This window comes from Thunnus maccoyii, chromosome 12, assembly GCF_910596095.1.
Source record: "Thunnus maccoyii chromosome 12, fThuMac1.1, whole genome shotgun sequence".
Lineage (NCBI taxonomy): Eukaryota > Metazoa > Chordata > Actinopteri > Scombriformes > Scombridae > Thunnus > Thunnus maccoyii.
The window spans coordinates 27,042,253-27,101,867 of NC_056544.1; the positions used below are offsets into that span (position 1 = coordinate 27,042,253).

At 39.4% G+C, this 59,615-nt stretch overlaps 2 protein-coding genes and 7 non-coding genes across 10 annotated transcripts; 8 read left to right on the forward strand and 1 right to left on the reverse strand.

The window, feature by feature from the left end:
- The first annotated feature begins 6,913 nt into the window (after positions 1-6,913).
- pitrm1 (pitrilysin metallopeptidase 1) lies at positions 6,914-19,632 on the forward strand. The gene is made up of 27 exons (XM_042427979.1): positions 6,914-7,158; positions 8,406-8,511; positions 8,843-8,949; positions 9,150-9,301; positions 9,770-9,884; positions 10,467-10,563; positions 11,303-11,463; positions 11,912-12,038; positions 12,209-12,297; positions 12,686-12,814; positions 12,937-13,050; positions 13,548-13,644; positions 14,193-14,327; positions 14,808-14,946; positions 15,105-15,221; positions 15,346-15,475; positions 15,745-15,865; positions 16,188-16,264; positions 16,376-16,541; positions 16,815-16,915; positions 17,153-17,273; positions 17,374-17,424; positions 17,873-17,985; positions 18,144-18,269; positions 18,548-18,693; positions 19,227-19,329; positions 19,424-19,632. The coding sequence occupies exons 1-27, from the start codon at positions 7,112-7,114 to the stop codon at positions 19,515-19,517; spliced, it is 3,081 nt and encodes a 1,026-aa protein (XP_042283913.1). The 5' UTR covers positions 6,914-7,111; the 3' UTR covers positions 19,518-19,632.
- Positions 19,633-19,924: 292 nt separating this feature from the next.
- LOC121908177 (ATP-dependent 6-phosphofructokinase, platelet type-like) lies at positions 19,925-55,111 on the reverse strand. Of its 2 annotated transcripts, none has more exons than XM_042427981.1 (22): positions 54,875-55,111; positions 47,163-47,236; positions 46,170-46,247; positions 44,310-44,499; positions 44,007-44,172; positions 43,407-43,451; positions 43,070-43,178; positions 39,508-39,603; positions 38,609-38,701; positions 38,297-38,422; positions 37,119-37,183; positions 36,818-36,887; positions 34,230-34,376; positions 32,392-32,462; positions 31,743-31,830; positions 29,654-29,806; positions 24,770-24,934; positions 23,907-23,968; positions 22,983-23,094; positions 22,139-22,238; positions 21,941-22,046; positions 19,925-21,013 (listed from the first exon to the last, which is right to left on the reverse strand). In XM_042427981.1, the coding sequence occupies exons 1-22, from the start codon at positions 54,981-54,983 to the stop codon at positions 20,857-20,859; spliced, it is 2,382 nt and encodes a 793-aa protein (XP_042283915.1). In that variant the 5' UTR covers positions 54,984-55,111; the 3' UTR covers positions 19,925-20,856. The 2 variants fall into 2 exon arrangements, with proteins under 2 accessions (XP_042283915.1, XP_042283914.1); XM_042427980.1 differs by lacking the exon at positions 29,654-29,806 and adding an exon at positions 26,532-26,684 and having other exon boundaries at positions 54,875-55,107.
- Positions 40,689-40,780, forward strand: trnar-ucu. The gene is given in 2 exon segments: positions 40,689-40,725; positions 40,745-40,780. It is a non-coding gene; the product is annotated as a tRNA-Arg (tRNA).
- On the forward strand, positions 40,935-41,027 carry trnar-ucu. Its single transcript has 2 exons — positions 40,935-40,971; positions 40,992-41,027. It is a non-coding gene; the product is annotated as a tRNA-Arg (tRNA).
- Positions 41,143-41,234, forward strand: trnar-ucu. Its single transcript is given in 2 exon segments — positions 41,143-41,179; positions 41,199-41,234. It is a non-coding gene; the product is annotated as a tRNA-Arg (tRNA).
- Positions 41,381-41,473, forward strand: trnar-ucu. The gene is made up of 2 exons: positions 41,381-41,417; positions 41,438-41,473. It is a non-coding gene; the product is annotated as a tRNA-Arg (tRNA).
- trnar-ucu lies at positions 41,879-41,970 on the forward strand. The gene is given in 2 exon segments: positions 41,879-41,915; positions 41,935-41,970. It is a non-coding gene; the product is annotated as a tRNA-Arg (tRNA).
- Positions 42,342-42,433, forward strand: trnar-ucu. Its single transcript is given in 2 exon segments — positions 42,342-42,378; positions 42,398-42,433. It is a non-coding gene; the product is annotated as a tRNA-Arg (tRNA).
- Positions 42,595-42,686, forward strand: trnar-ucu. The gene is given in 2 exon segments: positions 42,595-42,631; positions 42,651-42,686. It is a non-coding gene; the product is annotated as a tRNA-Arg (tRNA).
- Positions 55,112-59,615: the final 4,504 nt, after the last annotated feature.

The window sequence follows — 59,615 nt, forward strand, 5'->3', positions numbered from 1 at the left end:
AAATATAAGTCACCTTAACAAGTGGCTCTGAGAAGTTTATAGCATGCTCCTTCATGAAGGATGACAGCTATAGACCTCCATGACAAGTAAGCACACTCCATCCGCTGAGGAAGACCATGAGATGTGGTTGAATGCTGCGAAAAAAAAAAGTAGTAAATGGACGATGAGTTAAGATTTGTTTGCCAAACTACTGTTTCCAAGGTCAAGAGTGAATTTTAACACTTAATGCTGATTCACAGCAGGTGCAGTAGATTTCCATGGCAACCAAGCATCACAGAAAAAACATCAAAACGACAATAGAAACCAAACCTTCAGCAAAATCCTCTTCGCTGTTTGATTTATATGTTTAGTATCTTCCAAACAAATATCACTTTGTCAGTAGGTCAGGATCCAACAGAAGTCATGTATTCAGCAACATTAGGAACATCTTGAGTATATAGAAAAACAGCAGAGATTAGATTATGAGTCGTTTCTTTGGACATTTTAGTAAGTTTTGACCTTTTTTTTGATGTGTTTGACATTTTTTTCTGCTATTGGGTTAGAGTTAGGGTTTGTTGTGACTCTGGGTCACCATTTAAATTAATTGCAATTGTTGTGAATCCAAGTTGATTTGTATGTTTAGTATCTTCCAAACAATTGTAACTTTGTCAGTAGGTCAGGATCCAACAGAAGTCATGCATTCAACAACATCAGGAGTTTCTTTGGACATTTTAGTGTGTTTTGACACTTTTTTTTTCTGCCATTGGGTTAGGGTTAGGGTTTGTTGTGACTCTTGGTCACCATGAATTTATTGCAACTGTTGTGAATCCAAGTTGACTGTAGCTGCCGTCCTCCATGAAGGAGAACATACATACATACTTTTCAAATCTACAGTGTGCTGAGTAAGTTATAAGAACATCTTTGGTGATGTATTCCTCTTAAGGATAATTCTGGTTTATTTCAACTTTGGTCTTATGTTCGTAGTTTTGGCCATAATTTCTGTTAGTTATGGAAACATTTTATTGAAGTTAATTGCTGAAATCTGGAAATGCTTACAGGAGAAGAGAGCACAAGCCATCAAATGATCAGACAGGTTGTAAACAAACCCACATGTTAGCCAAACCTCTCTGGAAGAGAAAACAGGGAAACTTAAAATTATCACCCAAACTGTCATACTGCACTGCTCTAAAAAACATCCATTAGCTTACAGACCTAATGTTTAGTTTAATATACTGTAGTTCTGCACACAGATTTGTTGTGTAATGGTTTATTACTTATGCTTGTTTACAACCTGTTTGAACATCTGACCGCTAAGGTTTCTCACTGATGTCCAAAACTAGATGAAAGTTGTAATAAGCCAGAATTATCCTTCAAGGTCAGGGTAAGGCTCGGGGTTAGTCATGTAGTTTTGATGGTCAGGGGCTGTGATACCCTGTCAGTGAGGGATCTCAGAGGTCTTTGTGGGCATATTTTGTTCGTGTGTGTGTGTATGTGTGTGTCTTGAAGTAAAAGCAATGGAGAAGATAGCACTCAGCTCTAGTACATGCACTTTCTTTATGAGTGTGTGTGTGTGTGTGCATCCCATGTATCCACACATTGAGCACTGACTGTTCCCCTAGAGTCTCCACTCAATAAGTTGGCAACAAATGCAAAACCTGCAAGATCAAAAGGAATATCACCCTGCTAATTCAACTTCAGATCAGAGAGAGATCTTCAAATTAAGCACGAGGTTTTGAAGTAAACGCTGTTTTGCCACCGCGTTTCATTTATTTTCAGCTCCAGCGCCCTAATTGGCCCCAGTGGTGAGGAGGAAAGTGGATGGGATGGGAGAGCAGACCCAGGGCCAACTATCCATCTGAAATGTTGCGCTAATGAAAAGGTCTGGGGAGAAATTGACATTTCGGTGCAAAAAGAGCAAAGCCGCGTCAGATCGGCTAGTGGCCAAGCAAAGAGCCCCATGGGACTTATACTCTCAAAGCAACTCAATATTTCATATCACAGAGGTATTAATTTGACTCTGCATAACAGACTTTCACACCTTCTTATCAAAAAATATGCCCAAACACAGAATTTGACCTCTGTTGCACATTCACAATGTCTGTAAGACTTCTTTCATCCTGACTAACCACCTGCACGAGCAACTGTGATGAAGAAAATGATCCCAAGAGTCAACAAGCATCAGGTTGAATATTTGCCTCAATGATGTTTTTTTTTGTTGTTTTTTTTTTTAACAAAAGCAACACATGCACTGATGGCTGGCATCAAATTACTTCATGCTTTAATACATGTTGTTATACAATCTGGAACGGCTTCATTCCAAAACGCATTTTCCCAGATCAATCCGAGTTCAGCGAGACAAAAACGTCGCTGGATATTGTTCAATATCTCAAAATTACAGCTCATTCCATTCTGTAAAATATGGTTATTTCATATACAAACAACCCCGCTCGCTCACTTCTATTACCTGGTGCAAATGAAGGCTTGGATGTTTGAGTTGAAAGAGAAAGCACAGCTCCTCCCGCTCATGGACCGGGCTAAAGTAAACAGCCCGTGATAATTTATTTTATCAAATACCCAACCTTTGTTTGCCCTTTTGAGGGGAGTGATAAAGGGACGGAGAGGGCGTTATGTGATAAACCTTATAGCGCTGATACAGCCAGTGCAAGCCAAAATGCCAGCGTGCATGATGTGGTTGCATCATGTGCGTTAAATGTGGTCACTGCAGAGCACACAGTGTCAAACAATGATAGAAATGATGTGACTGTTTGAATCATTTCAACAATAAAGCTCTGAGATTTACTATTATATCAGCGAGCAGTTTTTCATCCCTGGAGTCAGTCGGTCAGTTGGGTAGTGCACCACTTTGTTCCAGACTGAAATATCTCAACATCTATTGGCTGGACTGCCATGAAGTTTTGTACTCACATTAATGGTTTCCTCTGGATGAGTTATAATCACTTTGGTGATCCTTTAACTTGTCCTCTAGCATCATCATCAGGTCAGATTTTTAATTTGTCCAACACTTTGGTTTATGACCGAATACGTGCAAAGCTTTTGACATTCACACCCATATTTGATTGTCAACATGTCATTCTAAAACCACAGGCGTTAATCTGCAGCCTCCACTCTTCTAGTTTCAGGCTGTGTACCAGATTTTAGCACCTGGCTGCAGGGATTTGCTCCCATTCAGCTACAAGAGTATAAAGCCTGGCTCATAGTCAGCCTCTCATTTCATCCCACAGGTGTTGGATGCAGTTGTGGTCAAGGCTAAGTGCAGACCATTCAAGCTCTTCAACACCAAACGAGGTAATCTATTCCTTCACGGAGCTGGCTCTGTGCACGGGGGCATTGTCATGTTGAAACAGGAAAGGATCTCCTCCAAACTGTTGCCACAAAGTTGAAAGCACGTTGTCTATAATAAATTTTTCCCTTTGTGAGAATATGTGGCAGGTTGTTGCTGGGGAAAGAAACATCAATGCTCAGCAAACTGTCACTGGATGACAAAGCTGTAAAAGACAAAGAGTGAGGAAGAGCGTGAGAAGCCGGGGTTTTTGTTTTCCATCTGACACTGATGGATCACTTAAGCCTGGATGAACCGGTGTCTGGACAGTCCAGACCTTTACAAAATCCTGTGGATTACCTGGAGGAAAGAGCACTTAAACTGCAACATGGAACTGGTCACTCACATCCCCTGACAACAATACATTCTGTATATGTAGGGTAACATTCATTTTCTATTATCTCAAGTATGTTTTGGATAGTATATTTGTATATGTGTATATATATATCTATTATTTGACATTTGAGGATGTGTTGTCCATGTGTCATATTATCTCATCCAAATTTATCCTCTTGTCAGAACACATAAAAACAGTCTTGTTTATAACGTGACCACCATGTATTTATTACTTTGTTCAAATATTTCAAAGCAGAGGGGCTGAAGAGTCAAACCTATAGAGGCGTATATAATCCTTCAGTTGACCTTAAAGTCACCGTGAAATGAAAAATAACTTTTTCAACTTTTTACTTGCTAATTTTCCACATCTTTATATAATCCTATGTGACAAAAAGTGACAAAATATAAGGACATTTTTATTTTCTTGTTTTTATTCTTATACACTAAAACATGAGAAAATGTCATGTGGATGTGGAAAGTATGGAAATAAAATCTCTCTATAAATCTCTCTATAATCCCATCATTTTATACTTTTTTATTCATTCTTCCCTACATAATGTCCTGCCTCAACACCCTGCATCAACAGGAGCAGTTGCAGTCAAAAAGCTCTTTCACTCTGACTTTAAAACACAAAAAATACCTCCTGTAGATTGCAGTTATGTATTTCACTTGAAATTACACAGGACAGATGGAAAGGGAATAAGTACAATGTTCTTGCAAGCAACAATGTTACTCCACCTCTTTAAATGTGACCTACCGTAAGAAAATCCTTGAAAAGAGTCAAACTTTCACTGAAATTATGTCACCTCATGTTGGCCTTTTGCTTTTCATGTAACCAAGTTTTTAAGATATTTTTTTTGCAGCATCTGTTTCACCCCGCTCTGTGCCATCAAGGTTTTTTCGCTGATAATGAACATGCAGTGACAAGACTGGAGCCAGCCACCACGTTGGAGGACGCTCTTGCTCTGTTAAAAAACCCCTCCTGCCTCCTCACCAAGGCCTCCTATTCATGCTGCTGGAAAATCTCCCACATGCTGTCAGTGGAAACACAAGGGATGACCGTGGGTGCCTCAAAAGATATTAAAAAAAAAGAGAGAGAAAGAAAAGGCAGTCTACTGTTGCTGTCAATACAGACAGAATGATTTTTGTAGGGAAGAAAGAAGATTCACGTGGTGCTGGAGAGTCCATATTAAGATCAGAGCTGACTATAATCCTTTAGGATCTTATTGTGAGTCTGCAGTATTTCATGGTAGATTTAGAGTGACTACACACACCTCTATAACCTTTTCTGTTCTATTATTTCTACTGTGGTATTTACACAAACGTATCCTAAAATATATCACGCTTTCCATAGTAGATTTATTTGATATCGCAACCAAACACATGGTTGCATGATTCCTCCTTTCAAACGGATAGCATTTACTTCCCTCCTTGCTTCACAGAGACCAGTGACTTGCATGCAGTGGATTTTGGGATATTATATATAAAATCGCTGCATTTCTTGGTCGCATTTCAAAAGGAACAGTCTTGTCCACCTGTTATGATGTGCATATTTGGTCTTGAAACGCAGACTGCAAAGGAGGTGGCAAAGCTGATGTACATAAACTATTAGAATCACCTTAAACCAGTTGATTTCAGGTGATATAAGATGATTTTATACCCTGCTGTACCCAACAGGACCATCCTTATAAACACACATTATGCCACTGAGGTTTTTTTTTCCAAACTCTGGAAACTTTATTACAAATTCAAGTAGATATCCCAAGGTTTCAAATATGTCTGGCTGAATTCCACCAAAATGTTTATAAAATAATGTAAGATAACATCTAAAATGCTCCATTTGATTTAATGTTGTAGCCATATGGCATCATAGGTTTGAATACACCAAGCACAAAGCTGAGTTTCTAATTGGGAAGAGTGGGCAACTACCCCAGGATCCAAGATCTTTAAGGGCGTACAAACATTTTTCCACATATGTGCATCTATTATTGAATGTTTAATAAAAGAATGTCAAATGTGAAGCTGCATTGTATTCCAATACAGGAATAATGTGTACATTACACATAGAGTGGGAGTAATGGGGCTTAATAGAGGCCTAGCAGCTCATTTTGGTCCCTAACAGGTTAATCTGGCCATGACCATGCAGTGTATGTTTTACCGGAATAAGAAGATGTAGAAAATGCAAGTGACATCGCTTCAATTCTCTAATACTCTAATTAAGATTCTCAAGGGTATATACTCTCAATTCATTTAGAGGTCATGAAAATGAAAGTGATGGAGATGAGTAAGGCAGAAGGAGGATTTATAAGCCTTCAGACAGTGCAAAAACCCTTTGCATGTCAATGAGAGAAAGGTTATTTGGACACAATAGTATTAACTTCATTGTTGTTAATAAAGTTTGCTCTGTAACCATCCCGTGGATTATAACAGACTTTAAACATCAACCACTAATGCTAAGAACAAAATTAACTAACTAATGCAAATGTACATTGTATGATATGTTAGTAAAGTAGCTTCCCTTTAAAGAAAAGTTATATATTAATCCTTTAAGCTCTACCCGACATTAAAAGAATTTTGCATTGTCATGGCATAATGCAAAAGTTGCTTAGCAACACAGCAGTGCAGTCTTAAAAGTACCAACTTGTCAGTGTGTAAATGTTAGATTATGTGAAATACAGTATGTTCAAAATAAGTGTGGGGGACTTAGTAAACACTTTTTGGACAGTAAAATTGTACACTTTAACTCGAATAATATGTGTTGGCTGCTGTTTGTGTTATTTAAACTTTGGGAGGCCAGAGTGGAACATTTAGAAAAAAAAGAAATGAGTTGCCTAACATACTTGTTTGTCTAATTAAGTATGATGTAACAGCGACATCTGCTGGAAAACAGATTGAATCACAGTTAAAACCGGAAAATTGTGGATAAAATTAATAGTTAGTCAGTAGTTAGATTAAAATCTAAAAATGTTGAATATGAAGTTGGAACAAAGTTGATTTCAGTGCTGAATATCTGTCACAAAACTCCTGCCCTTCAAAAACTCGTCATACCAGTCACCGTTTGGTAACCTTAGAGATGTGACGTTCAGCCAATCATAGCTGCTCTTCTTCCCCAGCTGGACCAATCGAAAACAAGTATGATGCGAGGTGAAAGTTCTGCTCACGAGTGTCAAAAACTGCTCCGCGTGTATGTGTAGAGTTCCAATGCTGTAGGATGGGATTAACTGCGTCGTAAATCACTGTTAGATCTGCCGTCTGCGCAGGTGTTACGGCCGTTTTGATGCGCACTACTGAGCCAATGTGTCAACTGTTCTACACACGGCGTGAGAGGACACGGACCCGGGATGCTTTACCGAAATAATGTGGATTTATTGACATTACTTTAGTAAAATTTTGTAATTTTATAGCCGAACATAGCGGGGATAGTCATTGTTGTGTAATTTAACCCCTGACAAAACCATGTTTCGGCAAACGAAGGCGGCGCTCCAGAAACTTCGATATCTAAGGTAACTTAGCTAACGGTACAGCAAATAACCGTGAAGCTAACACACCTGGCCAGGTTGATGAAACGACATATTTGCGGGCTGCTGACTTTATGGTAACACGACAGCCTCGTCTTACTGCCTTTGACAAGATATTGAGATATCATTAAAACGCTGTTTTGACTTTATACAAGTGTGATATAAGCTGATGTAACAGCTGATGCAACCTAACATGAGAAAGCTTCCCTTTTTGAGATGGCAAACGTTACTGTTAATATTTTTATGTTGACGCCCTTTTAATGTAATGGCCAATTCAGCTATCTGTCGGCTGTTAAATATATGTATTTTGGTCAATAAATATTGTTTTGGCAAGGCAAATTTACTTGTAAGCACATGTCAACGACAAGGCAATTCAAAGTGCTTTACACAAATTATAAATGGCAATAAGATGAAATGTACAAGAAACACAAGGCAATATAAAAAATACATTTAAATGTAATGAGAAATAGGAGCTAAATAGAAAATAACAAAATAAGGTAAAATAGAGAATAAGAGGTATACTGCAGTGCAAGATATTAATCAAAATCCTCAAGTTTGATTTAATAAAAGGCAGCGGCAAACAGAAAAGTCTTCAGTCTTCTTGATTTAAAAGGACTGAGAGTTGCAGCAGACTTTTATTCCAGATATGTGGAGCATAGAAACTTTAAGCTGCTTCTCCGGGTTTAGTTTTGACTCTGGGGACAGAAAGCAGACCTGTCCCAGATGACCTGAGAGGTCTGGATGGTTCATGTATCAGCAGATCAGAAATGTGCTTTGTCCCTAAACCAGAACATGGGGGTATCAGAACAAGGTAAAGTTAAAGTGAAGGCTAAAGCCACTTGGTTTGACTTAAAATACAGGTTCACATTTTTCCAAGTGTGTCTTAAAACAACAGTCAGGTTCCCAAATGAACATTGAAATAGGTTTTTCTTACTGTTAACACTCCTCCTGTTCATACTGACCATTAGAAGATCCCTTCAAAATGCACTTGCAATGTAAGTGATGGGGGCTGAAGATAGTTCTTTATTACTCTGGCTGTATGTTTGGGCTCGTTGTCATGCAGCAGAATTAATTTAAGACAGATCAGACGCCTCCCTTATGGAATTGCTGGATAAGAATCTAAACATCTAAAGTGCCTAAAACTTTTGCACAGTAATGTATATACACACTTATCGTTTGTGTGAGGATTAATTAATTAATTCTGTATACTAATAACTATATTTTCCTCCCAGTTTCAATGGACAGCAGCATACCTGGAGGCTGAAGAGCACTTCAGCAGGAGAGAGGGCTCTTCAGTACCAAGCGGGACAGAAAATCCACGGCTTTACAGTCAGAGAGGTAAGTGTAATGATCCAGCTTCATTTGAAGTATTATCTTTGTTAGCTATCACTGGAACATTAACATACTGCTAACTTCTATGGAGAAGCTTGAAAAATGTCATAAGACATCTATTCAAAGTTGTGCAAAGGTTGGTAAACGTAGCTTGTAGCATAAACTTGATGTGAATTTGTTTATGGATGAATCTCTTATTGTGATTTCCTCGACTTTCCTGTGCCTCCATTACTACTGACATAAATGAATGACAGAGACTTGACCTTGACCCTGAATGACATTGACTGGAGTCTTCACTAACAGATGGTCATGTCAGCTGTAATTCTGCTTTTCACAGGTTGTGGAGGTCCCTGACTTGTTTCTCACAGCAGTGAAGTTGACTCATGATAAAACAGGAGCTCAGTACCTGCATGCAGCCAGAGATGACTCCAATAACCTCTTCAGGTTGGTTTAAATGTGTTTTAGTAGTATTCTCCATTTGTATCATACCCATATATCATGTGCAGAGTCAATTTGAAAACCTTTACTCTGTCTTTGTCTTTTACTTTGTGTTTTGCGGCATCTTTCCCTCCATTCAAGTCACAGTACACCATTGTCCTCAAAAGCAAAAACTGTTGGTTCTTATATTTGTTTTTGTGTTTCAGTGTCCAGTTCAGGACGACCCCCATGGACAGCACAGGGGTCCCACACATCCTGGAGCACACGGTGCTTTGTGGATCCCAGAAGTATCCCTGCAGAGACCCCTTCTTCAAGATGCTCAACAGGTCCTTGTCCACCTTCATGAACGCCTTCACAGGTTGGTAGAAGTATATTTAGACTCTAAAAAATCAAGTGACCTTTAAATGTGTGAACACTGTTTGTGAAATCTGTGTGTATTTACAGAAATATTTCAAATATCAGTTGTATCTTGACTAAGAATCAAGTCAGATAGATATTAACGTATTTTACATATGCACAGATGGTGTAATCAAGTGTTGTATAGTTTTCTAGCTCTATTCATTATCACAGCATTATTTTAATGCACTTGCACTGCTTGACAATCCCAGAGGTAAAGTGGTGAAGTATTTACAGGGCAGAATATACTGATAATATATCAATAACACAATGAGTGTTTATATGTATTAATACATAGTGAGAATACTTCAATAGTTGAATAAGAAGCATCTGTAATCATTTTGCCAGCCAGCTACAATATAAAAGAAAAAAACACGTGTTAAACAAACTTTTTACTCAGGTTTTGTTTCGCTTGTGTCTTCCTGAACAGCCAGTGACTACACTATGTATCCCTTCTCAACCCAAAATGGAAAAGACTTCCAGAATCTTCTGTCAGTCTATCTGGATGCAGTTTTCTTCCCTTGTTTACGAGAGCAGGATTTCTGGTGAGTTTTAACTATCGCTGAACAGTTATTGTATACTAGAGTTGCAGGGATTGATTAGTCAATCTTTAATCATTCATCATTAATCTGGAACTATTTTGATAATAGATGAATTGTTTTAGTCCTTTTTTAAGCAAAAATGCCAACAACTTGGCTGTTTTCAATCTCTTAGATGTGATCATTTAATTGTTTTCATTGTTGTGTATGATAGTGATTTGAATATCTTTAGGTTTTCGACTGTTGGTCAATCAAAACAAGAGCAACATTTTATAGACCAAACAAGTAATCCAGAAAATGCAGATTAATCAATAATGAAAAGAATCGTTATTTGCAGCCCCACATTATGCTATAATGTAAAAGTCCTCAATGGCATTAGACGAATGCAGTATTCTCCAAAAAAGTAGCCAAAGTTAACTTTCAAATACTTTGTAGTGATTATATGACTTGACAATATGATACTCACCGTCCACAGTCGGCTGTAACACATCATGAAAATTGGTTATGAATATCATTTGACAGGTCTGATACAGTCATATTGATGAAATCAGTAATACCCGAACGGTTTCTGTATGTTTTATTTTCCAGGCAGGAAGGCTGGAGGCTGGAGAATGAAAACCCCACAGATCCTAACTCACCGCTGATGTTTAAAGGAGTGGTGTTTAATGAAATGAAGGGAGCTTTTGTAAGTCAAGACTTTCTCTGTCACTGTCATTAAGACTCCTTATAAATACTGTAGTCCATGTCAGCACACTTTAATGTTATTTCAAAATTACACTTAGCTTTCCCAGTCCAGAGTACAAACTCCCCCAATAGTTTTAGCTTTTAATGCAAAGTGAACAGCACACGTGTGTTATAATAATACATTGATACAATATAAAACTGCAACAGAGGAAGTTTGTAAAGCTTCACAAATGTTTGTCTGGTGCTGTTGCACTTTTCCAGAACAAAGTGTAAAAACTGAAAAAAAATTAAACAAAGCATTGGCCTCAGTCCAGCTGATAGCTGACATTCAGTATTTGTCCTAATGATCAGTCCAGTGTGTGTGTGTGTGTGTGTGTGTGTGTGTGTGTGTGTTTTAGCTCTGTATGTTCAAGTATTTTACATTGAAATCAACTCTTTCTTTAAACCATTTAAAGTAGACTGGAACCAAGTTTAAAACACAGTGGACTGTTTGACATTGAAGTGTTCAAAGCTGTTTTGACTGTGATTAATGCTGTACTGTCAAAAGTCAGACTCCTACTGCAGTTCTTCACATAAAATGTGTAATCAGACTGAGCCTTTTCCAATATGCCAAGAGGGTGTTGAAGTTGTTGTGACTGTGCTGAATACAACACAGAAATCCAAGGTCTTCATCATGCATCATGAAATGCTTTTACCAACTGCTTGTGTGTGTGTGTGTGTGTGTGTGTGTTTTCTCACAGTCGGACAACGAGAGACTGTATGCCCAGCACCTCCAGAACAAGTTGTATCCAGACCACACCTACTCTGTGGTGTCAGGCGGAGAGCCTCTGGCCATCCCCGACCTCACCTGGGAGCAACTCAAACAATTCCACGCCACACACTACCACCCCAGCAACGCCAGGTTGAGAAACACACACAAACACAAACAGTATCAATCATAAGTTGTTGAAGAAAGATTAAAAAGCTGTTTTGTGAAAAATGATTAGGAACTGGGATGTTTTATTAGAATGAATGAGAGTTTTCTGTCTAAAATCTTGTTTTTGAAACATCCTGAACTTAGTTTTTCTTGACATTCTTCTCTCCCTCCACTTTTATTAATCCCAGAATATTTTTTAATTATACATGTAGGTTTTAAGGTGCTTCATTAAGGAAAATGTTGATTTAAAAAACAGTATGTCATGGTGGCCTCAGAGTTAGGATGTGTTCAGTGTAAACCGCAACATCCTCAGTATGAATCAGGCCAGGAACCTTTGTCGCATCTCATCACCCTATTTCACGACTATATACACTTTCAAAACTAAAAACTAACATAGACAAACCCCTGAAAGTGTGTTTAACATGATCTTCAGGTTCTTCACCTATGGAGACTTGCCACTGGAGCAGCATCTGAAGCAAATTGAAGAAGAAGCTCTGTCCAAGTTCGAACGCATCGACCCGAACACGCAGGTCCCCTCCCAGCCACACTGGAACAGCCCCGTAAGTTCACAGCACTGGCAGATGGATATATGAGATCACAGTAGGGCTATGCATATTTAAAATTGAATTAATTAAACTAAATTATGTATTAGATTATTATTTGCAAGTATGGTTCCATTTTTCATTTTTAATAGTCTGATCTCATTGTGAATTTTCGTCGGTTTCCCCAGAGAGAGGACCATGTGACCTGCAGCCCTGACGCTCTGGCTCCAGATCCAGCCAGGCAGAACACGCTGTGTGTGAGCTACCTGCTGGGAGAGTAAGATCACATCATCCCTTTCTGTTTCCTGCTGTGTTTTATAGAGACATTCGTACTCAAACACCTTTTTGAAGTTGGGTGACATTTGTAAGATTCTAAAGCCGCTGATTCTGCTTCCTCTGTTGCTCTCGAGCTTCTCGTTTATGTGTTTATGTTGGCTTGTATAGTTGTGTTGACAGTGTTTCAAGAGGTATCTTCCTCAAGATGAAAAGAAACAGCAAAAAAAGCTGAATGAAATAACTATAATCAAGAGAAAGTCTGGGAAATAGAAAACAAAAAAACACCACAGTCAAATTGGCCATGTTCTCTTTTAAAAAGTGAAGCTTTGACTCTCATCTATAATTCAGTAACATGTGTGTGAATCTCTTCTTCTGGTGTTTCTGTGCAGCATCACCGACACATTTGAAGGCTTCACTCTCAGCCTGCTGTCCTCTCTGATGATCTCCGGTCCAAACTCTCCCTTCTACAAAGCTCTCATCGAACCCAAGATAGGAACCGACTTCTCCTCAGTCGTCGGGTGCGTACTGGACACGGCCTTTAAAATAGTAACATTGTAATGGCACATATAGTTTGAAGAACCTGTTAAGCTCCTGTTACATGACTGTATTTGTTGAGATCATGTTGACGTCTCTTCTGCAGATATGACGGTAGCACCAAAGAGGCGTCATTCAGCATTGGACTGCAAGGAATGGCCGAGGAGGACACAGAGAGGGTCAAACAAATCATAAACCAAACCATCAATGACATCATAGAGTAAGTACTTATCATAGTAGACACAAACATATGGCAGCAACAGGTGCATTAGCAGTCAGAATCTGCTAAATTGCATGTAAATATTGTGGATTTACTTTATTTTCTGGTGTTTTTTTTACATGGCTCAGTGTTAAATGTTTAAAAACTGCCTCAGATATGAAGTGCAAAAAATCTGCTCTGAATTTTTTTAACCTGTTTTCATGAAGGCATAAAGATTTGATAAAACAGACATGGTTTTATAAAGGCAGGTCAGGCTTGGTGGCTTCTTGCAACCATAGAAATCAGTTTTACTCATTCATCAGGAGGAAACAACTGCACAATATTTCTATAACCTTCACACTCCAGACATTTTATCTGCTCCTCAATCCAGAGTAAACCAGATGTATTACTCAGTAAATGAGTCAACAGGATGAAGCACAAAAAAAAAAAAAACATTTCCACATTTATGTTGTGCAAGATCATCTCAACTTATTCCTCCTCCTCATCATCCGTCACAGGAACGGCTTCGAGGAGGAGAGGATCGAGGGTCTCCTCCACAAGATCGAGATCCAGATGAAGCACCAGTCCACCAGCTTCGGCTTGTCTCTGGCCTCGGTGAGCTCACTGCTGTTTATCTCTAACCTTCATCTTGTTTCTACAACAACAACAACAACAAGGACTTTCTCAGCTACGTCAACGGCACATTTATAAACCTCTACGTGGGAGGTTTTTAGCAACACTAAGGATGTTAGTTTGCCTTCTCTGTGCATGAATTCTAGTGTTTTTCTTTGCTTTTCCCTGTAAAGTGTATGTTCCTAAACAAACAAAGAATGTAAACATTTCCATGGTTATTGTCTCTTAAATACGAAGCAGTTTGCGGATTTCTTTCTCTTGGATTTGTTTTTGCAATTCTATAAAAGTATACTCTCTCTCCAAAATCTATGATCTCTAAAAAGAACACTGTTAAACAGTTAGACATGTATGTAATAAGCATAAGTAGCTTTTCTTTGTCTGATAAAGTAGAAACTGAGGAAGATTGTTTCAGTGTCAGAACCTATTACTTTGATTACATTGTTTGAGTCTTTTGTCTCACTCTTAACATTACATGTGTGTGTGTGTGTGTGTGTGTGTGTGTGTGTGTGTGTGTGTGTGTGTGTGTTTAGTACATAGCATCATCGTGGAATCATGACGGCAACCCCGTGGAGCTGCTGCAGATCAGTGACAGTGTTGAAAAGTTCAGACAAGCACTGAAGGAAAACCCACGCTTCCTCCAGGACAAAGTCAGACACTACTTTAAGGTGAATAAAACAATTCGAAATATGTATGTATGTATTTATGTATGTATAAGTTAGCAGATATCAGAGAAAACAGGGCAACATGCAGAAGTCATTGCCAGTTGCATGTATCAGAAGGCATCTCATACATCCTTGAGGAAGGAAAATGTTAACCAGTATTGAAAGTCCCACAAACAAACGTGTAATGACAAAGAGCTACATTGTAGTATTTGCATTGTGTCATAATAGAGCCCTGATGTAATCATATGATCCTGTATTGGTTCCTGTAGGGAGTCTCTCTTTCCTCTTTCCCTCCTCTACTGGGAGGTCAGCTACAGAGCAGAAACTGGCTGAGTTTTTATGTCTTTCTCACGTTCATGACAGATACTTGCTGTCAAAAGTGGCTTCACCTGAGTCCCTCTGGTAGAATTTTAAGGTTTAATGCTAATTTTTGCCGTCCTTCACCTCTTCAACTCCTCCACCTCCCGTCAACTTGTCCTGCAGGAGAACACACACAGACTGACCCTGTCCATGAGCCCAGATGAAGCCTACCTAGAGAAACAAGCCAAGGCCGAGGAGGAGAAGCTCCAGAAAAAGATCCAGGTTCTGACTGACAGCGACAGAAAGCAGATCTATGAGAAAGGTAACGATAACTTCACAGATCCATGTGGGGATTCTGTGTTTTCTGTGTTGTCGAAAATGAACAGGAAGATTTCTGAGCAGTTCCCTTCCAGCAGTTGTGACTAAGTATCCATCCACTAGACTAGACGTTACAGCGTCATATTGTCTCTTGTTGTAAAGGTCTGGAGCTGCTGGATGCTCAGAGTAAAACCCAGGACGCCTCCTGTCTACCTGCAGTCAAAGTGTCCGACATCGAGCCCACGATACCCATCACTCCTGTTCAAATGAGCACTGCAGGTATACTGTTTTATTACATTTTATATCACACTTGTACAATAATGAAAATGTGGTCAGAAATATCACAGTCAAGGTTTCTGGTTTTGAAACAACTGATTTGAAAGTGGTTTCCTGATCTCTGCAGGAGGCGTTCCGGTGCAGTACTGTGAGCAGCCCACTAACGGTTTGGTTTACTTCAGAGCCATGTGTAGTCTCAACACCCTGCCAGAGGACCTCAGGCTTTATGTCCCTCTCTTCTGCAGCGTTATTACCAGGTGAGTTAACCTGTCTGTGTAGAAGGGACCAGGATTTGGAGGGTATAGATGGTGAGACAGATACAGAGAAATGGTAGTTCAGAGGTGTTTGAAGCTTGGAGAGCACTGTGGTTGATGGTGATGGTGGTGTGGATTGATTTAGTGTGTTTATTGTAATTAAAATGTCAGATCGGCACAGATGGACCATTATTTATGTGTACTTTTAGGCTGTACCCTAACTTGCAAAGCACATATCAAAGAAAGTGTGTATGTCTGTCTGTTTTAATCAGGATGGGCTGTGGAGCTCTGGACTACAGACAACAGGCCCAGCAGAAGGAGCTGAGGACAGGGGGCATGTCTATCTCCACCCAAGTCATCCCTGATTCTACCCAGCTGGACATGTACGAGCAGGTCAGCGCCAGCTCAACCTATCTGTGTCTGAAACCTCAACCAAAAGAGGTTGCCATACCAAAATGTCTTGCCACAATTCAAAACACACGCAAATCAGCAAATTGTAAATCAGTGCCAGCCTGGCAAATGGTCGTTTGCCTTTCTGCTCTTAGCCCAGTGCATGCTGGGATAAGCTGCAGCTTTCTGCCTGCCTGGAAATGAATGAATGAGTGAGAAGTTCTGTTGAAAATTGATTTACTGCTTCAGGTTTTGGAACCAGTGATGTTTTTAGTTACAGCGCTGCTTCTCAAACCACCAAATCTGTGTGTTCGGTATGTTTCAGGGCGTCCTCCTGTCCTCCTCCTGCTTGGAGAGGAACCTTCCTCACATGTTTGAGCTGTGGAGCGACATATTCAACAGGTGAGTCCTCTAACAATCCACAAAAATAGCACTGATCTCGTTCATGGATGCTGAAAATTAAGCTACTAATTGTTGTAGCTAAATAACCCAACTTTAACACCTTTTTTTCAGCCCCCACCTTGATAACGAGGAGCGTCTGAGGGTGCTGGTGATGATGTCAGCACAGGAATTGGCCAACGGTATCTCCAACTCTGGTCACTTGTACGCTATGACCCGGGCAGGCCGTCACCTGACTCCAGCGGGAGACCTGCAGGAGACTTTTGGTGGGATGGAACAGGTATTGTACACTACATATATGTATATCTTGAGTATCTTTATTATTCAGTTTCTACTTTCAACTGTCCAACTATCATATAATGTCATTAAAAACTAACAAAAGTACTTACTGAGGTTAATACTGTGATATTGATTTTAGCCCTGTTGCCCAGACCAGACATTAGATGTGGTTCTTTATTATCAGAGACCCTTTTAATGTCTTCAAATTAAGTTTTTTTTGAGTAAAGGTAGTTTGTGAGACAGTTTTTTATGTTTTTGGTTATTTGAACATCAGGTGAAGTTTATGAAGAGGATAGCTGAGATGTCAGACCTGGGCCAGGTCATCCGAACTCTACCCAGGATCAAAAAACACCTTCTCAATCCTGACAACATGAGGTGGGTTCATATGATTAGATACATGAAGCACCTGCACACTGTATCAGAGCTCCCTGTTGGGTTATATGATCACTGACTGCAGAGGGATTTGTCTGTATGAAACCCCCACAGACCTGAAGTTCTTCTTTCTGTCCATCGCTGCTGTTTATTTTGCTCTAATTAGTGCAATTAAGATTTTTTTTTTATTGTAAATGTATTAGTTCTTATACGTTTTCCTCACTTGAAATGTCCTTACAGGTGTGCGGTTAATGCAACTCCACAGAAAATGTCTGACGCAGCGGGACAGTTGGAGAACTTTATGAAGGACGTTGCTGGAAACAGAAAAGAGCGCAAACCTGTCCGATCAAATATTACCGAGGTAAGCTTTCAACAGGCGTACTGAATGATCATACCAGCCAGAATGTTTGATATACTGATTTATCTATCAAATAAAAATGATTGTTATTCTTTTAATACAGAGGCCACTAGACCTCCTGGACGACTCCGGGCCAAGTAAGAAACTCATCTCCGTAAGTTTAGTTTTGCCTTTTTTATCCATATTGTGCTGTTTGTCATTTTTAAATGTGACGTAACTGTTTTGTCATCTATGAATCTCTGCCACATCGAGTTTATTAATTACCATAAACAGAACAAACACAAAACAGGAACAGCTGGAAAATCACTGTTATCATAAAGCAAAAAAAAGAAAGTTGTCGTTGTAACTGGAATCTGGAGGGAACATCGAACATGTAGCCTTGATTTCAAGACTGAATATTAAATGATGTGGGTGCTTGTGTGAGAATAAGACTAGCAATGTCTCAGTTATGGTGGTTTATATGAATATATAATATACATACATGCATATAACACCTTTTAATTGTGCTAAATGTGTACTCTTATTGTTTATTAGTGTCTAAGAAAAATCCCTGCAGGTATTTCTCAATAATAACCTATTTAACACTTCCTCTTCCTCCACAGGAGCCAAATTTCCAGCCGTGTCAGATGAAAACCTTCTTCCAGCTGCCCTTCCCCGTCAACTTTGTCAGCGAGACTATTCGTACGGTACCGTTCAACCACGAGGACTACGCCAGGTGACTCATTCTTCACTAAATGTCATTTAATCTGTTATTTCTGTAGTACGACTGTAGTATAAGCTCCTGCTTTTCTCTGAATGACATCACAACTTTATCTAAATCAGTAAAAATCATCTAGATCCTAGTCTGATACCAGCTTCTCTTTCCTCCGTCAGTCTTTGTCTCTTGGGAAGGATGATGACGGCAAAATATCTCCACGGAGAGATCCGTGAGAAGGGCGGAGCCTATGGGGGCGGGGCCAGGATGGGAGGAGGCGGTCTGTTCTCCTTTTACTCGTACAGGTGGGAAGCATTTCAATACAAATCATCACAATGTTTGACTGTATTGTAACATTTAAACATATTATGTAAAGAAAAATGAAAAGTTAACATCAGAACATTAGTCTTCAACTCCTGGGATAAAAAAAGTATTACTGTTTAAAATATGGACGTACTTCAATCCATCAGTTGGGGAGGAAAATATAGGCTATTAAATAAATTCAGTTTAAAATATTTATCATTAATGATTCAAGTTTAAACCATGAAAGTTCATCAGAGTTTATTTCTCTTCTGTCTCTAAGGGACCCGAACTCGACGCAGACCTTGTCGGCGTTTCGTAAAGGTGTGGACTGGGCAAAGTCAGGCCAGTTCACCCAGCAAGACATCGACGAAGCCAAGCTGTCAGTCTTCTCAGCGGTCGACGCACCTGTGGCCCCTTCAGACAAAGGTGAGACAATGAATGAACAAATACATCCTGAAATCCTGCCTGCACTAAATGCTTTAATTCATCAAATCTTTTGAGCCGTCAACATTTAATGTAGTCAAATGTAATGAAACTACAATGTAGGTTCAGTGCTCCTCTAGTTTTCCAGAGGGTCTTGTAATCATTAGATATGCTATAAATTCCTGTGAGTTCAGATTTGTAGACATCTAAATTGAGATTTCAGTTGTTTGTTGTGCTCTCTAAGCTGTGGCATCTTTTTCTTCGGTTTTCTGTTGAAGTTTGAGTTTCTTTTAGCAGTTTTTCTGTTTCATATACAGAGTAAACAGGCAATTTGACAATATTTTAATGGGCATTTTTCTAGACTTTCTATCATGTTTATACTTAATAATTAATGGTTTAATAAGAATAATCAACAGATTAATCAATCATGAAAGATAATCCTTAGCTGCAGCCCTGATTTGGTTGCTCTGCCTTTATTTTTGTTGAGGCTTTAGAGCAGCAGATCTTAGTAAGTTCATCTGGTCTTTGTGTTGCAGGGATGGGTCGCTTCCTCAGTGGAATCACAGACGAGATGAAGCAGAGTTACAGAGAAAGACTCTTTGCTGTCAATCATAAAAACCTGGTGGATGTGGCTGGAAGGTAAAATCTTTACCTGTTATTTAGAATAGTAATGAAAGAAAAATGAGGAGAAAATAACATTTCTACATGTAACTGAGCTCTCGTTCTCCCACAGGTACCTCGGCGTGGGTCAGAGGACGTGTGGCGTCGCCATCTTGGGCCCGGAGAACGAGACGATAAAGAAAGATCCATCGTGGATTGTTAAATAATGTTATCAGTAGGTATTTTTCTAATTGAAAACTGAACTGGACTACAGATGTACAACAGTGGAAGAACTAACTATGAACTAAAAACACAAAGCCAATTCTATTTATAGGATTTTTTTTTAAAAATGGCAGCAAATGAGCTGGAGCGCGCGGTACAGAGAGGGTGAATGTTTCCTAATGAGTGTTGTAGTCACGTCCCGAGTGTTCAGATTATCACCGTTCTCTCCGTTTAAACCATCATGTACATATTTATGAAATTGTGACTATTACATTATCATATTGGAATATAAAACCTGAGTCGGCTCTTTATTTAGCAGCTCAAATGTGGTGATTTTTGTGTTTTTCTCTGCTGTGGTTCTTCTGTTTTTAGAAAAACCTCAAAAACAGGCTACACAACATTAACACACAAAGACTTTTTCACACAATAAATGCTTTATTACTCTGCGACAGGACACTCACGTCACACTGCCAGCACATAAAGTTAATGTTGCGTACAGTTTCAGACATTCTCCACTTCACTGCCAAACTACAGCACCAGCAGGACCCTACTCACAAATAACCACTATAGGATGCCACGTACAAAGCCCAGGGGTGGATACAAACAGCAAAGGCGGCAACAACACAACACACACACACACATTCATACACACATTTAAAGTAGCAGGTGACAGGACACACACAGCTGGCTCATCTTAAAGCTTCACTAAACCTCTGGGAGTCACATTTTACAATCAAGATGGTAGATAATTTATCCTCGGTGTGAACAGGCTTTTAGACGGACAGCGTGTGACCCTCTCGATACATATATTCTCTCTTTTTATAAGCAGCTTGTGGGGTTTTATGTTAACGACGGGGCTCAAAGTGCTGTAGAAAATAAGAAAAATGACAAAAGCTAGACTTCTGATGGATCGCCTCAGCCTTACTGAATTCACAGCTAGGTCGCTTAAAAAAAAAAAAATTCAGATATAGCTACAATTTCAGGACTAAAACTTGAATACAGTACATGATTAGGAGTGCATATACAGTATGTAATAACTTTAATTGGGGATCTTGAAAATGCTATGCTAGCTAGTTGAAACTACTTCCTATAAAGAGCTCTATTCCAAACCGCTACGTTCAAATTTCATCATCTAAAATATAGAAGATCCCTTCTGAAGAGTACCAAGACTCTACCGTTCATAATAACTTCTTTAAAATTTCCTTCTATCCTTTAAAATCTAACTTAAATTTGTCTCGTGTCGATCGGCGCTCAGTCAGTCATTGTGTGAGTAGCTGTCACTGTTTTTTGTGAAGCTGTTTTTCTTGTCGGAGTGAAGGTGTTCTCTGGCAGTAGCGCGGCGGTTCAGATGGCCGACATGGTGTTGGTCTCTTTAGGTCGGAACCGGGTCACGTGTTCCAGCTGGCCGGAGTCGGACACGTCGTAGCTCGTCTTGTACTTGGCCAGGATCTTCATCAGCGGACGGAGCTTCAGCCACCACTGCTCCTTCGGGATCCTGTGGCTGAAAACACAAAATGTGCCGATGAGGATTTTTCTCTCTGTCCTCAGAGTCACTCTGTAGGTTCATCTGTCCAAGTTAACCTCTTAAACATCCACTGGATCACCGGAAACCTGCTTAAGCCAGTTGTAAGCAGCTTAGCATCACACAGTAATGAATAAAAGCGATTGGCACAATTTGGCCACTTGGAGAGGTTCTGGGACACCAGTGACACCATGAGGTTAGACATCTGATAAGGTTAGATCTGGAGGTCTGGAGTTTTATACAGGTGTGGTTGACAAGATGTAGAAGGTATGTGGTGATTTACATAGTTCTGGCATAAAGCGTGTCCTAGTTATTGTTATTCAAATATGACTCATTGTAGACAAGGACCAAAAACACTTTTTTAGCCTTATTTGAACTGATGTAGTTTTGGTTGTGTTTTAGCCACAAGCTAAACAAGCACATTTCCAGAAACTAGAAGATGTTACCTTTCAAATGAAGCCTAATACATGTATTTTGGCCTCACAGTTCTTCTATTATAAGCTTTTCCATTTGGGTGTGCCAAATACATGAAAATTCCCCCCCAAAAAAGGGTGGATGTTAAGAGGCTACCTTCCTCTCTGCCCAGAAGTGACATTTTAAATCTAAGAAGGAAATTTAAAACTTAAGTCTTTCACCTCAGCATCACCTGAAAATAACAAGTTGGGTTTCAGTATTTCTATGCGGGTATGGAACTTTTTCAAGGCGGACATGCAGTCATTATTAACGTTAATAGTTTCAAGTTATGTGGTGGGTCAAGAATCCAATATTATGGGATTAAATTTGTGTCTTAACTGAAAAGAAATCTCTAAGAATCAAACAGGAACTTGCTGCCAAACAGGTAAGGACTGTAAATCATCCTAATTTCTGCTGGAAAGTTGTGTAACTGTGAAAATTTGTTTTTCTTACACAAAGTCAGTCTCGCTCTGCAGCTGTGACACGGGCTGAAAGACCATGGCTCTGCGACGCATCCCCAACAGGCAGGCGGTGTCCTCCGAGTTAGCGAACACTCTCCCTGCATTTGAGACAAACAACACAATCTAGATTTAACCACAGACATGAACACACTCTCATAGCATGATGTATCAAACAGGAGTTTTGTTTTACCTCCTTTGTAAGACTCCTTGAGCGTCCGTGTGATCCACTGGATGGCTTTAGCAGCAACTTTGGTGCCAAAGTTTCTATCAAATGGAGATGGAGCTCCTCCCTTTCAAGAGGAAATATATTTTTATTAAAACAGATTGGCAACCTGTTCAGGGTGTACAGCTCCCTGTTTCCATGAGCATGATTATCTCACTGGTGTTGGAATTTAAACCTGCATTAACTGATTTTTTTTGGCCACTTGAGGGCAACAGAAACACAACACTGCACTTCATAACATTTAAGTTGAACTTGATAGCAAACAGTTGTTCATTTCCACATCCTGCAGTTACGCAGCAACATTATCATTCATTTAGAGTCGTGTTTCTGTCCACCTGGTGAATGCAAATCCAATATTCACTCTCTTTCAGCTCTGTTTTTGCTCTCTATCAACTCCTGAGGGAAATATCTGGCTCTTTAGCTGCTAAATGCTCCATTATGTTCACCAGCTAACTGTGTCTGTTTGCCATTTGGTGCTGAGCAGGTAGTGGCTTTTTTAGAGCTTTTTCTCTGAAAACAATGCTGAGAGTGAAATAAAACAGTAAAGTTGCAGCCGGTCAGCTAAACAATGAGCTGAAACTCACTATAAAGCTACATAAAGCTGAGGGGAGCTGCAGAGTCTCTGCACACATTACACACTATCATTTCATGCATTATTAATTATTAAAAATATTGATTATAGCTGCTTAAAGGATAATATAATTTCTTACAAACAGCCAACTGCAAGACATCTACAAATGAATTCGGCTGATGCCAATAATGCACAGGAAGTGTGTATTTGTGTGTGTGTGTGTGTGTGTGTGGGACCGACCTGCTGCATATGTCCAAGGATATTCTTCCTGCAGTCAAACACTCCTCGTCCCTCCTCGGTGTACAGCTGGTAGATGAAGTCAGTGGTGAAGTTCTCGTTGCAGTTCTCATTCCTAAAAACACACAAGTCACCGGGGCAACAGGTTGGTTAAAGGGTCAGTTCACCAGAATAATAAAAAAAAACAAAGTTACCCCAACAGAAGCTGCTGTAAACTGGTTTCACTGGAATTAGTTTCAACCTAAGAAATACTCGCTACGAAAATTTGACAGTGGCTTGTTTTTGTAATATGGGTGAACCAGCCCTTTAAGCAGGCTACCCACTAAGTGTCCTCCGACTGCTGGTTCTCTACACCACCAGTGCTCGTGTTGCCCTTGAGCCAGAGCATCATCCCGCTGTCCACTGTCACCCCGCAGAGCCGCTTGCGACACACAACTGTGCTTTAGGTGATCTTGTAATAGTGAAATCATGCAGGTGCAAACCTCAGCAGCACAGACACACAATGTGACCTACACACACCGTTCAAAACACTACATTTGTCCTATTTCCACAGACCTCCATCCTGCCGGGAGCAATTTACACAGCGTGATGGTGCAGTGGACTAAAATAGCCTCAATAGATGACATGAAATAACGTCTGTAAGGTTGATTCGATGTCAAATACAGACAAGACCGACTGATTTTATCTCGTTAATTGAGAACAAATATGCATTTACAATAACAGCGTTGCAAAATGTTGATTATTTACATTACCAATAGAATATGGAAGTATTTTTCCTCCCTCGCTGTCACAAATACACTTCCATAATCCCACAGGCTAAAGAGTTTGTGCAGTGAGGTAATGCAAGGAAAACAATAGTGGCTTAGAAATGTAACAGGAAAAAAAAAAAGGCTGAAATTGAAACAGTATGTGAGTGTTGATCCTCACCTGAGCACTAAACCCCTCTGGATGCTCGTCTTCATCTTCTGCGTCAGATGCTCCACGTTGGCCTGAAAACGCAGAAACGAAGCTTCACGTTAAACCGGAGCGACGGCGGCCTGCGACCTGCACCTGCAGCCGATCGATCCAGCCACAAATCACACGCCTCTCGGTCTCATCTCATCGCTGCTCCCCAGGACGGAGAGAAGCAGGGTGAGATTTACACCAGCAGGGGGAGGCTAACTCCACTGTTTGGGTGTTAAGCAGCTCTGATCGTCTTTTAAATTCATATCACTGCTGCAGTTTGTAAAATATAATTAGGAAGTAAAGTATTTAAACCACCATCTCTCACCTCTCATGGTATGGTTGTATATTAAAAACAGAGGAGTATAGTGTTACAAACAACCAAATCGTTTTTATTTCTCCAAAGTAAAAGCATAAAGTCTTATTAATTAATCAATAACAGAGACGTTGTGACAAGAACATAAACACGGTGACGACCCTGACGTCTCTAATCATCCCGACCTGATCTGTGTTGATGGGATCAGTGGAAATGAGTGATGCAGCTCAGAGGTTATTAATAAGTTGCTTCATACGCACTGTCATAATCTGGGTCACCTGTACGCTCCTCCTAAAACGTTCCAGGCAGAGGCAGTGACGGACTCACGGAAGCTCATGTGAACGGTAACGTGTGATCTGTGGTGCTTTATTACAGCCAAGGGCAACATTTATACTGTTAAATAAAGTTATGAAATATAGATAAGAGGATGAAATATACAACTAAAGGAGTTCCCGACAGGAAAAACACTCAAATGGGGAGATAAAAGGTTATAAACAGGTATTTTTATTGTAAGCAGATGTTTATCTCTGACCTGCAGGTCCCGGATGTCGAAGGGCTCCTCGTAGATGTAGACCGTGTCGGCGCCTGCAGCCAGACCGCCAACGGTGGCCAGGTAGCCACAGTAGCCCCCCATGGTCTCGATGATGAAGACCCGCCGCTTGGTGCCGCTGGCTGACTGCTTGATGCGGTCACATGTCTGAATCACACACACGTATACTGTTATCAAATCAAAATGGCAGATTCGCTTACGACAGGGACAAAAACATTTACAGTCATTAAAGTAGAGCTGAAACATTTTCAATTTACAGGAAAATTAATTCAATTACTGCTTTTTTCAGTATCACATCATATAAAATAATCTTATTCTTTGGTGGTGAATTAATCCAACAAGTAATCCATAGTAGAATAAATTAAAATGATCATTACCAGCTCTACTTTAATGTATATAAAATACTGAGTAAACATGCAGCCATATTTACATTTTACAGTCCATGCTACAAGTAGACATGTGATGCACAGGTCGACTCCTTATTCACAGCTGACGGTATATCAAACTGACACACTGACAGGTCAGCAGACGGATTAGAGAGAAGTGAGCGAGATCAGGTTGTTTGACATAATGTAAAAATATCTCAATATCTAAGATGTTTGTACAGTCTATTGTACATTTATTGGTCTTTTCATGGGTGCTTAGAATATGTTATGAGCTTCAATAAAACATGAGAAATTGCCTTTTTAACCAACAGTATTGCTGGACAATACATACTTTGGACAGCTAAAAACAACTTTACATGCTATTAAAGATGAGGATTGTTTGTCTTTTTTTGGTATGTTTTTTTTTTCTTCTTGTAAGCGACTACAAAATTGATCCTGAGCTCAGTTAATCTTTTCTTACCGTTGGAAAGTAACAAGCCATTTTTCCTTTAGTTTAACAGTTTAACTGTAAGCTTGATGTTAGATCTACAGTAAACAATCCTGTTAAAAGTAGTGTAGATCTGCATTAGCTTATCATTCCTGTACTATGTACAGTAGATTTAGTAGCTCACTGAGAAATAACGGTTTTCTGCAGATCAACACAGATTTCCACACTGGAAGGAATCATTTAGTCAGAATGGATGGCGACGCTGAGTATATGAAGATCACATCAGAGTCGACTTGTGCATCTCTACTGAGCGTTTGTTCCAATCAGATGAGTGAAGTCTACCAGTCTGTCAGAAGACTTCAGTTTATGGTCTTATTCACCTTCTCAGAAACCTAAATACATATCATAGTTCTCTAAGGTTTTGAGACTCACTGTATTGTTTCTGGTGGCGGACTTCACTCACCTTATACTAAACTTACAGCAGGTAAAAAAAGGTAAACGTCACAGTGATGCACGTTTCAAACACAAACAGCATCACAAACTTTCACCAGCAGGAACAGAAGGATATGAAACAAAACTGTCTAAAAAAAAATGCTGCACATGATCAGTAAAACTGCATTCACTGACATGCAAGTGCATTGTGGTCACTGGAGTTTCTGCATTTCGGATTGGCATTTCACAAAACAGGGATGTGTGTACTCACAGGCTGGTGGTGCTTTTACTTTTGTTTGCTCGTACAAAAGTTTCAGATGAACTCAGATGATAATTTAACATGAAACAGTGTTTTCTACGTATCTTGATAAGTTAACTCAAGGTTTCTCCATGTTTTGGGGGCTAAAAAGTGAGCACTAGCAGTTATCTTCTTTCTAAAACAGGTACTTTTACCTCCCTGATAATGTCTTTCTCTCGTTCTCTCCGGCTGGGCCCTTACCTCCACGATGGCGTTGAGGGACGTGTCTGCGCCGATACTGAGGTCTGTGCCGGGCACATTGTTACTAATGGTAGCAGGCAGCATGCACATCGGGATGCAAAACTCCTCGATTTCGGCCCGGGCCTCGTACAGCTGCAGCAGGGACTCAAAGGCCTGATGGTGGCAGCCGTAATACGGGGGTTAGACCACCAGGGGGCACACTGCATATCTGAGATCACATCAGTGTGTCCTAATGTGGGAGAACTACCGGTGTTTTACAGGCTGCTTCGTGGTGCACAGTGGCTCCCTTGGCTTGTATCCACGGTTACCATGGTAACTTGACAGGTCAGGCTGAAACTAAAGCTGTAACCCTATTCCATACAACAAACCAATTGTTTGCATTACGTGCTGTATATTAATTTTCATAGCATACGGTGGTTTTTGACAGTAAACAAGAAGTATTGTGTTTTGTACAAACAGGAAATAATGCAATATGTGCAGCAACAGACGTCAATAAAACAGACTTTGGAAAGCCAATTAAACTTAACAAAGAGAAGGCTAAATGTTTTTCCCAAAGTTTTATTATTTATTTATTGGTTTCTGATATTGGTGCACATTTAAATTTTTATGCATACAACAAATGAGAACTCTAAAAGATCTGAAAACTCTGAGTATGAAGCATTTTTGCCGGGTTGTCAAGGGTTACGAGATAATCTTTCACTGTGTGGAGTTGGTGACTGTTAAATGCTGTTTCAGGAGCTTTTCCAACCCTGAAAAGAACACTAAATACTTGTAATTTATTGTTTTAAGATATCTATGTTTAAACATAATGAATCCTATTAATCTGTTGAGGATCGGTTTATTTAAAAAGTAAAGTCTGGTACTGCTTCTACTTGTCATCACTACAGCTGAAAATTATTGATCACTTTTCTGATTTAAATCATTTTATTCAGCTCAGTTGAAAGATTTGTCACTTAAATATAAAACTCAAAAAGCTCAGCAACTAAACATCTACAACATAGTTATCACATCATGATTGTTTGAGTAGCTGTCTCAGTCTCCCATTAAGCTTTTAATTGGGAAGTAAACACACTGTATATCACAGTTAGAGGAGCTCAAAGCAAAAAGCGACTAACTGGGTCAGTGATACTGATGATTCAGGAGATTCAGTCATTTTATTAGTACATGTAAACTCTAGTGGTCAGGACACAAGCAAAGGGAGCCGTTTTTATTAAAGATGCAGCTCCGTATAGCGTGTATGACCTGCAGTGTGTGTGTTGGTGTTGGTGTGTGTGTGTGTGTGTGTGTGTGTGTGTGTGTGTGTGTGTGTGTGTGTGTGTGTGTGTGTGTGTGCTGCTGGCTGGCTCTCTCCGGGTGACAGCGGCTTTGGCTTCCCATTGGCTAAGAGGAGATGGGATGGAGGGGGTGGGGGTGGAGGAGGGGGTCCATCCTGGCTGACACGTAGTAGTGTTGACGCGATAAGATAAAGACAGAGGTGGGACTCCAGAAGCACTGAGCGATGTTTCCTTTTATGTCCAAGAAGCGAAGAGCGTTTTTCTGTCTTTTTTAAAATCAGGTATGCAGCCTGGAGGAAGTCAGGACAGAAAGCCTGACCTCAAAACAATAACAAGACTAAAACCATGACTGCATTCAGTGATGCTGGACTTGCGCATGCCTACGTAGCATGCACACTTACTCTCCAAAACCGCACTGACTCTGTGCCGTTTTGGATGAGACGGAGCAAGCGGAGAGCATCCTGCTGCGTTCCACCAGACCGCCGTGCAGTCCAGTCATCTGCTGTTTACCAAATAAACACAGAGAGGGCCGCCACGAACACGCCAGGGCCACGCGCCAAAAAAAAAAAAAAAAACATGCCACAACACGCCACAACACGTCACTGCATGCCCCGACACTTACCTGGGACCTCCGCTGATCAGCTCGCCTCCAACAACAACCAGCAACAAAGGTTTTCTACTGTTGGTGTGTGTGAGGACGTTAACCTGATCCACTGTGCTGGATGCAGCAACAATGTGGCAGCCCCTGAGGCTGCAGCATCGAACTCAGGATATTTTATTTATTTTAAGTCAATTAGGGCCAGTATTAAAAGCTTTCTGTAGTATTATTGAGTGAGAATGTGTTGCCAGTCAACCACTATTTACTACCATTATGGTATGGTTTTGTTTAGGTGACAGCAGAGGGTTAAGTCTGTACGTTCCTTTATGGTATAGAGTTGGGAGCTGCCAGTATTTACACTGGAAATATAACAGCCCACTGACACTTTACAGCTGTGGATCTCAAGCTTTTCTGTCATGCCTCCCTTAAGAAGCCAAATAATAATAATAATAATAATAATAATAATAATAATACTTCACCCTTATTTCAATTATATCAACCATTAACAATCTGGGGAAACTACTAACAAAACAAGCCATATTGATGTGTTTCTTTTCACACATTTTGCTAATTTTTAGGCACAAATACTCCTGTTACACTGACAGGATTGTATTTGTTATATTCTAGATGTTGATTAGATTTTATTGAGTATCACCTTTTCTTTCTTCCCTGTCAAAAATCAGTCCATCTTGTACTAAACCTGTAGTTTTGCTTTCTGAATAAATGGATCTTGATAGCCTTGCTAACATCAGAGCACTCTTGTTTGTTGTTCCCACATTGATAAGATTAATTTAACTGCCTCCATATAATATCTCTGTCTGCTGGTTTGAAAAGCACTGCTTTACAGTATCAACACCTGTAGCTAACACCCTAAAACCTAAATCATATATTCATATTTAAAAGAAAGCAAAACTGTAATATGATCTACTTCAAGTTTACAAATCATGAGTCTGCTTTTTTAACTATTTTATCAAGTTTTTTGTAATCTTCTAAGCATATTATTTTGGCACAAAGGGTCTGTTTATTATATTTCAATTAATGTCACAATTGCAAAATTTAGCTTAATATATCACAGGATGATTTTTTTGTCAATATATGTGTGTGGCCCTATGATTAAGTTTTTAATCTGTCTAAAAAAAAGACCTTCTGCTTGTTAACGTGAGGATGCGAGCTGTCGATCAGCGAAGCCCCAAACTCTGGACAGGCTGGGCGGTGGTGCGTTTGAAACACGTGACCCCAGCCTCACTTACATCAGTAATGGCGTTCAGAGCCGTGTCTGAGCCAATGCTGAGGTCTGAACCGGGTATGTTGTTGGAGACGGTGGCGGGGACCATAACCATGGGCACGCAGAACTCGTTATATTTGTCCCGAGCAGTAGAAAGTTCCAGTAATCCCACGTAGGCCTGCAGCAGTAAGAGCCAGCGTCTTATTGGTTGTTGTTGTTGTTGTTGAGGACGTTCAGACAAAGGGGGATGATGTGAGGGAGGAAGATGAAGAGGCCTAGTGCCGAAGTCTTTACAGGTAATGTGGACAAGAGGACAGAGGCGAGTTTTAAGAGCAACTCAGTAGGAGGAGTCAGGAACAGCGGAGCTCTGTCCAAAGTCTGTATTACATACTATTAGTATTAAACTAATCTTCAAAGTAACCTGTTTTTCCAATTCGTAGACAATCTCAAGAGAAAAGAGCATCAACACGCTGAATAGATGCTCCTAAAAAGACGATTTATTAAGTATAATTACAACGTTTTGACATCACGTCTTCATCAGGTAACATTCAACATGTGACTAAGATGCTCCATATTTACACTTCACCTGATTCGACCCAGGTGTGGATCACTGGCACACACACTACCTTCAGGTGTTCATATATAAGATATCAATGTTGTTAAAGCTGCAGCACTTCATTATGTTTTTTTCTGTTTACACATCCAGCATCCACATGATTCAAAAGTTCCCTTTCTTTTAGCTCTGCTTGGCTCCACCAACTCCTGAGAAAACTATCTGTCTCTTCAGCTGCTAAATGTTTCACTTTCTTCACCAGATAGTTGCTTATGGTCAATGCTGATGTAAAATAAATGATCTAATAGAAGCTTAATGCTCCGCAGAGCTGCAGAGTTGGTGATAATTCACATAATTAATATTATGTGAAAATATTAATTTGTTTAACTTTACCCATTTCGTATGCACTTGCAAAAATATGCAACACATGCACCAACGTTTATCGGCTAAACTTTGGAAGGTTATTGATAATTAAATATAAAGAGAAAGCAAGATTTTGTGAGATTTAATACCAATTTTCTAATTTTCTGGATTTTCCTATATAGATGTACCATAGTATGACATCAGGACAGAGCTCGGCTGTGTTGTTGAACAGCGAGGAGACATAAACGGGCTGTGGGAGGGGCTTATAGCGGAGTGGGAGGGGCTTTTGGAGGCGGGTGGGGCTTGAGCCGACTTCTGGGAGGAGCCTGGATCACAGGGGTGATGCAACAGAGGCAGCGATGGCGGGAAGGGACAAACAAAAGGTTTGGGGAGGTTTAAACTGGTAGGAGAAGCTAATGGGAGAGAGCCAGGCCAATCACAACGGACAGTGTGAAACACAGGAAGTAGACAGTGTAGCTCCACACACACAAAGACAAACACGGGGACATGTTTATTTCCTGGTCAAGCTGCGAAAGTCAAAAACCACTGTATTTTTAACAATTAACAGAATTTTATTGAAATTGTATTTTTTAGTTAGATCTATTTATTATTTTACTGTTGTATTTTGTTGTTATTTTTAGAATTTTACATTTTATTTTAGTTCATCTATCAAATGACAGCACACAAAGTTGTATTTCTTTAAAAAATGTAACTAAGTTTTGCCGGTTAAAAACCTGAAACCTTCCAAATATGAGACAATCAAGCTCATTTTTATGATTCATTTGACTTTTTACATCCAAATCATCACAAGCTTTGGCTTTGCAGCTTGACCATAAAGTGATAACCAAGGAGAGAGCCTATGACATTTAAATGTGTCTTCATTGTACTTTGGTGAACACATGTTTTGTAAATTGAAATGTCATATGGGGCAAATCAGTGAAAATGAAATGGAGTCAATGTTAAACAACACAATACAGCATGAACATCATAAATGAAGCTCTTAATAATGGACTATGGCAGGTTTAATAAGGATAAACAATGAAAGTTATTCAGATTATTCTTTTATACAGTTATCAGTAGCTTATTGAAATGATACAAAGTCAGAATAATAAGTATTGTTAGTGATAAAACATGTTCAGAGAGATAAAGTATTGTAAATAAACTGCCTAATGCACATGAATAAGGTAAAGTTACGAACCTCGAATCCACCGATGACGAGCAGAGCGTTAATGTTGTGGATCCTCATCTGCTCAGCGATTTTATCCAGATGTTTTCCTGGAAGAGTTCTAGCACATAAATGAAGGAATAAGTGAAAAGTTAAACAATGTTACAGTTAAATCCACATGTATGTTACATTTATCATTATACAAGGTTAACTTAAATTATTCTGATTTTCCCAGAATTACTCAGAGTGATTATGAACACAACACAATATTTAATTTCTTATTTCTAATTCATACTGCAGGTAAACACTTGTGCAACATGTGAGGGTTACAGTCACAGCGACGATGTTTGACAAGTTGTTTGTTTTTCAGTTAACATAAAGTGTCAGATAAGGATTAAATGAGTGTTACAAAGAATTCAAACCAATCTAGATTAGATTATTATTCCAGGGGGTTGATGGGTGACTTATTACAACTTATTGCGTAAGTTTTTCCAAATCCTCCTCTAAAGATTCACGACTTTTAAGCATGAAAGATAGAAATTTTAACTCTAAAACTAAAAAATTATGAACTGCAGAGACAAAATTCATGCAGGATTTAAGTCACTAAGAATATCTACAGTACAATCATCATTAATTAATTCATCCACATTGTGCTCCACTTTTTTTGACTGCATTGACTCACCTTTTTGTCCCTAGCAGGGACCCTCCCTGGCCAGTCCAACCACCTACATCTCCCCATTTGATCTCCTTGATCTGATTTTAAAAAAAACAAAAACACATAAGATGCCATAAATATTCACATTTTCCTTTTTTTTTTTTTGGACTTTCTATCTTTATTTTACAAGTACTAAACTTCAATATTTCATTTTAAGCTAATATTTCACTATATGGATAATTCTCCTGTGTCAATAACACAAACTGTCAAACATAAGAAGGAACCAGATTCACGGTCAACATTTTCTACCAAAGAAATCGTCTCTTAGACGTTGTATACAGTGTGTTCTATGGATTATATGGACTAATAGACACAATGTGTCTTAAAAGAGACATTGCTGCTGAATTATTTAAATTATTTTTTTTTAAATTTCTTTGATTACCACAAATAAAATCCATTGTACTGGGGGGGGGCTAGAATCTGCACAATAAATAGCTGTTTGCATGGTAAGATACCTCTAGAGGTATGAAAGTATAGTGTATTTTGGTTGAATCGGCCCCATGAAGCACTAAAACCACCAGTGTAATAATTGCTAGTATCTCTTCCTCTTTATATTATTAAGTATCCGTTCTTATCATTGTGCTGTTGTACTGTTACTGTGCCAGCGTAGCTACATATAACCACCAGCTCTTCATTATAATCACTGTCCTACTTAGTCTGGGTTTTATCCAGGGATCACGGCTTCACTTTTCAATCACGTCTAATCCTTCTATATGAGAACTCGCCTCTGAGCTTCCTCACTTCCAACAGGTCACTGCTACTCTCTCCGCAGCTGACAACGTCTACCTGTGTGTTTGTTCGTCCGTGGAGGGCTCGCACGCAATCAGCAGAGTATAATCGAGACAAAAGCATGCGTGTAGGTTGTGTAGCTGCTGTAGGAGCGGAGTAATTGGCTTACAGTAAGCAGCGCTGTTTATCTGGACACACTTATTGTTATCGCTGTAGCCCTGTGCAGCACAGAGGGAGGAGTGAGGCTGCGCCGCCACTTCCTGCTCTCCCTGCCATTGGTCGGTAAAGTCACTGTGACCTCCAAGGAACTGTTGCTCACCCTTGGGTTTATTTTAGCTCTCGATAGTGAGCGCTAACAGTTAGCTTTGCAAATAAAACAGAAGTCTAGAGCTGCACTCTGGAGCTAAAATTAGAATTTGCTCCTGGATCACAGAGGAATGCAAAGTGACAGTGTGCAGACGCCAGATATAGTGAACGCCGTGTATGATAGAGAGGTGCAGAGTGGTGAAATCACAGCGAGGGAGAGCAGGCAGAGCGGCCTGACCAATCACGTTTTAAGATAACGTTGACTAGTGCACGGTGGAGTCAAGTTCAGGTGGATATGATTCTACTTGAGTGACGTGAGAACCGAGAGCAAATCAGCATGACTGTAATGTTTATTCAAGTTGAAAACATTTCTCCTGCACTTGAGTTCACACACACACAACACTTAGCAGAAACAAGCTCAGACTTGTAGGCTGCAAATGTCGTCATTAAATTGTATTTTTGTTGCTCGATTAGGAATGTATTTGTGGAGAGGGTGTAAGATGTATGATCTTATTTATGGACTATTTTACTGATCAGTTTGTGAATTTAGTAGCTAAAAAAGATGCCTTTTAGCCTTGATGAATAAATAAACACACAGCATGTGCTCTAAAAGTACAAGATACACTCAATATGACTGTCCGCTGAATAATTAATTCAAACTTAAATATTATATTGTAAAAAAAAAAGCACAAAACTTGCAGAAATGTTCAGGATTTGCAGAGAATTAAGCTCTTATGACCCAATATACCGTGCATCGGTTTCACGTTCACCTGTCCCTTGTAGAATCCCTCGAAGCCGTCGCTGACCGCAAACATTTTGTGGCCTTCGGTGATTCCCACTCTGACGGCAGAACGCACGGCGGCGTTCATACCCGCTGCGGGCGCACCGACGTTCAACACCGCCACGTTGAAGGAGCTCTGAGGATGATGGAGAGCAGCAGTCACACACACACATATAATATACTCAGAAATTCATTAAACACGCAGCACTTGTAATGCAGTATCGCCGTGTGTTACAACACCCTCAAGCTTTGTCATATTTTAAAACATTTTCATACTTCAGGCATAAGTTTGGGCGTAAGGTTTGAACAAGATGGTATATCAGTGTTTTTAAAAGGCGATGAAGATGAGCAGTGTTTCCTGTAGCATGAAGAAGGGAAGTTGGACAAACACTCCTTTCAGATGCATATTTGATTCTTTTTATTTTATTAAATGACAACAGTATTATACTGAAAATGAGAAATAATCGTTCTCCATGCCCGTCAGGACAGCTGATCATCTCTACCGCCTCATGATACCATCCATGTCTCATTAACTGTAGAGGAGCCAGGCAAGACTTCGCCTCAGAGCAGAACAGCAGCAGGCAAAGATTACCTCGCATGCAAAAGCTACATGCTGCTACAAGATGCAACGAAGCAGCAGCTTCCACTGAAAACAGTTAGATGTAACCTTTCACCTATTCTTTAAAGTTTTTTTGTTTTTCATCGACTGTGCTACGACTTCCTGAGTATAAAATGTATGAGGACGCAATGCACAACTGGTGTAGAGCGACTTTCAACTCCAACTTTAGAGTCGACATGGTCCGTATTTACTGCAGCTCGTGTATTTGTGTACTTGGTCCTCATACACTCAACCACAAAGGCTACGTTGGTATTCTGCCATGATGTGAAGGTTGGGTCAGAAAGTGTGCTGCGCCCCTCAAAACTCAAAACGGACAGGCGTCCAATTCTCCGCTGCTGATGCTTCAATACCAAAACTCATAGTGTAAAATGGTTGGAACGTATTTTTTATTTCACGATACTGCACTTGAGAAGACTTCCAAGTTTAAGGTTCTACATGATTCTAGTATCAAACCTCAATACTTGTTCAGTACAGGTTAATACAGAGTTTTAACAACTCCTAAGAAAGAGTTAAATATTTCCTGATTTTAATCATAACTCTGCTAAGTTTAGACTGTATTTTATTTGGGTGAAGCTAAAACATTAAACACTGACACACAGAGGAGTCTGCTATCTTTCATTAAACGGAGAAGGGAATTTGCAGATAAAACATGTTTATAGTACTTAATTTAGTATTACCTTAACTCAGGCATCATACTGACAACAAACTGAAATAATACCTCCGCCAGCGCATCATCCGCCGTGCTGAGAAGGTGATCTGCTGCAACCTGCCGTCCCTTCAGGACACTGAGGCGAGCAGGAAAGATCACGGCCCACACCTCCCACCCCGGACGTAAAGTTTTTGAGACACTCCCCTCCGGCAAGAGGCTGCAGTCTGTCAAGACCAAAACCTGACGCAGCAAGAACAGATTCTTCCCGTCTGCAGCTGCCTCATCAACAAGGCCCCAGACTCTAACATAAAACCCCATAATCTTATATTTGCGTATCTATATATTATATTATATTTTACATATTTTTTTGTTTGTGCAAACTCAACCTGCATCAGAGCTTTAGTTTCTGCAGACCATTTGTAACAAAAGGGAGAACGGTGCCTGTTCCAGTTTGAGTTATGAATAAGCAAAGACACTTTCAGCCATAATCTCAACAGACTTGACTTTAAACTGTAAGGAGTGCTACTTCACATTCATTTTGAAGCAGATCACAGGTGATGCTGTGATTGTCCTTGACAGCAGGGCTGGTGGGAACGCCTTCACTGCAGTGCACTAATGCAACTCTTTGCACTTTGTCTACACTTCTACTTCTAAGCAGAGCCATGAAGAAATAAGCGATGACAGACAGAGCGACGGAAAGGGAGCACTGACACTGTCATTTTTGTGGCACTGTGTCACCATAGAAACAGACTTTTTGTCTCTGTAATATTAAAAAAAATGTCTTAAAAGAAAAATAAGAATGTTAGAATAGTCTTAAGATGGCATTTTGGTTCAAAATATCATAAATATCAAGCAAAAAAAACACTCCTAAACTCATATTTTTGAGTGTATTTCCTCAGTGCGGGAAAATTCAAAGTCAAAGTTGACAAGAAGAGGGATCGACAGATGACTAAAGGTCTAAACTAGTTGCCAAAAAGCTCAACTGCTCTGTGAACTACATCTGCAGAAGCTTCAGAAGCTGGATCAGCTGCAGTCTAATTACTCATCACATACATCAAACTGCTCTTCATCCCCCGCCTCCTCCTCTCCCTCAGGGCAGAGACAGTCACAGAAAAAACAGACTCTGTTAGTGTCACAAAAAGACCGCAGCACCCACAATGCACCTGACCAGGAAGTACCTTATATACTAACGTACAAAATGTCAGAGCCGCTGGTGGAAAGACACATTAGAAGAATTAAAACTATGACAATCTTATTGATTTGATGATATTTTAATATCTTGTTGTTATTAAGTTTTAAAAATACTTACATTTGGAAGTTCGGAGTCTGCTTTCCGGTAGGAGAGGAGTCTGTAGGTGCTCAGATTGTTTTCAAAGCTCCTGCAGATGACAGATGTAAAAAGAAAAGACAAAAAAATCCACAATGGATGTCAGCTCTGTTGCTGCCACAGAGTCAATTAAAAATCAATGCAAACACAGTTCAACCAGGGCACACTATTAACACTATTTAAACCTTTTATATGCTGCTGAAACCTTTTAAACTTGTTTAAAGGCAAATCAATCTCAGTTGCTTCACTGTTTTAAAAAAAATAGTAGGATTTAAAAAAGTACCTGCCACGCAGTCTCACTGCCTCTTCAAACTTCTTCTCATCCATGGCCTTCTGGACTTCTTGGGTCTGATGATAAAACATAAAAGAGCATTTTTTTGCACATTTTTTTCAGTTGTGAGTGTGTCTGTTGGCCTGCTGGTTGTGCTACAGGAAGTGTGTTGCAGGTTAATTGATGGGTGGGGTTGTGGCAAACTGGGAGCACCTGGACCTGATGATCCAAAGCACTACAAGAGCTTCAACCTCAGACGTCAGAGAGGAAATCCCTCCCATGCACTGCTGTGTTTTTTCTTTATCCCTCCATCTATTCTTCCCCATGACTTATGTTTTGTAAATAAAAACAATGTTGCCGACTCAGCAACGTTCTCACTAGAGTCGGTAACTAGACATTAGCTGCTCTGTGAAGGTGACATCATCCCTCACTGTGGCTTTTCTCTTTGTGTTTGTTCTAAACTAATTTTCTTGACTGTTTATGTGGATTTTATTTGTTCAGTTTACAAGATTGACTTTATTCTGGTGTCTGCATCCTCCAGGGAATTCAGTTCCCTGCAAACCAACTGTATTTATGTCCTCTGTACATGAGTTTTATATACTTTTTTACATGATTTCATCATCATACAACAACAAGATACCTTTTGTAGAATGGTCTCTGTGTCTACATGTACTATATTTCCTGTATGTCCTGAACTGTGACCTACATCCTGCTGCTGTAAATGTCTCAGCATGTTTTGAAAACACTCCACAACAAACTCATGTTCGGTGTTGGACATTTCCACTGGTACTACAAACAATTAATTGTGGCATTATGAGGTGAAAGAAAAATAATCCTCAACAATTTTGATGAATGATTAATTGTTTTCAAGCACAAATGCAAAATATTTTAGGTTTCTGGGTTTTCAAATGCAAGAATTTGCATTGAATCAATCGATAATTAATATTATTAGTTGCAGCCCTATTTTAGGTGAATGTCTAAAATGTCACATTGAAGCTTGAAGCTGCACGTTACAGGAAAAGGTTCAGGCTAAAGTGTAGATGTACCATCTCATTTTCTGGGCAGATAGCCAGCACCATCTGTGCTCAAGGATGTACACTTGGTCTCTGCATGACCTCTGCCTTTCCAACATATTTACACACACACACACACACACACACACACACACACACACACACACACACACTTACCATCTGAACACACTCCATAAGTGGTAGTCGGACAGCTTGGTTGCCGACCAGTGACACAACGCAAGCCGGGGTGTTGGTAGAGGCTTCCAATAACGCCAGCACCGCCTCCACGCCCATACGACTAGCCTGCGAGGGTCAAAGGTCATTTAAACGTCACATTATAAAAGGTTAAAAGTAAATGTTGAACACTAAGATGTCTGTAACGTCAGTAAATAATCATGTTTTAGGGTTTTTCTCTTGGCTTGAAGTTTTGATTTGCTTATGAATGCCACATTTTGATTTTTACGACTAATATTAGTAAGTGTGACTTACCAGGATCCTGTCAAAGGCAGAGGGGGTTCCACCTCTCTGCACATGGCCTAAGATGGTGACCCTGGTGTCAAAACCCAGGCAGCGGACTACCAGCTAGATATGGAGCGAGAGCGAAGCGGGATGATAATGTATAATGAGGATAAAATGCTTTAATGAAGGAAATTAATACCTGCAAAATCTACTGCACATTATTATATCTGATAATAGTTTAGTAAGAGTAAAATAAATAGCTGTGACATTAATTTATAAGGTTTCATTACAAATTACAGAATATACAATATTTACAACCTGAAAATATTGACCCTTGCTCTTATGAAAATAAAAACACATAAAAAACACTGCTCGGCAATCTAAAAAAGATACTAATAAACATACTTAAAAACAATTTTAAGGACAAAAATATAAGGAAACATAGAAATGCCATGCATAAAAGAAATAAACACCAGAAGGAGAACATGCAAAACATCTCCTGTCATGTTAGCAGGAAATAGGAAAAATACAGAGCAAAGACATGCAAGAGCAAATGGATATGGGATGGGATAAAACATTTCTAAAAGGGTTCTAAAAAGGGTTAAAATCAATGGATGGATATTAGCGTACTATGGTATTTCAGCATGCAAATATTTATAATATAATACATAATTGAACACCATGGTTGGAAATGAAAGGCTTGATGGTGTTTAATGTAGGTTTGTTGGTTTCTCCTGATATGAACATTAAGTTTTCACAGTCAATTAATGATGTGTTGTAGTCAATTTAGAGCAATCGGTGAAACTGTAGCATTGTGTTCCCACCTTGAAGGAAAATCACCAACAAACCATGAAGGGGAAAAGAAATCCATGCTTCTGAAGGAGAATGTGTGGGTCCAGATCATAACCAGGCTTCTCCGCCATACTTACATCCTTGATATAATCAGGAGTTATAGCCTTGTTGTGGCAATCTATGGCACCTTCAGCTACAATAATAATGTTCAGCCTTTTCTTATCAGCGCGGTTCTAGAGGGATATAAAGATGCAAAAGCATTTAGAAAACATGACAGTAAACATTTTGCATTCCCAAAAGCTGGATCCGGTAATGGAGGATAATCTACGAGCCAACTGATGATAAACCTTCGATCTCTTTAAAAGATACCAGGACGTTTTGAAATGCAGGCACTTGCCACATTGTGGAAAAAGTTTCATGTTTACAGCTAGCAGAGCCATTGTGTTTTCAATGAGGCAGGCTAGTAATGCTAATAGCATACAAACTGAAGGGCAAATGAACTATTAAGTTAAAACATGAGGCACAAGTGTGACCTCCTATAGACAGTGGTTGACAGGACAGCATTAAAACAAATTCTTGCACCCACGTCTTGTAGAATATTAGATAGCAAGGTTAACTTTGAGGTAAACTATAAAGTTCTATTTTGAAAAACCAGTTTTGTGTGTTTCTCACCAGGGTCTGTGCATCCTTGAGGCCTTCCACATAACACATTTGTAAAGCCAATTTTTTGGACTATTTTGAAACCTGCATTGTTTAAACCCATTTTTGCTACTCCTAGCTAGCAATCTTCTTCTTCCCGGCCTTTGTTGGTACATAGCTGTACTTCTTGGCATGTTACTGCCACCGACTGTCAATCAATGAAGCTACGTGTAACTTGAGGAACAATCCCTAGCAGGCCAATCTCTGAGGTAAATGCTTCATTGTTTTTAGATGTTCTAAAAACTCGGCAACTGATGATTGATGCATAGAAACTTTCTCTCAGAATGTGTCAAGTATCCAAACAAGACAAAAAGAAAATCTGAAATGCTGCTACAACTCTCTCATTGACTTCTGTTGGTCACACATGTTAATATCCACCAGCTGGTCCAGCTTCTGGTTTCCCTTCTGCGTCAGTCTTAACTGAGCTCTACTCACATCCTTGACAAAATCAGAGGTAATGGGTTGTCCTTGTCTGTCAATGGCTCCTTCAGCAACTATGATAATATTCAACCTGGAACCTCGAGATCGGCTCTGGACAATAACAAACACACTCTCTACGTCAAATCATATCATGTATATTATTTACCCTCCGATGACATAGTCAAAAACATAGTCAATTGGCTCTGTGGCGCAATGGATAGCGCGTTGGACTTCTAGTCAAACACTTGAGATGTGATTCAAAGGTTGTGGGTTCGAGTCCCACCAGAGTCGATGTTTAATAGTGTTTGTATTGTTCAAATCACTAATTTGTGCAAGTCTCTATTACAAAGATGCTACTTTAATTGTTTGAGATTCAATTTCTAACTTGATCAATTGTGTTCATGGGCCAATTTCCTTGGTTTTATGGTGCATAACCTGGGCATCTGGCTCTGTGGCGCAATGGATAGCGCATTGGACTTCTAGTCGAAATAACTGAGATGTGATTCAAAGGTTGTGGGTTCGAGTCCCACCAGAGTCAATGTTTAGTAAGGTTTGTGTTGTTTTTAAATCACTAATCTGTGTGATTCTTGAAATTTGATCAATTGTTTTCATGGGCCATTTGGCTATGTTTTACAGTGTGAATAAGGGCAACTGGCTCTGTGGCGCAATGGATAGCGCATTGGACTTCTAGTCAAACACTTGAGATGTGATTCAAAGGTTGTGGGTTCGAGTCCCACCAGAGTCGATATTTTATAGGGTTTGTATTGTTCAAATCACTAATATGTGCAAGTTTCTATTACAAAGAAGCTACTTTAGCTGTTTGGCCTTCAACTTGAGCAATTGTTTTCATGGGCCAGTTGCCTATGTTTTACAGTGTAAATAAAGGCAACTGGCTCTGTGGCGCAATGGATAGCGCATTGGACTTCTAGTTGAAACAGTTGAGATGTAATTCAAAGGTTGTGGGTTCGAGTCCCACCAGAGTCGAAGTTTAGTAGGGTTTACCTTGTTAAAAACACTAATCGGTGTTAGTTTTCATTACAAAGAGGCTGCCAGTGCTTCAATTACTTATTTGAAATGTGATAAATTGTATTCATACTCCAGTTGCCTATGTTTTACAGTGTATAATAAAGGCAACTGGCTCTGTGGCACAATGGATAGAACATTGGACTTCTAGTTGAAATAATTGAGATGTAATTCAAAGGTTGCGGGTTAGAGTCCCATCAGAGTCGAAATTTAGTGGGGTTTGTATAGTTAAAAATACTAATCTGTGTAAGTCCATATTACAAAGAAGCTCCTTTAGGTTCCGCTGCTTCAATTTCTTATTCGAAATTTGATAAATTGCGTTTATTGACAAGTTGCCAATGTTTTACGGTGTAAATAATAGCAACTGGCTCTGTGGCACAATGGATAGCGCGTTGGACTTCTAGTCAAACACTTGAGATGTAATTCAAAGGTTGTGGGTTCGAGTCCCACCAGAGTCGAAGTTTAGTAGGGTTTACCTTGTTAAAAACGCTAATTGGTGTTAGTCTTCATTACAAAGCAGCTCCTTTAGCTGTCCAGTCCAGTTGCCTATGTTTTACAGTGTATAATAAAGGCAACTGGCTCTGTGGCGCAATGGATAGAACATTGGACTTCTAGTCAAATAATCGAGCTGTTATTCAAAGGTTGTGGCTTTGAGTCCCACCAGAGTTGAAATTTTGTAGGGTTTGTATAGTTTAAAACACTAATCTGTGTGAGTTTGTATTACAAAGAAGTTCCTTTAGGTTCCGGTGCTTCAATTTCTTATTTGAAATTTGATAAATTGTGTTTATTAGCCAGTTGTCTATGTTTTACAGTGTGAATAACAGCAACTGGCTCTGTGGCGCAATGGATAGCGCATTGGACTTCTAGTCAAACACTTGAGATGTAATTCAAAGGTTGTGGGTTCGAGTCCCACCAGAGTCGATGTTTAATAGGGTTTGTATTGTTCAAATCACTAATTTGTGTGAGTCTCTATTACAAAGAACCTACTTTAGCTGTTTGTGCTTCAATTTCTAACTTGAAAATTGATAAATTGTTTTTATTTGCCAGTTGCGTTTGTTTTACAGTGTAAAACAAAGTCAACTGGCTCTGTGGCGCAATGGATAGCGCATTGGACTTCTAGTCAAACACTTGAGATGTGATTCAAAGGTTGTGGGTTCGAGTCCCACCAGAGTCATTACTTTTATCTCCTGGACATGAATCTTTATAACAAAGAATGTCGTTCTTATAACTTGATTAATGGTGCATTGTAGTAGTCATGTTTCCAAGAAAAGTTAAATTGAACAACCCACTGATGTACTCACAACTTTGTGAGTGGAAATTTTCTGAAAGCCTGCTGGTGGTTTTAAAATGCCAATTCTTATTAAGAAAATGTTCCTAGAAAGACAAGGAAAAGCACTGAGGTGCAGAAAACACAACATTTTTCACAATATTTTAGTTGTGGTAAATAAAGTGTGTTGCTACAACGTGTGTGTTTGCGTTTCTCTTAGTCCATACATGTTATGCAAATGTATAACATCAAATACACACTTTAGAGTGAGTGTTAAGTGTGTGTATTACCTCAGACAGTTTCTGACACATGCTGTCCTCCCAGCCATCTTCAGGAGGCATTTCAGGGATAAACACCCAGTCAGCTCCACATGCCAGGGCACTGACCAAAGCCAGGTATCTGCCCAAACACACACACACACACACATATTTTAACATATATATTTTTTATCTTTACATCACTGGAACTGATATTTGTTATGAAAAATTACAGCTTATTATAAATATTTCCACACTTTACTGAGCCATGACTTTTTCATAGCAGTAAATATAAATTACAAAAGAATGAGGACTGGTCACATGTGTATGGTGTTTCTATCTCTCTGTAAACTCAAAGTGAATTTCCTACCCACAGTGCCTGCCCATGACCTCCAGCACAAATGTCCTCTGGTGGCTGGAAAAAGCGAAAAAACAGAAGGAAACAAGAGAATGCATCAGTAAAACCCAGCGGACTGATCTGTTGAAACAAGTCAGTGCAGGTCAATCAATTAATACACACTCACTGAGAAATTCACCAAAACACAACCGTATCTAAAGGGGATTTGTCTTTGTGGTTCGAGAGACTGGTAGCAACAGATAGATGTACCTGTAATGTTATCCTGACCACAAATCTGGTCTTGTCAAGTGTTGTCTTCTTGTCTTATTGCGTCTTGTTTTCTCACATCTTTCATGTCTTGTATTCTTACGTCTTTTACAAACATCTTTCATTCTTAAATCTAGTCACACATTACCTTGTAGCATCTTTTCACATCTTGTCTTGTTACATTTTTTCTTCTCAATTCACAATATTGTTGTTATGTTTTGTCACACCTTGTCTTGTCTTGTTCTGTCACGTCATGACTTTTGTTTTTTTGTTTATTCACGTCTTGACTTTTCTTGTTACATCTTGTCAAATGTTGTCTTCCCGCAGCTTGTCTTATAATTTCTTGTAATCACAGTTTTCATTCACCTCTGAGCGGTGGTCATGATGGCGTCCACCACCTCGATGATGCGGTGCAGCGCCGAGTCGGTGCCGATGGTCATGTCGGTGCCGCAGAAGTCGTTGTCGATGGAGCCGACCATGCCGACGATGTGGAGCTCCGAGTTACTGCGGGCTGCCTCCTCATTAATCAGACCTGGAGGACAAGAGAGGGAGGAAGGAAGATTTCTAAAACAACAAACAACCTTGCAAAAATATAATTAACTTGCTATCAATCTCTTTACTCCAGTACAGTATGTTGAGTCAAATAAAAGTCCTGCGGTGAACGATCACCTTGCTGCTGAAGCTCATCCAACAGGCCGCTCCACTCCTCTCTGAACAGGTTGGCTCCGGTCAAGCTGCCGTCTCCACCAATCACACACAGGTTGGTGATGCTCCTCTGAACGAGGTTGTGTGCAGCCCTCAGACGGCCCTCGTGGGTACGAAACTCTTTACAGCGGGCGCTGCCGATGACTGTCCCGCCCTGTGGCAAACAAAAATGACCTTTTACCAACAGCTGTCTTTAAGAGGAAGAGTTGTCTCTAATTTCTTTAGCTACTATCATACTCTCATCTTTTATTTGTGGCATTGCTGGTTGTTTATAATGTCACTGATCTACAAGATTAAACATTTTCCACTGTTGCACTGAACATAAGCCGCTTTCTAAAAGAGTATCAGCTATATGGCTAAAATGTAAAACATGAAAAAACAATGAAAGCCTGATTATGACAAACAGTATAAAGGTCTAATTCAATCACAGATTCGTTTGGCTCACGGCTAAAAGCTTTGTTGCTGAGTCACTCGCAACGATCACCACTAATGTCCACCAACACAGCAGATATTCCACTGAGTTGGCACCGCCGCAGCCACCGCTGAGCTCCTCTGTCACAAAGCATTTACAAAAAGCATTTCATGGCGCTTAACTATTCTGTAATAATCACTTCATTAACAGGGAATTGAGTCTAGTCATGCTGAATGAATGATGAGAAGTAATTTGCACTGATGTGAAATGAAAATTAAATCCACTCTTAATAACTTGAGTATCTGCTGTCATCAAACTGAATTACATTGTTGGATTGATCAACTGACAATATCAGGAACTCTAGTGGAAGAAAAAGTTTAAAAACAGTATTAAAATTAATAAATTGATGTAAAAATAATAAATTATTTCAAAGCAGATGTTGATACACGTTTACATATGCTTAAAATATATTTTCATAAAGTCATGATCTGTCCCTGTACTTCAGTGACCTCAAATAAGAAACTCAGAGTGGGTACACCTCGGTAGTGTACTGGTTAAGACGCATGTCATGTAAACGCAACATCTGTGGTTCGATTCCAGCAGCGGACCTTTGTCGCATGTCGTTCCCCGTCTCTCCTTCACCTTGTTTTCTATCACGACTCAAGAAACTCAGAGAGAACTTCAGTTCTAATATGGCCTTTATAAAAGGTCAAAGGTCAAAGCCACAGTACTTTAAATGGTCATGTGAGCTGTGCCAGGAAAAAGTACACGTGTATTATTTGGAGAGTAAATCAACTGGTGTTTGACACACCTGTGTTACAGCTGTGAATATGTTACGTACATTAAAGCTGTTCACTCATATCGACTACTACAGTTCAATATAGAATAGACTAAAGACGCCACTGCACATGCACAGGAACGCTGTTCTGTTTACAGTGCTTCACTAGCTTGTTGCGCTACATATCACAACCTCCTGACTTTGTGCTGCATTGTAAATAACTTTAGTATAAAGTCAAGACACTGTGATATGTAGCAGAACAAGCTAGTAAAGCACAGCACATGCTCAGAGGTGTCCGCCTGACACGGATCAACTCTCAGAAGACTGAAAATGTGATCACTGTTATTACTCTTTAGAGCCGTTTCTAAACAGACCGGCGTGCCCAAACTCTTTGGTGAAGGAACATGTCATCCAGTGCAGCAGTGTGGCTCATTGACGTGTATTTAATAGTTTTTGGACAACAACAGAGGTCTACGGCACAGATGAATAAGATATATCAGGGTTTTGGATACACACACAATACTTGTAATAAGATGAACTCATTGTTGGTTTGGTTCTGCACATGAGATTTGTTTACAAAGTCATATCCTTGATGCGTGCAGCAGCGGAAACAGCAACAGAAAGCTCTGCTCACCACTTGCAGCATGCTGGAGACACTTTCCCACGTTGCCTCTTTGATGTTGTCTCCACCATCCACCATCCCCTGGTACCCCTGAGAGAAGAAACCAATATAAGAGATGTTCACTGGACCATTCATGACATTAACAAAATCCAAATTCAGTTCAGAATGATACATAACAGAGGAAAGAAGCAAATAGTTTCATTTGTAAAGCTGCAACCAGTGTTTGTTTGCTATATTTGCTTGATAAAAGACAACTAATCAACTATTAAAATCATCAAAACAGAATGAAAACATCTTTTGGCTCATCTAGTTATGCTTTATTTTTAGGTTTTTATTGTTGAAGTGTGTGTCCGCTGAGCCAAACACCACCTGAGGTCCCGACCGAATAAAAGCATCACGGCACTCAGCTGTCACTACTCACAGCCCAGTGGTTGTTCGAGGCTCATGGGGACGACGGCGCAGCCAGTGAAGGATGAAGTCTGCCTCTGGTAATCCAATTATATTGGCACTGAGAGCAGATCGTCTCTATCCGGCCTCTATCACTGCCATCATTGGCCTAATGTCCGTTCCAACTGCACATACTGTAAAAGTCTCAGACGTTCGATATCCAGAAACTCATCTCTGTTTTAATTTAATTACTATCTGTGCAATAATGTACATAGCACACACACAATCACACATTTTATAAGCTAAAACTTTAATTTCAACTACCGCTGAGTATTATTTTTATGCATATTTTATGTTTTAAGACATTAAATTTATTTGGATTTAATTTTAAAGGTTTAAAACAGTTTTTAATGCCTTTCATTGAGATTATCTTTCTATTTTCTTTTGCTTTTCAAGAATGTATGAGTCAAGTATTTGCTGGCTCGCTCGAAGACAATCACAACCCCATGAGAAAGATTTGTCGGTATGAATTTAGCTCACAGTCGAGAGTGACACAGACTGCAGATTCTCCCCGCCGGAGGACGAGTCTGGAGTCATGAGTCATGACTCACATCTCACCTCGTGGATGAAGTAGACCTTCGCTCCGACGTAGATGCCCATTCGGACGACGGCCCGGACGGCCGCGTTCATACCTGGGAAAAGGAAGAGGAGAGTTAGTGGTCGTCATGGAAACAAACGGCTTTTATGGATGCATCTATATCAGTAAAAATATGACCAGAACGTGTCAAAAATAAACAAAAAGCTGTTCAATATTTCCATTTGGAATAATGAATAAAAACAAGCTCACATCATTGTTTTTTCTGTCATGTTTTAGCATCACGTGTGACACAGATGGTTCAACTAACACAAACATAAAAAACTATCTTACATAATCAAGGACAAAATAGCAAATCTTCCTGCTTCTGCTCAACTTTGGATGTATCATCATTTAAAAAAAACTGAGGTCAAAACAGGTTAGAGAGACAAATTAAGAAAAAAAACAGGAAGCTAGACAGTCCAGCAAACAGCAGGAGAGATAAAGGGGTGAAGAAAGATAGAGAGAGAGAGAGAGAGAGAGAGAGTCTCCTTGAGGATCTCGGGCTCGTCTGTCGCAGCACTTAGTGAAATTAGAAACAAGACAGACTGTAAATCTCAGTCTCTGTGGTCAACACGCTGATTGAAGGTTCAGATGAGGAGACAAAAGCTTAGACATCAGAGACTGAAAAATATCAGATGCACAGCGGGCTGATGGAGGGTGTGTCTCGCTGCTGTCCTCTTGACATTTTGCATCAATGTTGTGACTTAAATGCGCTGAGAGTTGAAAGCTCTGATAAAACTTTAATGGTCCTAATTGAGAAATTGGAAAACTTCCAAGAATTAGAAACAACAGCAAAAACAAACTGGACATAAATGAGATCTATGGATGCAACAAACCATCATTCATTATCATCTGTGAACTGTTTATTCAATTAAACCCCATTAATTATTAAGACTATAAATGATCAGAAAATAATGATTTTACTTTTACAAAGCCGAAGTGTATGTTATCAAACCTCTTGTTTTGTCCAATAAGATATTCAGTAAAATGTATCTGCTCTGCCTCCCCGTCCCTTGTGTTTCCTGTTTATCCCCAGTTTGTCTCTATCTATGCGTGTGTGTGTGTGTGAGTGCTGTGCACGGCCCTCCGGTTCCCTCTCTTGCTTCGCCAGATCGTCCGTTCACCTGCGTAGTTCAGCCAACTCCTAGTGTCCTGGACTAAATAATCTTGTGTTTTTTTGGAACTCAGTTGAACTATTCTCCGCCTGTGTCTCAGGTTCACCTCTGCCTACAAAAAAGTCTACAATAAACAACCTTTCTGAACTGTGGAAACGTCCATAAACTATATTGACTCTTAACATACACTAATTCCCTGGAAATTTTTTGAGCAATTTGCAGGTATTCAGCAAATAATTTTAGGATATTTAACAGAAAAGGTGGCGCAATTTGGTACCAATTATTAGAAAAAACAGAAAAAAGTGTTGAAAGTCATTAAGTTGCTTTAAAGAAACAATCTAATAAACTAATATATTGTTTAACACATAAAACTACACTGAAAATCAAGTTTTTTATATCAAAGAATTGTTAAGAATCTAATTCATTAAGAATGTATTGAGTATGTACCTACCAACTAAACCAGCTTCCATTTTTTAAAATAATTTGTACTAAATTTCACCACCTCATCTGTAAAATGTCCTAAAAAATTAACAGTTATACACCTGCAAATTTCTCAGGAAGTGATTTTTTTTAAAAAGGCTTAAAAAAGCAGCATTCTGAATAGCTGAAACCAGTTATCGTGGCATTTTAGTAGCATATCTGACTTAAATTATTTATCTATTATCAAAATGACTGTTGATACATTTTCTTTCAATCAGCTGATCTGTGTGAGGTATAAACAGTCACTTTGATCATCTTGAACATTCTTAAACAGCAAGAAAAAAAAACATCTCAGTGTGAATTATCACAATTAACTATTACCCGAAACCTTTCAACAATGTACAATTGTGAAAATGTGCAGTCAAGCAGCCAACGCAGCGCACACAAGCTGCCCGTCACTGCCAACACGTCTCTCTCTCTCTCTCTCTCTCACCAGGTTTCCTCCCACACTAAATACTGTTAACAACCCGTCCCATTCATCAGCTCCTGTCTGCAGAATGTACAACAGCTGTGAATATTCAGCAAGATGGTATCACAATCAACCATCTTCAGCTTTCTGCCACATAAAAACCAAGAAACAAAAAAGTCAGTTTTGTTTTATTGTGTTTTTCTAAGAAGGTTTTGACAGAATGTAGAACTTTCTCGTTCAGGGGCGCAGATACTGATGAAATGTTCAGTTAATATGGAGCTTTAAAATGGTCACACAGTTTAGTAATCAATGCTACACAACAGCGTTTGCACTGCAATGTGTTTCAAGAATAAAACATAAGACGCTACTTGTGATGAGCCCTGCTGACCCGTCATAAAAAGGCAGAATATCGAGCTATAACCGACCAGTCTGATGTGTGTGGAGGTGTGTGTGTGTATGTGTGTGTGTGGTTATACTGTAGCAGCCTGGTGTTGTTTTCAGGCGATTTGATGAAGGTAAACACAGTGAACAGCTGTGCGTAACGGCACTGCGCTCTGACGCCAAAATATCGGTCCTGCTGCCTTCAGATGCTGCAGGGATTTAATGAACTGAAGGAGATATCACCCGCATTCATTTACAGATCAATACAGATGCTTTAACCACATTAAATATTATCTCCTGGGCCACTTCTGGTTGGGGAGTGTTTCATTGAAATAACTTATTTATATTTGCAGGAAGTATTTAGTTTGCTCTTGTTGATAAAATCACCAAAGAGGCTCCAGAAACAGACACGGTTAAGGCTCCTTTTCCACAAAAACACCAACAACTCGCTTTGCGCTGCTTATTCACACGTCTCCTCCCGGCAGTTCACCCTGCCTGCAGCGCTGGTCACCACAACATCTCACAGACGGGCAAAGCAAATTTCAAGGTCAGGAAAATACAAAACTGTCCGTGTGCTGCAAGCGCCGTTCGTTGCACAATCATGTAAAATGATGCCAAGTGTTGTATTTGGTGGTTCAGACTAGTTGAGTTATTTGAACTAGTCTGAACTCGCAGCCACAACACACCCAGTCCTCTGAGTTCTGATTATGATTGGATTTAAAGGTCCAACATGTTAGCTTAGACGTTATCAGTGTTACCGTAATACCTGGCTTAGACGTTACCACTTTATTACCGTAACACCTGAAAGTGATGGGGACAAAAAGTCTCCTCATCCCTCGTATTCCTGCGTCATTTGAAAACACAATAACTAAAAGGAATCCATGAATGAATCTGAATCACATCGATCAATCAGAGGACTGTGTGAATTTCAATATAAACCTGCTACCAAGTGGAGACTTTAACCTAAAACTGTCTGGAACTTTATGTCTGTCAAGAGAATAAAACCTCTTTTGGAGGGATTAAATGGGATTATGTGATCAAGGTATTACATTGTCAATCTTACATTTAGTTTTGTGTACATCCTGGACTCGTTTACCTCAGAGAATGAAAGAAAGAGAGAGATGCACAGAGGGGGGGGGGGGGGGCTTCCATCATAGAGGATATACACAGTAAGCACATCTGGATGTGTTTCAGGCTGTGTTGTATGCTAACATGAGCTGATGTGCGGATGAGCCAGCGTTGCTAAGAGACCGAGACACTGCCGGATTTAATCATGTTAACAAAAATCAACATAACAATTGGTGATGTGGTGAAGTGACGGATGATGGAGATAACTACACCGATGCATCTGTGTGTGTGTGTGTGTGTGTGTGTGTGTGTGTGTGTGTGTGTGTGTGTGTGTGTGTGTGTCTGTCATAGGCTACTTTCGGGGACAAATTTCAGACTAAAGACCAGTTAATTGGAGACTGTTTGTCCAATTGTGGAGAAAAGCTGATTCTTGGGTCAGTGTTTTTAATGTTAGGGTTAGCGTAAGTCTCCAGGAAATGAATGTAAGTCTATGTAATGTGCCCAAAAGTGAACTAGGACAACGTGTGTGTGTGTGTGTGTGTGTGCGTCTCATGTTCCAGCTGAGCTCTGAGTAACTCCCAAATCATGAAACATTATTTCCCTGAAGCCGGCTGCAGTGACCAAACACATCAGCCGATGGAGCTGATGTGTTTAGTCATTTGTTTCATCGTTCCGTCTCTCCTTCGTGGTCTCGACACTCACAGTTTAGAAACGTATCATCTCACCAGTCTTTCTTGATTTCACCTGATAGTTTTTGGCTGATGAAGCAAATTTGACTCAAGGCCTTAAAATGTGTTTGGAGAAGAAACACTCTGACATCTGAAATAAAATAAAAACCATGTAGAATAGAACAAAACTGGACTCATCAAGAAAAGCAAATTAAACCAACGACTGTACTGATCATCATCATCATCATCATCACCAGATGGACAAGTACTTCACAACATGAGGAACCTGACTTGGCTTTTTAATGTCAAACTATAGCTTGTCGTTCTTGTTGTTATTTTATATGTTTCTGTACTTAATTATATTATTTTTCCATTTTTTATTCTAATGTTTGGATGCTAATTTCTTGTTAAATAACACAGATTACACGTTTTTTGATCAATCGTAATCTGTGTAACCTATGTCTTTGTTTTTTAATTGTTTTTGTTAGTTTATTTTTGGTAATTAATTTACTGATTGTGAAGAGAACTTGGGAAGAAAAATCTAATATACTTTATTTAGGGCTGCAGCTAATAATTAATGTCATTATCTATTAATCTGCCATTTATTTTAACAATTAATTGACTGATCGTTTTGTCTTAAAATGCCAGAAAATAATGAAAAATGCCCGTTATAATTCCAAACAGCCACAGATAACACAATTAAATTACACTTTTTTATTTGACCAACAGTCCAAAATCCCAAAATATTCAGTTTACTATCAAATATAACAAAGAAAAGCATTAAATCATCAATCATGGATTATAAAAACAGTTGCAGACTCATTTTTGGTTCATTGACTAATTGTTGCAGCTTTAAATATATTCTCAAACTAATAACTGATCTCTATGCAAGTATGAACTATCTCAGAAACTTTATGCACATGTATAAATGCTGAATGTCAGTAGGGACTTATGCATGAGGATAAATTCTGTATGTTATAACTAACAGATTTATATGACATTTGTGTTTGTAACAGTGTTTCATAAAAATACCAGATTTTGGTCTCTTAAAATAAACTGATATCCACTCAAGACTGTCTGTAACGGGCTAAATACGCAGAAAGATCACGTCTTTATGGCTTGTTTCATTTGATTCAGCATCAGGAAAGGCACAAAACTACATAACTAGACAGTCGTTCACAAGAAAATATCCACAGCTGAGTAAAATGATTGTTTAGTAGCATCTCAGAAGCTGAAGAGGAGTCCTGACTCCAAACAAACAGCCAGTAGGTATGAATGGAAGAGAAAGAAAACAAGGGCACCGGTAATGCATGTCTGACTCTACCACTTCAAGGTGTAGCTTTAATTTAATCTCTGCCAGCTGCCAGGAGGAAAATATGCTGTTACACTTTGTTACTACAAAGATGAGTTGTAATATCCAGCACGGGAGCTGACGTGCTGCAATTTACTGCAGCGAGACTCCAAGAAGACATATCACTCCACTTCAACAGCAGCCCATAGGCACACAGTGTTATATAACAGCCTGTAAGACAATAGTTACTGTAAACCTTCTGCACAGATGGAAAAGGTCATTACAGCAGAATAATATACAGTAATTATACTGAATGTGTCACAGTTAAATGAACATTATATGAGCTCTACACGGATCCTATAAGTGACACATTATACATCCCCATGGAAACAGTCCATGAATATAAATATAATACAATAAAAATGTAACTTTATTTGCATTAACTTCCTTTCCCATGCATCCACTGCCACATCACTGCATACACGCTGCTCCTCACGTAGGCGACTCAACCCTACATGAGAGGATCAGTTAAGTAACTAACACATACACACACCGGAAGTCAGGATCCCGCCTTCAAAATTCAAGCGCTGAGAACACAAACCGGCCTACATGACATTTATTGTGATAGTCTGAATGGGAAGCGTCGTCTCGCGCTCTGCGGCTTGACGCTGATCCTCTCACAGCCTCAGTGATGCAAGACATGTGAGCTTTTTCCTATAGGGGAAGTTCAGCTGGTCACTGTTACAGTAGTCAATTTCACTTTTTTTAATTTATTCAAACAACTGAGATCATATTTATGAATCTTGGGAAGCCAAATTAAGCTAGGATGCAACAGGAAATAACTCTACACAATTAAAGCACACGGGCAGACATATAAGTAAATAAGACGGACAATAGATACAATCTATAATACAGACTATATGGATATTATATCAATATTGTGATATGAAACTAGATCTCGTCTTAGATTTTAGATAATGTGGTATGGCATCAGTGTTGTCTTTTCCTGGTTTTAAAGGCGCATTTCAGTGAAATTATGCAATTTTCTGAAGCTACCAGACATAACTAGATGTTCTATTATAAACCTGTACCCACTTATTCATTATATCCACATTACTGATGGTTATTTATCAAAAATCTCATGTAAATATTTTGTGAAAAAGCACCAATAGTCATCCCTACAATATTGGCGCAATATCGATATTGTGATATTTGGGGAAAAATATCGACTCAGCCCTACAACTGAGTCACTGCATACTGACTGAACTCCTTAGATATTATAGTATTGATTCATTTAGGCGGGTTATTAAATTATTCACCATGGAGCTCTGTGGACACACACACACACACACATACACACACATACAACCCTACGCCCTCCATGCAGGAGACAAACACCACGGTGACTGCAGTGCTGCGGGATGCATGATGAAGAAAGACCTTATATAAAGGGAGGTGTGTGCACTTGTTGATATTGGAGCAGCTTTTCCTAAACATCCAAAAAAAAAACATCTATTACAGCCTGGATTGTATTTTCAGCAGGGCAGGATTATTACTACAGTTTAAAATCATCCTAACAGTCTGTGTTATCTCCGTGATCAGATCTGTAGCATCCGTCCATGTAAAATGTGTGACAGACGTGTGAACGGGATCCTCAGCTGTTGCATAACCGCCGTATTAAACCCCTCCAATGAATGACAAGCAGGAACCCGAAGTGTCCACAGAAGAAAATACTAAGAAAATATAAAGAAAAATGGAAATAAACTCAACTTTTCCTCTTAATTGTCTGAACCTCGCCTTGCTTATAACCGCACGTTAATTTACTCGCTGCACAGGAGCGTAACTGTAACGTAACGAGTCCATTATCGGACAAGTCTGCGCCTACACATCCATTATCGGACAGCTCCTTACTAGCTTAACCGCTTCTGTAAATTTCACATATAAATCTAAAGATTAGACGACTGGCATCAACTCGTTCTTGTAATGGTATAATATTAATAGCATCTCATTATAACAGCAGCAGTGGAGGGCGGAGATTGAATTGTCTCGTAATTGAACTAGCTTAACGCTCTGTGATTTTTAAATTAACGTCGAGAAAACACACGCATTTAACGCTACGCAAATGAGCTACAAAAACAACGACTGAAAACGTGAGTTGGACGCTAAGCTAAATTAATGTTCCTGTTGTGTATTTGTATGACTTTGCTGGCTGAAATTTTGTGTATTTTGGTCGCGCCAGACTAACTGTCCGATAATGGAACCCCAACCCCTGAAGCGTTACCTTGGGCATCTCCTCCGCTGGTCAGCACTGCGATGGATTTACCAGCGCCGGACAGATTCTCGAAAAACTTCCGGGTGTCCTGCCGCTTCGGTGCCGCCGCTCCAGCCATCTCTGTCCCCCGGTGTCTGTCACCTGTGCGTACGGCTAAATAAGTAGTAATAATTCAGCCAGTCGGCAGTCACACTGACGGGTATATGAGTCGTGAGAGGCGCTGTAGTATTGACCGCAGTGGTGACCGCCCTCCCTCCTCACGTACACACCCCCCTTCACCAAAGATCGTGGATTATGCAGGATGAGCCACTACATGGAAAATTTGGGACAGCAGTCAAAACAGATACATAAAGCATAAAGAACTACAACAGCACATACAGTGAGGTCCAAAAGTCTGACACCACTAATCAATATATTTATTTTTATTTCGCATTTGTTTTGAATGTAAACAAGAGATAATATCAGCTTTAACAATATGAGTGAAAATTTTGAAAAATGTACATAAATTTCAGAATATCTTGGTGTATCTCACTTTTGCTTTAATGACAGCATGCACTTGAGTTGGCATGGACTCCACAAGATTGAAGTCTCAAATTAAACTTGGTGAAGCCTGCAACCCTGCTGGTAAACATTATTCTTACTTTTAGCATCAGCATAGTCACTGGTGAGCATGTTAGCATGCTAATGTTAACATTTAGTTAAGTACAGCCTCACTGAGCCGTTTTTAAAAAAATGAATAATAAGCTACAATATAATTTATATTTTAAACTGTAGTTTTCCCCATTGAGGGTTTTTGAGTAGTTTGTTTATTGTTTATTGGTTTGTTTGTTTTTTTACATTAGCTATTGACTTGAGTTCAGGCACAAGAAGCCATGGTGAGCAAATGTGACCCAATAGATAACTGAACTATAACCAAACTTTAGCTTTTCATTGATCTATGCTTTAAAAAATAGTAATTTAAACTGTAAAGATTTTCTTCAAATATTCATAAATTTTGAAGTAGAAGAAAAATGTCACAAATCCTGCTCAATAGGCCCACCCTCAATCTCCTCGAGATTGTGCAAAACCTGATGACCCATGTTATCCCAGCATGATTTGTCAGTGTGACAAAGAACTTCTTGTGATGTCACAGAGCACTTGGCTTTCTCAGCCTTCAAGTGCCCCCGTAGATGTTCAGAGGGGTTGAGGTCGGGTGACTGTGGAGGAAAGTCATTCAAGTACATGGTATTCTCCACCTACATTACTCTCGCTGAGTCATACAAATACTTGGGAATTAGGCTTGACAGCAGGCGATCATTCAATAAATTCATACTTGGCTTCTTGTATAGAATTAAAGGATGTCTGTCTTCTTCCAACCTTAAAACTATTGTGCAGTCAACCTTCATGTCTGTCCTTGACTACGGAGATATTCTGTATTTTCATGCTGCCCCATCAACACTTCAGCAGTTAAACTCTGTGTATTTTATTGTATTACGCTTCATCACAAATGACAAATTTCATACTCGTCATTGTTCTCTGTATCACACGGTTGGATGAACTTCCTCATGTTATTTAACTATAAAGCTTCCAGACTACCTTACATAACTACAGCACACGATGCAGTAACTACTTCACCTCAGATATCCGTTATGTAAGTAGAACTGGTTTCAGGCACCTTTTCAATGGAATAAACTGCAAACTGCCCTCAAACTTGAGTCTTACATTCCTCTTGGAGATTTTAAAGTTTTACAATCTGATGTTTTTTATTATTCTTGTAACTGTTTCTGTCTGCTGATTGTGTTCTCGTCTTATGAATGTTTCTTGTTCTCAGGTTCTACTTGGAAAATAGATCTTAATCTCAATGAGTTTGCCTGATTAAATAAGAATTAAATAAACATTTAAAAGAAATCGGGAGTCCTTGCTTTTCTTTGGTCTTCAAATAGTTCTTGCAAAGCTTTGAGGTGTGTTTGGTGTCATTAACCTGCTGCAGTATGAATGCTTCTCCACAAAGATGCAAACCAGAGGGTATAACATGTCTCATTCAGTGCAGGTGTCCAACTCCAAAATAAGCAAAACAGACTTGAATATTCCCACCACCATGTTTCACTGCTGGTTTGATACACTGTGGTGTCGTTCTCTCACCTGTTCATCTCCTTATAATCCTCCCTTCTGTTACCGCCATGAATGTCAAGCTTGGATTCATCAGTAAATCAGACTCTTTTACAGTCATCCACTGTGAAATGCTGGTATTTCTTAACCCAACCCAAAGTTTGGCCTTGTTTCCCCTCCTGAGAAGTGGTTTAGAAACTGCTACTCATCCTCTGAGATAACTACAAGACAGCTTTCTTTTGACAGTACTTATGCTGATTGGAGTCTTGTGTTCTTTATTTAGCAAATTCTGTATCTGTGATGAAGTTGTTTATCTATCTATAAGGGAACTAAGCTTGATGTATTGATCTTCTGATGGTGTGGTCACGTTTGGTCTGTCTGACTTTGCCTTGGATACAACTGATCGTTTTGATCGAACTCAGTGTTTTAGAGCTCCACACACTGTCCCCTTAGAAACCTTTAGTTCAGCCATGATGTGACACTGAGAAAGTCCCTCTTCTCTTAGAATAACCATTTGACTTCTGACACTTCTTCATAAACAAAGATCTGCTGGAAACTTGAGGCTTGAGTAGATCAAATCCAACTGAGTGAATACATGATTCAGTGGAAGGGATACAACTCAAAGAAAACTGACTTTTTGAATAAAGGAACTGAGTTGGTCAATGCCACAAATGTGAAGAATCTTAAATATATCTTCTTCATTTTACATGTTACATGTTACAACATTTTCAAATATATCTGAATTCTCAAACTTTCTGATCATTTCCAGGTTTATTTTTGGACCCCACTGTATATTAATGAATAAAGATTGCCATCAAACTTGGTAAACATATTTATGTCGCCCTCAGGATCAATTATAATCACATTGGTGCCTCTGTAGCGCCATCATTAAGTCAACATTTCAAATTGTTGAGCAGTTTAGTTTATGACTACATCTCTTGTGGTGCAGGGTATCTGCAGGTCTGGAGCATTGATTTAGGTTTCCCAAAAAAACCTTAAATTTCATTCACAAAGGTCTTAAATGAGTAATGTTAACTTGGCTGGAAAATCCCCAATTCTATTGTTCCAGACATTAAATGAATTAGTTATTTTTTAATTAGTTAATCTATTCAATCATTCATCCGTTCTTTCTCTGCTGCTTATCCATGTCATGATTAACAAGTAATTATATACTGTATAATGTAGTTATGTATTTGGGAATGACTGTTCTATACTGTCAGGAAGTAATGGGTAAAAATTGCATTTGAAAGTCTCAAATTAAATTTGGTGAAGCCTGCAACCCCGCTGGTAAACATTATTCTTACTTAGCATCAGCATAGTCACTAGTGAGCATGTTAGCATGCTAATGTTAACATTTAATTAAGTACAGCCTCACTGAGCCAGATTTAAAAAATGAATGATAAGCTACAATATAATTTATATTTTAGACTATAGTTTTCCCCAGTTGAGGGTTTTTGAGTAGTTTGTTAATTGTTTGTTGGTTTGTTTTTTTTGGCACAAGAAGCCTTGGTGAGCAAATGCAACCCCATAGATAACTGAACTATAATCAAACTTTAGCTTTTCGTTGGTCTATGCTTTAAAAAAATCAATGTCTTTAGAAGAAAAATCAAAGTTAGTGAGTAGAGTGTTTTATGTTGAGCCATGTTTTGCTATTTTTCAGTGTTTGAAAAAAGCAGCAGAGTGAGATGTCTCATGTTTCCTTTCGGATTTGTGAAAAATGACAGCTGAATCCTCCAATCAGCGTCCAGATGACGTACAGCGCAAGTAAATTCCAACCAATCAGGACCGAGCTCATTGTCGTTCAGTCAGGTAATAGTAATACAGCTCCATCAACAATTCACAAGTTTCTGTAGTGAGAGTTTAACTGAAAAAATGTACATAATGCGATACAAAGAGATTGAAGTTTCATATTAAATTATTTCATTGCAGCAACACAGAACTGAACACAGACACAAAAACATCAGATACTCCTAAAATATTCCTATGGTGACCTACAGCATCTCTGTTTTATTAAAATCTCCATTTGTATTTCCTATATCATACTTTCCTATATCAAGTTTTGATATTTTGATGATACCTTTTCAAACTTATGAGAGTATTATTTTAACTCTATAAGCCATAAGTTAGACAGAACTCATGACCTTTTATGAAGTTCATGACCTTGAGCAATTGTTTGCGTGCTGCAAACTTAATATCAATCTTTTCAAGCCCTGTATGGTATTACACATTTAATGGCCAGCACTTGTTCTATTTCTCAATATTATATTCATGACAAAAAGGTTTATTTAAGAGAACATTGGTATAGTTTTCATATCTGCGCTGGCAGACAGCAGCGTTGCGTTGTGATTAGATTGTAAAGGCCATTCAGAGGACATCAGGTACTCAACCAGGTTCACGTTTCTCTCTGCAGAATAGAGAAGAGCTTTAGCAAAGGCACAGCTCCTTAAATGTGTCCTTGTGTCAAATATGGTGAATCATCCTGACTGAGGACATTTTGCTACTCCTCACTTCTCCAAATGACAGTTCAGAAGTCGAAATGAGGAACTTCTTCACCACGACGTGAATCTGGGCGTGTCATTAAAAAACTGTGGCTTTTATTATTTTACAGAGGCTACAAGCTAATGAAATGGGTCTAAATTAGTGCAGCAGAGGCCGATATATC

What these genes read in the sequence shown, in the direction of transcription:
- pitrm1 (XM_042427979.1), top strand. Translation starts at nt 7,112, where the DNA reads ATGTTTCGGCAAACGAAGGCGGCGCTCCAGAAACTTCGATATCTAAG. An exon ending in CAGAAACTTCGATATCTAAG is followed by an intron (nt 7,159 to 8,405) that starts GTAACTTAGCTA and finishes TTTTCCTCCCAG; the next exon opens with TTTCAATGGACAGCAGCATA. An exon ending in TGGAGCGACATATTCAACAG is followed by an intron (nt 16,265 to 16,375) that starts GTGAGTCCTCTA and finishes CCTTTTTTTCAG; the next exon opens with CCCCCACCTTGATAACGAGG.
- LOC121908177 (XM_042427981.1), bottom strand. Translation starts at nt 54,983, where the DNA reads ATGGCTGGAGCGGCGGCACCGAAGCGGCAGGACACCCGGAAGTTTTTC. An exon ending in TGTGTCAGAAACTGTCTGAG is followed by an intron (nt 39,604 to 43,069) that starts GTAATACACACA and finishes ATATCCCTCTAG; the next exon opens with AACCGCGCTGATAAGAAAAG. An exon ending in TTATGGAGTGTGTTCAGATG is followed by an intron (nt 37,184 to 38,296) that starts GTAAGTGTGTGT and finishes TTTTATCATCAG; the next exon opens with ACCCAAGAAGTCCAGAAGGC.